The sequence below is a fragment of the Diuraphis noxia genome, unplaced genomic scaffold, assembly GCF_037042655.1.
Source record: "Diuraphis noxia isolate RWA-SAM2 unplaced genomic scaffold, SU_Dnox_SAM2 contig0002, whole genome shotgun sequence".
Taxonomy (NCBI): Eukaryota; Metazoa; Arthropoda; class Insecta; order Hemiptera; family Aphididae; genus Diuraphis; species Diuraphis noxia.
Window position 1 is genome coordinate 67,324,319 of NW_028301712.1, and position 72,089 is coordinate 67,396,407.

A 72,089-nucleotide genomic window follows, 5' to 3' on the forward strand; every position below is an offset into this window, starting at 1 on the left:
TATCATAATATATGCGAAACTTGCTGAAAAATGTAACTATTCTATCATCGTAAAAAACCCACATAATATACAAACACAGATAATGTTTTTACCTTCAATTCCATGATAGGCCGATTTACTCTAATTTCTAGAATTAAACGAAATCAAAAGTGATCTGTAGAGCGCTAATTTGCTACGTTACGAACGCGTAAGACGGAGACAACAAATGTCTGTGTAGTGTCCCCTGAATGCGCTTTTCCTTATAATGTTCGAAAAACGTACATTAAATATTATGCATACTGCAGTCGCAACAATGATGTGGTGGGGGGGGGTCTAAATCATACTTCCATCTACTTAAAGGGGGGAACCTTGGAATCTATCTGAGGATTCAATCGCCTCCTCTGCCCACCCTTCTCCGACGCCACTGCAGTCGCGATGCGATTAAGAACATAATAATATAATAATGCACTCTAACGTTTTATAGCAGTTTAATATTATAGTTTTATAAATTTATTCCAACCGTGTTTGGAAACATAATGGTCATTAACACCCTCAACACGCGTCAGAGGAATTAACTTTCAACTTAATCATAAATAAAATCGTACGGATTATTAGTATCATTACCTATATCGTATTTTGCTATCCGGCTTTGGATGAAAATTGAGAGTTCACTGCAACCAAAGCCGAGAAGGGAGGACCTCCCTCGCCATTTTTTTTTTTTTTTTTTTTTTAATACTGTGACGGTTCTTATGGAGCAGCACGTCGTTGTCGTCATCATCGTAGAGTATCTACACCTTACCTAGGTACGATGTCTTTACGGTATTATATTATTATTATTTTTATGCGACGCAGTTGTAGGCAGTTTACCTTTAACCGCATTATCGCGAGTTGTATATTATTTATCGTAAATATAGGTGTCCATTCACCGCAAAGTAGAACATATACCTACCTATTTTATTATAATAACAATAATAACAGACAAGTGCACTCATTTCCCTCGCGGATAAACTCGTATTATTACTATAGAAATGCATGTAATATCGTCTTACGGTAGCCGGTATATTAGAGGTAAATACCTACGCCACAGTTACGCCTGTAAAACCGAAATCGACGAAAACGTGAAAAAAAATTGTCATATTGTGCTTTGAAAACGACATTTTTCGATAATTTATTAGTATGTATTCTCTTTAAGACTTTTAAGTTATAATATGCATTATTTATGAGTAGCACAATGTGAATTCGATCGTACATGGAGCACATACCTATAATGCATAGCCAAAAAATCAAACATTAATTATCGTTCAATTACAGTGAAAATTTAATCTACTAAGAACAATATATGCGTAGTATATTCTAGTATTATTAGACTTCCGATTAAAAACAATATTTCAGATTTTTCGTCAAAACGTTTTCGGGGAAGCCGAATTACAATAGTGTATTTAAACGCTATTTGATTTTTAAGTTTTTATTATTCTGCTATAAAATTTTGTCTCCCCAAGTTAAAATACTTTATACATTATTATTTATTATAATATTAAAATAATTATTATAACATGATGCCAATTTAATACCATCATTCAATGCAGTCGACATCAAAAGTGAATTCATCCAACGATAAACGTTTTTTTTTTTTTTTTGGTTTAAAAATAAAAATACAGTTTATCACTGCGCCAAAAATATCATGCCCTACTTACGATTTCAAAATTTAACGCTGTGATCAATTATTTTAGTACTCTTGTTATTGAAATAACTGTTTACAGTTTAGTTTAAAGTTGAGTAAAATTTTAAACGTATATAAAACAGAATATCATATATTTAATTTTAAAATCACTTGCAAATGGTTCAATTACATTCAACTCTCTTTGATGAAATAATAAAATATGTTACTCATCGAAACTAAACATACAGTAGAGCCTCGATAATCCGAACGAGATTGGGGAAAGGTGTCGTTCGGATTAGCGATTATTTCGGATTACCTATGGCTTAAAAAAAACATCAATTTTATTGTAATTTTAATTATGAAATTTTATTTTTATTTGTAGGTATTAATCGTGTAAAAACTCGTAATTTCAAAAGACAATGAATACATAAAAATATTAATATAATTATGAACTTTTAGTTTTTACCATTTAAAATATTAGTTTATTTTTTTTAATTTTTTTTTTTGTACACTGGTTCCTATTATGGATTGATCCATAGGTAGTTATAATAACATTTTATGATATATAACAAACCGCTCAATTGCTCTTCTAAGTCATTCGACGGCCGACGCAGGGTGAATCCACGTTCAACCAAAAAAAAAAAAAAAATTGCCATAGATAACCATTATTATTATGATGTGATAAGATAATATTTTTAATAGGTAAGTGAGTGACCGATAAAATATTATAATAAACTCCGACCACGTATTGCCTACGAAACGGGTAGAGTACCTAATTATTTTAATATTATCATGGTACTAACTATTTACTTACTTACGATCATTAACAGTTTTTAATAATAATTGAAGTACGCATAATATTTATGAGATTTATTATACCAAATTATACCGAAGATCGAAGCATCATTATATTATAATATATGGGGACGTTTGATATTTGTTTTAGAGTAATTACAACTAAATTCGTTCGTTAAACCCGCGACGATAGTGATGTACTGGTACAATGATATTGGTCAAATCTGGTGTGTGCGTGTGTGGTGTCATTATATATATTGTGTACTCGTTTAATTGCTAACCATTAACCGCTTATAGTGACCGCAGTGTTTAACACGTTGAATAGTTTTAACAATTTATCGTAATATAATATTATAACATATAATATTGTGTTGAATTTACTTAGAAATTAAAAGCGACCAAGTGTCAACAAGCATTCGAAAACCGGATGAGATTGACGTGGACGGAAAAAGATGAGAAATTTTTTTGCGATGTGTGGGTACTTACTAACTCTTTTTTATTTACATCTGTAAACTAACATAAAATGACGTTCCATGAAATACATGGGGAATTTCCGTTCTCGTTTATTTGCGACGCAATACCACGGTGAATATTCTCAATTTACAATTTTATGTAAATACAATCGATTTCATGGCGGACCTCGGGCAGTAATTAAAATGTTGCCACTACCAGATATTGCACGATAATATATATTGTATGTATTTTCAACTTAAAAATCAACTATCTACTATACATGCATCTTCATTCTTCGCGTCATCCCATTATTGGAAGGTAGGAAAGACAATGAGAAATAGAAAGATCCTTCTAAATTTCCTAAACATTTTTGTCAACTTGTGATATTTTACACCAGCAATAAATAAATAAATTATATCTGATTATCTTTTACAAATTAAAGTTCAACTGTTTATTTTGCCAATATTTCAATAAATTCAATTTATTCATTGTATAATATTGACAAAACGAATACTTCCTATTTTGGTATTTAGTTTCGTATGATAAAGTTATATACGATAACATCAACAAACGGCATCACTTAAAAGGCCAGAACCCTGAACGCACAATATTTTTTGCTTTTGAGGGCCACAATACTAAAATTTTGCACTCATTCGATTATTATCCATCTAAAAGAGAAAGAAAAAAATAAAGAAATTTTCACATGGAAGTGGTTCAATCACGGAAATGGTTGTGCCTACACATATTTCGAATCATCTTAAAGATCGGCCATGAATAATTAGGGCCTTGGTGGGCCACATGTGCCCCAAAAGACACCATTTGGACATCATTGATGATGCCTTAGATGGTGCAGGAGAAGGATAGAAAGAATTTATGGAAATGTACATCCTTTGTACTCACTTCGATGACCAACAGTTTGATTTGCAATTTTGTTATTACAATTTATAACTGCAACTTACAATCCACTGTTATATAGGCCAAAAGTATTTATTTTACATGTATTTCTTGTCATCTACATGACCAATATATTGAATGAACTGTTTATGAACACATAAAATCTATACATAAACTATAGGTAAGGTAACGTTAAAACGCAATACACATAATGTTCAATACCTATATAGATCTACTTGAAGATCTTCAATTGAATTGTTTACTTATTTCATATTTGTTATTCATAAAACTATTTCTATAATTTCTGTTTGAAAAAAATCAACGCATTTATAAAAATGATGTTGACGGCGGAGGTCATATTTTACGAGTTTTAAAAAAAAACTCTCGTTAAGTTCCTGCCCTTGACGCTCTTGTTCGTTTAGTACGTTTGCTCGAAATCGTTGCTAAACGTCCGATTTTAGGCGCAACCTGCAGTACGAAGAGAATTCGCGCGCGTCAAGTCTCGGAAATTACAAAAATTGTCTGCATCACGATCACTCAGCGGAACCAGTTTTCTGCCAGTAACGACTCGTGTAAATAATTATTGTACAATATATGCCACGCAGAACACGTGCACACCTCATGTGCTTACCAACTCGTTACCTGCATAATACCGTGTTTGGTGTACATTTATAAAATTTCGCGTTACGAATTCGGTGGGGATCGCATCATAATATTTACTATTAAAATTCGATCTCCGCTGTATAATAATAATAATATTACATCTATACAATGTTGTTTTGTAACTCAAAATTCGGACGGCCCTGTATACGCGGCAACGTATATAATATAATATAAAATATAAACACAGGTATATACGGACAGCAAAACGAGCGTGTAGTGGTTTGCACGTGCACGTACACGTGATCGACGAGGACGAATTTTGTTTTTTTTTTACTTTTTGTGACGTTTTTTACCCGCGCTCGCGAAATATTATATATTATTATGGCGGCCGCCATCATCGCGTGACCCACTGACCGCCGCCGCTGCCTACCTCTTATTATACATACGTATATGTATATAGCCATTGTACAGTGTATACTTACAAACACGGGAGCCGATTACGCCAATTCTCGGGCTCGCACGTTTGCATGTTTTGTAAACATCACCGGTTTCGTTATTGTGTATACCTGCAGTGATGTATATACGTATAATGATTTTCATAGTACAGGTGTATACTTAACACTTTTCTTAAATCACGGCGTACAAAAATTGTGTACCGCCACGGATGTGACGTCACTCTGAAGATCCGGATTCAAACGAAATTGTATAGGTACCTACTGCGTAGGTAAGTCGTTCTAAGCGTCATCTCTCCCCATCATCATAATATACAATATAATATGCAATGTACCTACATATGAAACCTTATTATACTTTACCCTAAAAACTTCCCCCGGCTAATAGCAGATTGCTCGTCATCATTTTTATCATGCAAGAAAATCCCATTCGAATAAAATTCAAACCGTTCAAAACAAAATTTCAGCACAATTACTGATGTCCCATCATATTATATGTCTTTAACATTACTTTCGAAGAGTACCATCGCTGGATGATTTCCCTCATATTGTACTTCATGTGTTATTTTTATTATGTATGTAGTGTTATGTCAGTCATATTTTTTACTTATTGCATTATGAAATACAGATAGTAAATTTTCAGAAATAAAAAACAAACATTACTTTTCACGCAAATGTAAAAATATAAACAGTTCGTGTTGAAGGAATGAAGTTCTATAACCGATTTCATAACAGAATTCCTTCCAATCAATATCCCGCCCTTATATCTAGTTAAAACTTAATGATTTAAAATTTAAATATAGCTACCTTAAAAATAATTACATTATTTAATTTATTTTTTTGTGAATGTACAACATTCAATATAATATTATTGTACAAATTCTAATACTGATTAATAATTATGCATGTAATAATACGTAAAATACAAAATCCCTTCCGAAAATATTGAATTTAAGTATACCTAATTATAATTAATTTTACCAAACAAGTGATATTGGCAAAACGGAAATCAAGCTATTTTGTGTCAGTCCGTCCGTCGTTCGTCTGACCATTTGTATAGTTACCACTTTACCAGTAGTATGGTATTATTGATAATTATGGTTTATGCATTACAATCTTGAGTATATTAGCGTTTAAAAAATCTTGTCTTAAATTATTATTTCGTATGCATACCAAACACCCGCTGAAAAAACCCTATTTATTTGTATAGTGCAGATAACGTCCACAAATTGACAATGAACGATGAAAATATATTTTAATTGCACTGCTGCAGATTATGAATTACGAAGACTTACAAAACGCATTCAGCTGACGAAACGTATATGTATAGGTAATAATATCATGTCCAACGCATCTCTTTACCTCAATTCATAAAAACCCACACTAAATACATATTATATATTATGTACACATAATATTGTTTAAAAATAATATAATTTTGCAATAATCAACTTAGCCGCTTAGTGTTTTAATTCAGCTATTAAATTAATCAAAGTGAAAGCTTATAATATTATTAAATTATTCAATGCAGCTGGATTAATCGACTGACCTATCGAATTTACCGTTGAAGTAATCGAAACGAATGTTCAGCGCAGTCCAAGTTCGTACTACCAAATTACTGTTGGTACGTACCTTCATCCCAGACCATCCAGTGACTTTTTTGTAAATAACACAGTAGTAATGCTATTCGATTGTAATTTCTATACTTAACATATCAGTAAATTTGTAATGTTATGAAAGCGATACGATATTTATATACCTATATAGGTACCATATATTATTTATGTACTTACTTTGACGGAGGTGTAGTTTAAATAAAGTATTTATAAATATTTAAAAAATACTTTTATAGATGTGACATTTTATTTCTTATAATCATAACACTATAATTACAATTGTTAATTTTTAAAAATTTGTACATTTTACATAATATATATACTTATATTTATAAACCACATCATAACTCATTAGTAATAAGGTATTAATATTATGTGATATTAAAACCGTACTCCAGACAAACAAAACGTAGTCGTATCTGGGTAGGTACATTTCATCACGAATTCCGCCTGGTCACCATACACAATAATAATATTATACGTGATAATGTGGTATGTTGCTAAAACAATGATAATATGACAAGCGATGTTGTTTACCATAATCTTGAATCATATTATAGCTAGGTACCTAGTATGTACAATAATATTGACCACACGTTCACAGACTTCATTAAATTAGTGATTTGATTATCATGACATTGTTACACGGTGTTTCGGCTAAACCACAAAGCGGACCGAGTCCTTGAAATTTTCATGAACGTTAATTAGGTAGATATGTAGATAGGTCGTCGGTAGCCGGTTGGTATACCGCACGTACCTAAATATGCGTTTGTTGATTACATCCATCATCCACGGGATGCTATCGGGCCGTGAAAATACGGTTTGAAATAGAAATTATTGCGATTCCATGCAATCGTGCAGCTGATAAAATTTGTAAACGTAAAAAACAACGAATAAAAGTTGTGAACGCAGTTTTACGTTTTTAAATATACGAAGAAATACACCACGAACAATTATTTAAAACTTACTGTCATTATTTTGTGCATGATGGTTCTATACACAGGCGATGGTATCACACGGTAGTATAAAGAAAAATAAATTACAATTATTACTATACGGTATATATTGCAACACAGTCTTTTGATTTTATAATTGGATTGACTGCATTAACAAGTTGAATCGCGTTGTGTTAAAATCAACCGCGCGTGTTCCCTGCTACCGGTAACCAGGTATTATATATATTATAATTATTTCACCTCAGAGAATGCCGTGTTAATATTATTCTTGTACACTGTGCAGTCGTAGTAATAACTTTTGGTTTATCCGCAACAAACGGCGAACCATGTAATAATTTTACTTATTATTTATTAATTTCCTAAACTGACCCCAAAATTTAAAATCGTTACTTTAGAAATGACACTGAGACGTCATAAAAAATCTTTCTGATGAATAATTGAATATTTACCTACCGAAAACAAATACATGCATTTCATAATCAACTCAAATTTTATGTCGCAAAGCAATAATTAATTTTCCAGATAAACGGGCTTTGAGCAAAGAGCCATCGCACAATGGTTACGGGGTCTCAATTATACGTTGAAAAAAACTAAAATTAACATTTCAAATTTTTTAGTAATAATTTTGCTTTGACGTCTTATGGCTAATATATAGCGCACTAAAATATATATTTTTTATAGATTTAGTATATTTTATGTAAATTTGTGTATAGATTTTTTTTTATATACATTTTGTTTTGATTAGCAACGCATTTAATTTATGCAATCGATATTTTTCATAGATAAGGATGATTTTTAAGACAGTTTCAACGTATCTCAAGTACACACAAATCTATGTACACCTACTATATATTTACACATAAGGTAAGCAAGAATCACCTAGGTATAGCTTAAATAGACAACTGTCTATATTTTGGCGTCAAGCCAACATACAGTATAATAAAATATAAATTCTTTATTACACCAGTACTCAACATAATTCTTATAATATATTACTGTAAGTTATTATTGGCATATTATATATGTAATGTATATTACTATAGACTATAGACTATTAGACAATAAACCTATATATATATATATACATATATAAATATTACTATTAGTTAATATAAATACCTAGTTAAAGCTATTTATTTAAGGGCGTATAAAATAACAATTTACATATTAGCATTTTCTTTTATTATTTAACTTAAATACCTATATCGGCTATCATATTATGTATTATTATACCTACATTATGATCATAGAACAATACACAATTATGACTTGTGTAATAACTAATAAAGTAGTTATATCATACTGTATTATTGTTGTTTAATTAATTCCTTATAAGGAATCAATCAATAATGATCGGCTGTTATTTTAAACACAATACAGATACATAAATTACTATATTATTTATTATTTTTATTTATCTGTATCGTATTTTGGGTACGAAAAATTAATTTTTAATGAGATGATAATATTATATAAACTATTTAAAAAAAAGCAGATAACTTCTTCTTTTTTTTGTATATAGGCACTTTGACTAATTATCAGATAATAAAATGCCTAAATTAATGCAATTTAACTTCAAGCGTTGCCGGAAAACGATCGTAGATAATATCTTATACCTTGGTATTTCGGAAGTATATAGATTAATATGTACCTTAATTAATGCGTAGTTCTTGCAAAACGAATCGGTGTAGTAATTTTATTTTTATTTTCCGTGTCCGTTTACATAATTGTTAAATTCATATTTCAGGGAACGTATATTGTATTAATATATTATTATCATTGTCCGTTTTCCATTCCAATTCACGTTTCGACGCTACTTCCGCACCCGGGCAGACGTGCACCGTATAGACTTCCGATAATATTATTATTTCCTAGTCCATAATCCATATACGTAACATGTCTTTTTATGGTTTGATATCATTGACAATATTTATGGGATTATCTTCCCGATAAAAGCAAAAAATGTTGAAATTTAGGACCGAAAAAACAAATAATATTTTCCTTGATGATAACACTACAGATAAGGATTATGCTGTCTCCGTATAATCCTTTGAAACCCCAGACAAGAGAAATAATCTGTTATAACATTCCAATGTATATTCTCAGTATATATAACACAATGTACATTTGAATAATACCCACTGTAAATATAATCGAAATATTTATAAAAATTATATTAAGTTTTGGAAAAATATTAACTACGACGCCGCCGTTGTCGCTTTGGATAATAATAATTATTATTTCTAACCATCCGACATACGCAGTGTATATCGTATATACTATATATAACTTACTTTAAAAAATTTAAACAAATTTAAAATTATTGATTCTTGTTTAATTTTGTACAAAACAAACATCTCAGTTTCACAAATGATTTAATGAAATATTGATATTTTATTTTCTATGTTCAGACATAAACAATACATAATTTATAAGTCATAAATTCTAATCCCACTTCAAGTTTCGTTATCTCGACACTATTCATACATTTTTATATATTATTATCATTGTTTTTTTTTTTTTTTGCAGACGCCAATTTTCTTTTTTTTTTAAAGCAAAAACATATTTTACAATAATATTGTAATTGATAAATATGTTGTTATTAATCTTATTATTTTGCATTTATTCTCACCTGCGGTTCACACATAAAGATCTTATATAATACATTATAAATGTATAGAATAATAAATTAATAAATAATAAATACTAAAAGTTGAATAAACAACATTTTGTTGTTACGTTTATAGGTACAAATAATACAATATAATATTGATAACATTGAATATTGTATATAGTCCATATTATAGTATAGTTTCATGATCTGTGAAAAATTCTTTTTTTTAAGGGGTAACCGATAATTAATTTTACAGAAAATACAATATAAATAAGTAAAGTGGTTAAACACATATTTCCGTCGACTGTTCATCAAACAGTAATGGAAGTTTTGGCATTTTTACAATCCGTTTATTTGGAAATATAGTTTCGATTTACCTATTATAGGTATTTAGTTTTAGTATTTTTGCGAACCGTATGCGCATGAAATTGTAATTTCGTTTGATAGCTATCGTATATCTATACAATACCAATACATATCGTAAAAACAATGTTGAAAATTTGAAATACTTAAACAGCGTCCAGTGGGTTTGTGTTAGAGTGTTGTACAACGCAAAAACAAAAATACATGGTAAAATTAAAATTCGAAAACAACAACTTTCTATTACCCCCGTTTTATGCGTGATGTTATAGGCTTTAAATAAGCGTGAAATAAAAGGCAGACCTAGGTCCTAGGTTTCATAATGTATATTTACCTTTTCAGAATTTATATTTTAATTATCTTATCCATCAATTAGTACCTCATTATAAACTCGTTGAAATGTTATGCAGTCAAAATACTATACTAAATTACTAATATTTTATGAAAATATCATAATATTATTGTATACTAAATGTAATTTTTTTAATTCAAACATTTTGATCGGTGCCACTGCTGAACGGCTGTATAGGTCAAAACGTCCCGTGGGCTGTCGCTAATAAATCGGGCATTGCCCAATTATTGCGACAAACAAAATGTATACGTTTTGGATTGGTAATATATAAACGTAAATCAAATAAATATCTATTTAAAAATAATAAATATTTAGTTTTCGTGATAGGGCTGTGGGGAAATGGATCTTATATTATGTGTAAGTCGCAATAGTATTTCATGAACCGATAGCTTGGCGCCACAATGTTGCGGGCAATAGTATAGGTAGTGCAATACCTATACAATTATAAGCCATGAATAATGTCGGTCATCTACATACTCATCTATAGTACATTATATTATATTAAATTTATAAATGCATTCAAAGATACAATCGCATTATCGTTTCATTGCCGACACGTGCGCGAGATGACACAGTTTTTCTGCAGCGTGCCACCAAACTTTTGATTTATATTAAAATATTATTTTCCATACCTTTAATCACGTGTATATACATGCGAACATAAAGCGATATCTTCGATTTTGTTCCACAGCTTTTCTGCCTTTCTGGTCGTTACAAATAAAAAAAATATGTAGTTATAATATGTACCAACATTTTTAACACCGCGGCAGATGATCATATCACGTGATCACACACGCCATAATGAACTAACCGTTTTTCGTATTAAAATTATGCCACTTTTACGAAAAATCGTTGCATCAATGTTGAAGACGACTGTGAGTCTTGCACGATACGGGAACCAATTACGCTCGAGGCCCCGATTTTATAAGGTTTACACACGTCTACGAATCGAAAGTGATAAACGAGTTCCAAATAATTGGATGAATATTGGGGTTAGGTAAATAGAGTTCGAAAAACTTAAACGTGCTAGGTAAATTGTGTCCCGAGTAATAGTATTGTTTTATTTTTTTAATTAATTGTGAATTAAAATAACTGTGCAGACACACAAGCACTAAAAGGGCGACGGACACGGATTTAGCACGTGTCGACCGGTCAATTATAAATACGCGAGATAACATGCTGCCTATGATTAAAAAACACTCAACCCGGGCCGAGACGTCAAACCGTTCCACTGTTATAAAAAAATGTCGGTTTTATTACCGATTTCGAGGATCAAATCGACTTGCGGAGATCCTTCAGACACTGCACGAGTACACGACGATGCGTAATAATAATAATGTAATATTGTTATGACATCATGAGATAAAAAAAATGTTAAGATGGCTCTAGCTGTGTTTGACGAGTGCCCACAGCTTATAAACATCTGCAGATATAATGATAATAGATACACGATAAGTCGATAATAATAATATTATATAGAAGATAGAACACACTAATCTATCATGTGTCCGCTCGTGAAAACGTGAATCGTCAAAATGAGTTGTACGGTGGTGTCACGTGACGGTTGTCGCGACGAAAAAATATGATACTAACAAACTGTATTATCCGACGAGAGCTCAAAATTCAGAATACGGACGAGACGGTGTCGTATTTTGAAGGAGGCCGTTTCGGTACTAATTTCATCCATTTCAGTTACTCCACTTCTGGTCACCGGACAGACCTTTGGATTAATAATATCATATTACTATTATTATTATTATATATGGTACGGGCAATGTAGGAATTTCGGGTATTGTATAACATGAATGCCCGGGCACTGTGCACAATGCCCAAATATTTTGTACAATTTAAGAATCATCATTTTAAAACTCAAATTGTTCATACATTGACCGGACATAGTTCTAGATTGGCCGGACAGAGTGTTCTCTGCCCAGATTCAAGTGGGCAAAGTAAATTAAATACAGCACACAGCATAAATTTATAACAAATTGCATTTATATTTAGCTACAAAACAACAAAACTATACTTAGATATGTTATTCGTACGCGACAACGTGACAACTGCCGATAAAACAGATCCCTAATCTTAACGATAAATTGATCACACGAATATTATTGTTATCTAGATAATATTTCAAAATTGAATCGAACAATATTCTTATTCGATATTTTTTAATGAGTCACGACGGCGGCGTCGCATAGTCTGTTATTCATAGTTATAAGGTTTCCAATACACCATCAAATCCGCATGTGTTGTCTCCGTCTTACATGGCAAATTTACGCTCAGCAGATGACGTTTAGCTCCATTAGTTTAAAATTCAAAGTGAATTTGACCTCTTTTGAATTTAAAGGTATTATCTGTGTTCATATTTTGTATTTCTGCTTTAGAGGAAGACTTAGAAAAATCTCTAGACTGTGGAGCTGTCATCGAAAACATAAACGAGAAACACGAAAAAAGCGATGTAAGAGATAAAGTCAGTGAAAAACAACTTTTTTAAGTATTCTGTAAGATGTTTTATTTGATTTTTTATATATTTATAATCTGCGGTGCCCAAATGTAATTGGACACTGTATACAATTTCTGGGTAATGTTAACTTATTCCAAGTTTGCCCTTGAAAATCGGGCATTATGCACATTGCACAGTACCCGGTCATTGCGTGCACAACGCCCGACTTCCTACTTAGCCCGTAACATATTATGTACATAATCATATTAAAAATATTATTATCGATTAATATTTGTGTTGAAAAACGTTTGGTTCTATGAGAATACAATTTAAATGTTTATTAGCAGTTTTCATATTATTATACAGGAACAGATTAGCTAACCGAGGTAGAAGTAGTAACATAAAATGTACAATATGTTTATACTTATTCAAAATAACTGACACCGGAATACGCGATCGAGTATATCATATATATATATATACGCAATAATCGGGCCAATGCGACGGTGACCCGTCAAATGAGATTAGCGAAAGTAATGGACGTATGCTAAGTGTCTCCTAAAATATTTCATCTCCAATAACACAATCGCTGTACCGTCCGCAGTGGCGTGTCATACGTGTGTGCGATGTGTGCAAATTACACGGGCCCTCGGCTTGAGGGGGCCCATTATTGTTCAACGTTCTACAACATTTTTTTATTTGTAGGTATGACGTAATTTCATCTTATTTCTTATGTAATTGAAATTTTAATAAAAATTGAAAGTGCCCTGTGGATTTGCATAAGATTTTAGAATTTTAGAATTCAAATTCTTACTTTAAATTTAAATTTATATATCTATACCTATATTATTTAATAAAAAAACGAGGGGGCCTTTTTTAGTTTTGCACACGGGCCCATCTTCGGGATAAACCGCCACTGACCGCCCGTCACCATTAAATTGTTATTATATTCTGAGTTTATTAGGGTTAATAGTTACATAGGTTTACCTACATATATAGGTACAACACTAAATATATCACGCAGAGAGACAAATCTCTCGAATCCGTTCAATCAAGTTTTGACATGCAGTGTTGTAGCTTTATACGCACTTAATGTTTATAGTCCATTAATCGTAACATCGTTTGAACTTTTGTTTTTGAATTTTGATTTTAGAATTTTCATCGGTAAATTTCGATTCGTCTTAAACCAACTGCTCATCATTGGATATAATATAAATAAAGTGAATAAGGGTGACAGACTACCTTATTATTATACACCATAGCCATATATACGTCTTATTATATCTCTGGTGAAGTATCGAGGGTGTAATATAATCATATTGCTCATCAATCGAAAACAAATATTTTTATTGGTCTCCGGGGGAGCGTATATAGAAATAAATAATATGTCTATTGCGATGGACGCCTGCAGACTTGTGTGGAATTAATGTTTAAAAATAAACATGATAATGTAATGTAATGCAATATAATATTTTTCATCCAACATTTTCGCTCCGATAGTCATATATATATATATATATATATATATATCACGTATTTTCGTTCGCTTTGATCCTTCCAAACACTCCAATAATATACGCACTTACCGTGTACTCGTATATACGCGCAACGATCGAACGGACGTTTTCTGCGAAACTCGTTGCGGCACGGTCGATCTGCATCGATCGATATCCGTCGTCGTTATAATAATATAATAATATTTTCTATTTTCTACGTCGCATGAACGTATTTTATTATTTATTATGCACACGACTACGTCACGATATACAATTTTATATACAATATGTGGAACATATAAGCAGTGATGATATTTGGAACGTCTGAAAACGCACCGCTGCATCGGAATGATTTTTAATACACAAGCGTTCGAGGAAACGGCGCAATATATAGGTACACCGGCCGACATTAAAAGTATAAAACATGAAATTTTAACGAAAAGTGTTGTGTACATAATAATATAATATATTTTATATACGTCGTAACTGCGTAATAATTATCATAACACACGTCGTAAGCCGGCAGTAATTACTTCGGTCGTTCTGTTTTTCAGACGCATTTTAAAGTTTAAACACGTGTCTTCTAATGGGAAACACTTAAAATATCATACGCCGATGAATGGTACAATATTAATATATTTCACAGAACGACTAAATACACTACTCAGAAAGCACGGGACGTTAATTTTTTTCGGCTCATAGGTTATAGTAATACGACCACCACGGTATGCTGTGAACGCTGTTCATTTTCGAAGGCGATAATGTACCTTACTATTATTTCGGCGTAATTATCGTCATCATCATCTTATTATGTAGGAGAAGCAACGAGAAACGGTTCGTGAGGTCCCCCTCACCCAATAAACGAGCGAGAAGTACATTTATTTTTTTTACTCGTATAATGTCATATCATAAGACGATCGTCTATTTAATATGGTCGTCTTTAGTACTTATGGTCGATTGCAGTAAATTATTGCAAATTATAAAAACTAGGTATTACATCTTAGTATATTATAGTCTCCACATGCGCTTAGAACTAAATCTTCGTATTATTTTATACCATATTGTACTCATAATAACGATCATAAACTCCAAAAAACATTTCATTGCTTACGAGTTATTACTACACTACTTTACGCTTTTAAGCATAAAATTGTATACAAACAATACCAATGTATTACGATTTACGTTTATGATGTTATTTACATCTTATAAATATATATTACTTTTCAATCTCAAAAGAGCTAATTTGTTCGTATAATAATACATTTTTATCGTGTGTGACTTAATTCGTTTTTTAAGCGAGCTTGACTCTTATCGTTTAATAACACTATGTAATACAAAATCGTGGGAGGCTCAGGCCCATTATTTGTTCTCTCTCAACCTCCTCTCCCCCCCCCCCCACCACGACTTCTTTAAATCCATTCCTGCAACACATATATCATATATTATTAGGATTCTTATTATTTATTATTACGTTATAAATTATTATAATATGAAAGCTTAGTTTATTTAAAGACACTATAATAGTAATAATAATAATATTATATATTATTAATGTACGCGCATTGTGTTGTGTACCTAGTCGACCAGTCCTCGTGTCTAGCTGTTATTATGTTTAGAGAAATGCGTTACAATGGTAAACAATCTCTGTACCGTCTCTCATTGTTTGTCGTCAGCTGCGGTCGCTATAATATTATTACATTGTAATGCACACAGTTTGGGTTCTCAGAACGACGGGGAGAAACGACGATTATGTCGAAGGATTAAGGCGGGTATAATACATAATAATAATAATAATAATAATAATAATATGATATATTATTATAAGTTATAACTATTATTATTCTAACCGCGTGGACACGATGATGATATTTTAAGACGACTCTAGTTGGTTAGCTCGTTCGGTACCTATATATACCATATTGTATGAGGATTTTGTACCGCGGTAGAAAGCTTCTAAACAATCAATAGATTCAAGATTGTATGATAACTATTATATATTATTAAAGAAATTAACGCGATCGACAATAATAATTACACATAAAAATGTTCATTTTTGTACAAAATACTGTTTGTGGTACAGCGGGCTGAATCCAGTTGATTCATAATATTATAGCACTATGGCTCGACTACAAACGACCCTTTCCCTTATTCCCTACGGTTTTTAGCATATGGTACATAAGCAATACGATAAAAACACTATTTTAAAATATCAATATTTAACTATTTTAAATATCAATTTCTTTAAACAATAAAAATTTAATTTACAAGTTATCATCAAATTACTTTATATAATTTATCAATTATCATACGTCTTAAATCTTAATCGTTATTTTTTTATTATGCGCAAGTATTTTAAAATAAATCTAAACGAATAACGATTTATTTTAAAATAGTTGCGCATAATAAAAAAAAAAAAACACTAATTTTTAATTTCATCGATAGTGGAGGTACCTACATCTCAATTGGGATGGACGGGACACAATGCTTTAAAAATGTGTACCATTCACATATTAATAAATATTATGCCTTTTTGTAAATCTATAATGTAATTGAACTAAACTAAGTATGGTTGACCTTATTCGCCGCTATTCAGTACACAGTGATTTATGTAATTGTTGAAAGGTATATTTTTTATTTCGATTTGTTTGTTGTACTTACTTAAAACGCCGCCGCCGTTTCTTTATGATATATCCGATAAACTCGTCACAGTCGTTATTATTAAATGTTCATTTTAGTTTCAAAATAACAATTTTCAGCTCTAAAAATAAAGGCAACATAAAAGAGCCGTTTCAAAGGAATTCGTTTGCGGCACCTATCAATAACATAATAAATACTAAATAATAATAATAATACAATATTTTGCTGTGTACCTACATAAGAACAGAACGAAAGAAATATACTTTCACAACCGTAGGTATATAGTATTCGATATTGCGCGTTCCGACGAAAAGCCTATTTATTATCGTCATTCGTCATCGAAATGCAAATTTTAGATCCCGAAAACTCATCTCAAATAATAAAATATTATATTAATATATTATACACAAGCTGTAAATTCAGCGGTTGCACATACTAAAATAAGATTTATATCACCGCTGCAATAGGCGTCTGTATGTATATAATGTGTGTGTGTAGAAGTAGACAGTATATACCTACATAATATTATACTATAGTATTATTCTTATAAGAATAAGTTTTTGAGTCTGACCGATTTTTCGCTTTTCTCCGATTTTTAATCTACGTGATTTTTCTGTAACGAATCACGTGCTAAACTTTTAATTATACGTGATAATGTGTTTAGTTATAATTATATATATATATATTTTTTTTAAGTTTATTAAGGCTTCAACAACAAAAGTTTTTTAACCTACATTTGATCAAAAGTTAAACAAGAAAAAGAATATATATACATTATATTTTGGTATTAATTTTACAGCATTATTATTATTATTACTATTTATACAATAGATATTTTTTTAATAATTATATTGTATAGGGCATTAATAGTAACAGGTGCCTGCTTCGTTTAACAATATCACCGGCTTTATATTAATAGATATGATATATAGCCAATACAATATAGAATTAAAACCATGTTTAAATTCAGACCAAACACACTCATCATTCAGTCATCCCTAAGGAATAGGTACGTACATCAAGTCATCAAGTAGTGTGTTATTAACACTTGATTCTTATTCACTTCAACTATAGCAATCATAGGCGTAATCTGGGGAGGGGAGGACTGCCTCTTCAGATATTTAACTAAGCAAAAGTATCTTTTTACATAATATTGATTTTTAGTTTTGCCCTCCCACCAAAAATTTACCACAAATTACGCCTATGATTGTAGTCATGTATAAAAATGTGAAATTGAATTGAATTTATTTAATTTAAAACAAAATAGGGTGTAATATGTAATACCCATAAAGCATATAATATTATAAGTTGAATCGCGATATACCTAATAAATTTAGGTTGAGACTGTCTGCCGCGATATTTCTACGTCAAAAAAATAGCACAGATAGGACGTGTTCCATTCACAGAAACATATACGAGTGATTATGTGACAATAACTGTTATCGTCATTCGAAAAAGGGTCTAAGGGATATAGGAATGGCATCTCTATATACGCGCTAGACGAGTGGTAAATGTATTAATATTATAAATATGCAGTCATTACATAGATTATAGAGTGCGAAAGGTAAAAAATGTCAGCAAAATACAATTTATAAAATAGCTATCTTTATTTTTTGTTCAAAAATTAAAAAATATTTTCTTTAACTTTTTTACCAAAAAAAACGTAACTAAAAAATAAAATACTGTAGCCCTTGTCTATGTGAGCTGAATAAAAAAAAGCAGATTTATGATATACTTATTATCTTAGGAGATAACGTAATCGGTAAATCCTCGCGGGACATCCTGTATAACGCGGGTACTTATACCTACTCTAATTTTTTTTATAAAAAAATGTCTCGACGACAGATTTTAATTGACTGGTATTAAATGAGCACGATTATCGATCCATCATTTATACCTATATAAACTATATATTATACGTTGTTGGTCATCCATGATGTCCGTCCAGGTGTATGATTTGAAAATATTAACAGACAACAGTTTTGAATTAAATATAATACAATATTATATGAGTTAACTAACATTTTCAATGAGCTTTGCATAACTACACCTGTTTATTGTTGAAAATCAAGTTCTGACAACAGACTTGGAACACGTGGAGCTTTTTGAATTCCTCAGATATTTTCTCATTCGTTCGCAAGGAAAAACTTCCGATAACGTAGAACATTTTTGAACGAAATTTAAAACATTTCAATAAGATTAGTTCGGAATTATTTTTCATCTCCAACGATCGATTTCAAATTTTATATCGTAACTATTCATAACGCATAGCTTTGTATTTTTAGTGCCAGAAGAAGTGAAAAATCCGCCAAATCATTCAATCTATATAATATTCTGTTCAGGGTTTTTTTTTATTTTTTATATATTTTCCGAGCAAAGCGTAAGTCCTATGTATAGGTTATTTAGTTTGTCGCCAGGTTTTTATTATTATTATATTAGTAGTAGGTATATATAAACATGTTATAATATAAATAATGTCGAAATCCATTTCAACATAGCAACATTCTATCAGTTAAATGGAGTTTAATAATTATTATTTTACGTATTTCGCAGAAATCGTTGGTAAAATAATTTTCGACATTCCGGTACAGTCAAATCACAACATTTCTTATCGCTCCCTAGCTACTCGTATAACTGCAGCTTCACTCGATACTTGAATCGAGTCTCTTGAGAATTCATGATTTTACTATACGTTTGTATTATATATGTGTTACCTATCTATACCTTTTTTTTTTTTTAATTTCCGGTTCAAAAATCAGGACCAGGTGGGAAATGTTCATCACAATACTTCTACCTACCTATATATATACCTACACTTATAATAATGTACTATAATTTATCATTTACATGGCTAACGTTTTTTTACCATACATATACGCTTGATAAAAATGGGAACAATATTTTCGAAAGTTTCAAACGAAAGCTCGCGGAGCACGTGAATTGCGAACTGGCCACCTATAGGCAACCTATATACCTTCGTAACACTATATAGTGAATAGTGATGCACTAAGTCCAAATTAAGTGGTCCAAAATTCAGATTTTAAAGAGGTGTGCTCATTTAAGGTCACCCAAAGATTTTATGACTCTCAATGGAAGTCGAAATTTTTTTTTTTGGAATGTGGATATTTTTTCTATAGAAAATAGGAATTGATTCGAACGAAAAAAATTATCTAATACTATCCGTTGATTTAAAATTAAATATTTCCTTTTTTAAAATGTTGAACTCCATTAGCCCGAAATACTATTTTTATTGAAATGCCGAACACAGAATTTAACTAAGTTTTAATCAAGTAAGCGTTTGCATTTTTTACAGCTAATTTGAAGTGCACGGGATCAGCTAGTATAAGTTTATATATTTAAGAATAATATATGTACACTATATATACTTATATACATACTACATCCTTTTTGTAATTAAATACACGTTTAATAATAAATGGGTTCACGAAAAATATAACCGAAAGGTGTAAACTTTATGTCGGCGTTCGGTGGCGCCGTTTAGGATTTGTGGGACTACATTTTTGTTTTCAATACATCCGTGTGCAATGCCATATTATGTGTTGTACATATACAGATCGATAGATTTTGACTTACGTCGATCACATGGGCACTGATTTGACAGGCCCCACGAGTTATATAGCAGGTAACGTCAAACATGAAATTAAGCTACTGATTTCGGTACGTCATCGTATAATTTCAAAAACATGTACACTTGTGCACTTTGAATTATTCACTTTTATATACAACACGCAGATTTTGATTATTCCATCTGAAGGAATGGCGAAGAAAAAAAAATTTAAATTTTATAATCATCCTTCCTATATCCTAATATACCGATAATATATAACACTAACATTATGTAGGTTAAATAATTGTCAAATAGTTTCAAGTTATAAATATCATAATATTGTGCTGCAGTATAGGTGAATATAGTTAATTATGTCTCGTACACTCATTAAAATTAATACGTATACCATGGATTAGAGTTTAAACAAAGTATTTAATATAGTTTATTCTATAAGAATAATGTGTAATACTTTTTAAAACAAAATTAACATTGATAATAAAATACTCATTAATATTTAAAATTTACTCTTTCATATATATTTTGTGTGTTTGAAAGTGTTGACAACGTTTCCAAGTAAATTCAAAATAATCAAAATGGAAAGTCGTAGTGACTAGTAGTGGTATTATAAGGGATCGTTTTGTAATAAACTTTATTTAAATTATTCTTATTGATAATTAAAAATTTCTTTTAAATAAAATTAATTTAAACGCGAAAAATTCACTATAGGTAATATCTGAATTAAATTTCAAAAACACACATAGATATATTTTAGTTTAATAAATTATATATTATTTGTCAACGTTTTTCAATTCATTTCCATTCGTATTCGTTGTCTTTTTACCATCATAAACTCATCATAAGATGGTGTATCTATACCATACCCAATGTCTAAATAATTTTAATACTGCCGATACGGTTGTGTTTTGTAAATAAGTATAGGTACCTATAACAGTTGACAGGTTGAGGTGAGTATAGCGCACACACTTCGCCCCTGTGTGGCGATACTACAACGAAAATAATGGACATATAGGTAGTTTTATAGAATGTACGTCCAAGATATTACACATAATAAATAATATTGTATTACAATAACAATAACGGACCTGTCCACTTTAAGGTTTGGTTTTTTTTTCAATTGATTCAACATGCGTTGTTTTCCGGGAAATCGGATCACCGGACAACACGCAATTGTATACTTATGTGGAATTCGTTACTTTATTATGTACAATATTATCTACTCAGAAAGGTATAATACATTATATTATACCATTTTATTATTATAATATTATAGAGTGATACCTACTCAAATAATAACTGTTGGATTTGAGAGTTATCGTTGAAAACAGTATAGACCTATGCCTTACCTGAGAAGAATGTTGGCAACTGATAGTCTTACAGTTTTAGAGTCATGAGTCTAACCGCATCATTTGCATAATGCATTTACTGCAGCAGCCAATACAGACTTGACACAATAATATTATATTATAAAAGTAATATAATATGCATTGTATCACGTCATATTAAGATTATTAAAATATTAAAATGCAGTATAATAATAGAGGTATCCACTACGAGGTCGTCAATTTCAAAACGACTAGAATCCATACGTACCTGTATAATGTTAAGAATAATAAAATAGTATTACTCGGGTCTTCCTAACTGGTCTTACTCATAATATGTAAGTAAAGGTATTACATACATATATTACTTACGTCTTCGCGCCTATAACAGCAATTATTATTGTCGACTCCACATGTGAGACAAATATAATAATATTGATTTTAATAATAGAACATATCATTATTATTTATTTATTTAAATTTAAATGTAACAGTAGGTACTAGGTATAGACTATAGATATTTATAATATGTGTTTCAGTACACTTGATTAAACTGCAGGAGCATCATCAGTCCAGGGCCGATCACTAATGTTATTTCATATTAGAATTACATTATTTTATTATTATATTTTATTACAGAACAATATTATCAATTATATTCTATAATGTGCTGCAAGGGACGCGGGGGTACCGTAGTCGTCGTTGATTAGGTGACGTATGTATTTGACATCGTGCTCGACAAAGACTTATGTGTGTGCAGCGGCATGGAAAGAAACTGCAAGTCGTAATTTCGTGAGCCAATCATTACGATAATATTATTACATAATATCATATTTGTGGCGTCTTATAATACCTATAGATCTATACCATATTATTATGATGTGCACCTGCAGTCGTTGAACAAATAAACTGCACTTCTCCCACCATATAGCAAACGACAGCCATTCGGGGTCTGTCTTTTTGTACTCTCTTATTTTTTGTTTCCACTAGGACACTAGCTGATAACCCGCGGTGGCGGGGTGACAAACACTTGCCGCAAAGCCGCGACGACGTCAATGTATATCATATCAATATAATAATATCATCATAAGGTGTTTTATAATATTATTATACAATAACGACATACGAAGCACATACTTACTGTGTGTAAAATATGACATGGGCTTTTCGGATAATAACATAGTGGCACAGCTCGAGATCACGTGATCCACCCCTCGTCCATCCGCCGCCGTTGACTATTGCGGCAAAGACAAATCCGCACAAATCCACGGTAATTGTATCGAATGTGCTCGTATCGTAAAATATCGCGAATTATGAATACCTAATTACGATAGATAATAATAATATTATATGAAGGTACCTAAGGCGGAACAATAAAAATCTCCACGATGGTTAGACCACGTGCACAAGACTCGACCGGTCGACCACCACCCCGCCACCACGTACGAGTCACAAAGAACCCCCCCCCCCCCCCCCCCCCGAAACGCAAGACTCCGCCGCTCGACCACTCGACGCCACCACCGCGGCGCGAACAACCCCAGCGGCGGCGGGTCGGTAGTGGCGATGGCGTTTCGTGCACGGCGGCGGCGGTGGAAAGGGAAACGGATCGAGCGCCGCAGCGGCTTATATATATACGGCCGGCCGGCGAGCGCCGCGATCAGTTTATCGTACGCCTGCCGCCGGTTCAACTATCTGTCCCGTCGTCCCGCGCGCGTACAACCACCGCTGAAGCACACAGTCACCGTAAATAGCACCAACCAACAGAACATTATTTTTTTGTTTGTCGGTCTGAACGCGTCACATTAAATTACTTTGTTTTCCAATTCCGAGTCACGCGTACGTACCGATCATCTTCCGAGTGCAATAATATAAATACAGATCGTCGTCTGCAATATTTTAAAATCATCATCATCATCATCATCGCCACCGCCGGTAGTTAAATATTACGGCGAGTTCGGTCACCGCGACGAGTAAATACATTCCGATTCCATACCCCGGAAACAATTTATGCACAGAAGATGTGAGTATAACAATAATATCATGTACAATTGAATTTTATCACGTATTATTATTATCGTTGGTAGTTGTCAAAACGTGTGATACACAGCATTGTAGTTAAATAAAACGTGTAGATCGATGATTGCCCTCCCCCCTCCTTAGGGGTGTCTTTGGACTTGCGACGCGTATTTTTAGCGCGGCGCTTCGGCGCGTGCTCTTTGCGGCGAGGACGATTATAATAATATATTTTCGACACATTTTTCTGTTCAGACCATAACCTTTTTTTTATTTGATGCTATGCACTCGTCTATAGTGTAATCATGTCGTCGCTGTGGCCGCCGCACCGCAGCCGATGTCTCGCAATCTATTTTTAAACAACTGTTGCGTAATCCTTGAACGTATGATACGAAACGCTATCAAGAAATCCGTATATCAAAGAGAGCTCTCCGGCAGAGTATCTCGGACCTTACATCTTCCCGTTTAGACTTTGTCCGATTAATTTACCATATCCTAGGTACCTACCTGGTACTTATTCGAAAATCTTACAATTATTATTATTATTATTGTGCGTGGACGAAACTCGTTAGCATCGTATACGAATCGTGATTCGTTTCGACGTCTGTGATAACGATAAGTATGGGAATAAACTACGTATTAATATCATTTCAATACCAGCTTTATGCGAGACATTACGCGTGATAACGCAATACCGTCTACAGGGATTATTACTTTATTGTCAACGGGTGAAATTCCCGCCATTCGACTATGTATACATGCATCAAATGGGGGAAATAAGATGAATGGGTTCTCTTTCTGAAATTTGGGGGAGGTCTGTCGCTCGGTTCGGTATATATTATCGAACCCTAACTTCCAAGGTCAGACCACCCCCTACGGCCGTTAACAAAAGGACGTGTCGAAACACGTACATTTTACTAAGAAACAAGGTACAATAGAAGTACTATTATTTTTTTTTTCAAATTTCGTACCTCATACGCCGCATTGAATAACACGTACGCTGCTGTTGCTGTGCGTTCATTATATTCGTTGGCCGGCAGCGCATGTAGGTCGGATCGCATATGAAAATAACCTAAGATGAATCATCCGATCAAGATGTTTGTCGAAACCGGGAACACCATTAATCTGGAATTTCACTGATCAAAGTCCACCACTCGTGTTATATTATTATAATTGTGCACTTGGATTTTCTTGTCGCATATTTTCATACAAAACGCTTACTAGTGTTTTCCCTATTTTTATTTGGATTTCGACATTTGTACCGGCAGTGTTACATGAAAATAAAACGCTTCATACCAAAAACTATACCGTTTTGATATCACTTCACATTTTCTCCCGATATTTCGTACACGTTTTCGACGGTATACAGTAACAATATCAATAATGCACCCTTTTACGCTGCAAATCTGCAATAACTGTTAGAGGCCTCGTCATGGTCGTTATAAATACGTATATATATATATATTATATATGTATATATATATATATATTACGGTCACGATGGGCGTGATTCGAGCTGCGACTGGACTTGCATACTTATTACATATAGGTAATCGCCAATCGGACTTAAAACCGAAATTTATTCTGAGCCCAAACCTACCTACCAAATCTACTTCATATTAATAGCATTATGTATATAATGTAATATAATATGAAGATAACAATATTTGGAATTCTCCTGCCCCGTCCATTGTAATTTACAATGTATATATTAATAAATTACATTACATTATTATAATGGCGTTCCGTCAACGTTTTTACTTGCTTTCCAAAATCCATTAGAAGTTTTCCTAACCGGTTTTTTGGCCCCCGCGCCCTGTCCATACATAATAACCCAATATAACCACTTACGCACACACACTCGCACACATGCACACACATTTCGATTGTCGACTGCGAGTCCTGCGAGTTGAAACCTGCACACGCATACCGTATACCGTATGCATACACAACCGATAAGTACACTCTTTCAGCTGTAGTCACGAACGAGTCACGTGAGCAATACTTTTAGCTGACTATTACGCTGGTCGGAAAATCGGTGTAGGTCGTCTTACAATAACGCTATCTTTGTCGCACATACGACATTACGGCTGTTAAGTCGATACGAACTACGAAATCCGTCGTTAACGTGCTGATCCGTTCGCGCCAGTAATAGACCAATGACAATAACCGGACAAATCAACGCGTGATGGAAGTAGAAAAAAAACTCGTTTCTGTTACCAAGACCCCACCTTGGCTGAATTTTATAGCCGTGTTTTAACAATATACATGCTTACATTTTACGCAACGGCTCTCAAAACTTTCGCAAAAGTGGTTCGAAAATATTTTCAAAAATAAAAAAAATACAAGATCTATCCGTAGATGCAATTATGACTTTCCACACAAGTCGTGTCCCCGCCACGGCCTCTCTTAATACCTATCGTCACAGTTATACCTGTACAGGCAAGTTTGACCTCAGCTCCGTGACGATACGTCGTTCCAGGTGAAAGTGCTCACTGCTTACCCCCTCCCACCACCGGTGCCCCATTTCGGCCACCGGTGCGGCTGGGAAACTTATTTCACACAAACTTCAAAATTCAAGAAGAATGCAACCGTCCTGCATTGCATATTTCGGCCAAACTTTTGAATCTGACACCAGTGTATTCTTTAAGCAGTCCTATCCTTTTCTATGCACAATACCGGTTGCACTCATTACTCGCGTGAAACCACATTTGAGACGATATTATTGATATTAATATAACACTGCAATGAATAAATAATAATGTTACGGTCGAGTACGGTAGGTATAATATTATGTAGTTTGCAAACCGGTCGTGTTTTAATAATATTATGACATCATATACGTACGTAGGTACTATAATATGTACGTGTACGTATTACTTAGGTATAACTTATTATAATATATTCCTCCCGCCCGTCTATAATGTATTATATATTGCATGTCCCGTTCAAGGTCAATCGTGTTTTCAAAACAATAATAAAGTGGGGTGATAAAAGAAATTGTCCAAATTTTCGTCACGCACGACGGCGGCGCGCCAATTTTTACCTGCAGCTGTTAAATAAACTTCTGACTAACGTAGCCGCTACCTCGCGCGCGTGTGTAAGCTTTTGAACATTTCGTCAATTCGAATTTCTAATTTCACCGTTGCGTAGTAACACCCTCTCGTGGCCACTCGTTCGATTTTGATGCATGCCAACGTGTGACAAACGTACCATAAAACATAGTAAAAATTGGTAACAACGTCAAGTTTGTACGAATTAAAATTTATTATTCTACGATTTCCTATAATATACCATCAGACTGTATTATACCACGCCAACACGAATGGATAAGCATCAGAAGGCAATAATAATATAACGATCGATTGCTACTAAACACAAAATCAACTAACAATAATATTATACTACAACTCTCCGACGACCTATACCTACCTATAGTTAATAGTTATAACTTATAATCATTATGATTGTTAAGATTTGCAGCTCATAGATCCGATGGTCGACGCTTGTACAACATGCGAGTTAATGATGTTTACGTTATAATATTATTACGACGAGACAGAAAGCGCGTCTCGTGACGGACCTACTTTTGTCATGCAGAGAAATAAAACAATAATGTCGTCAAAATAATAATTCGTGTCTCGTGAGGATTTTCCGTCTTCCGTTCGTTCAGCGTTACAACGCGTTAAAACCGCGGGGATAGGTAAAATACTTTTAAATATTGTTTTTAAATACTTAAATAAATACAATTTACAAAAATGTGCGTCAAATAAATACGAGATATGAATTTTAATTTCCGATGTATACCGTGGCAGCTGTGTATATGCCTGTATGGATACTCGATATAAATATACACATTTTAATTAAAATTAAATATTGTTTGAAGTTGCATATTATATGACAATATGTATCTATAATGAAGTGTATCGTTTATAATACGTTTGCTTCCGATCGAGTTTCGCACGACTGTTTTATTACCATATGGTGGCGTTAGGTTAGAGTTAGGGTTCATAAACGTGCAGTTATACAATAAACTCGCGAATACCGTGATTTTCACCACTCACCCGGAATGAACGTTCAAATGCTCAATTAACATCCATATTAAAATTATTATGTATTCGATTATGTTATGCAGCTAGTGACATTGAGATTTATACTTATATAATTGTAATTTTAAATGTTTATGATCATTATTGAGAGGACGAACGTAGACGTCATCGTACTTGCTTTTTTTGTCTCTGTATTATATTCTCGGGGGATCTCCACACTTGTTTATTCACTGCGAGTCATATGAAATATCAAAATATTTTAGTGGGCCAAAAATGCATAAAAACCTCGATAAAAACTTATTTTTTATTTGGTAGAAAAATATATATATATATTTTTTAATAGTTCTCATATTGTATTCAAAATATAATTAGTTGTATAATTATAATACAGGTGATAAATTGACACGTGCGTGCGATTATAATTATAACTATTACACATATTTTTAGATTATTTACTGTTCTTTGCGAGGCCGGTGAAAACTTATTCGCGAGTTGTAGTTTGGAGACCTTTGTACTATATGATGACAGGTTCCTAGAACTACGACCGTCTAGATTAAATATTAGTAAACTATATTCAAACTTAATGGTAAGAACACGGTTGGTTTTGCACAATATTAAAATTTTTAAGCGAATTTATGTTTGTAAAATAGGCGTTAATTTTTAAAAACAACGAGAGAGCACGGACAATTTTCTCATATTTTACTTTGACAATGGGCGTTCATAAACTCAATCTATAAAAGCTAATAAAGTAATAAGTAATAACACAGCATTGGAAATGCTGAATGAACATTTTACATGCTCTACGTTTGCAAGATGGATCCAGGGTGTGAAATTAGTAGGTTTATTGCTATAGACTAAACTGTGCGGCACTCGTGTTTTAACTTTTAATAGCCAAAGATATTTCAATAATTATTTTATTACTGCTGATTAACGCGATTTAGACGGGCGAATTCGTTGCGATTATTTTAATGTACGAAAAAGCCATGAATGGTATGACGCGGTGACGCGTCACGAATAATCACCGACTAAATTTTTACTGTTTTATAACGACACTCCGAACTCTCTAGTCACCATATATCCGGCGATAAACCCTCGCAGTTTTAAAACAAAAAAAAATCCATGTAAAGTTCCTATACGAGTACAGTACACTTACTACTCGTAATATTATCGCATGCGGACCCGAGGGCTTACATTGTACTTTTCAAGTTGGCTGGTGATCGACAATCGATTTCAGATCACGCGATCAACACTACATCGCGAATTCGTCAAAAACGTGATGTCGATTTATTCGCGAGTACCTACACTCATTTACGTTATATAAATAACTCTCGTAAGTTATTTTTTGTTTTGTGAGTGTGTATAAAATTATTAATAAATATTAATGATGATTCGATATGACATGTGTACTAAATATGCATGGTAATAACCAAATTATAGCGATCGTTAATTCCACTTGTACAAATTCACAAATAATTTATTATACATCAACAATACAATTTCGAAAAATAAAAATAATAATTGACGGGGAAAAACGTTAGACTCCCCGTATAATACGAGACTGTGTTTCGGTTCTTGAAACCCTGAAGGCGAACCTCCTGAATCCTAAAACAGCCGTGTAGTAATCTAAAAAAACAAAAATTACTAGTAATAACCATACAACCACAACTGCAGAAAAAACGTTGACGCGTTTCGAGAAGCCCTTTCCGACACTGTGCATTACGTAATCTAGGAACGTTTTTTGTATATATATATATATATATTTTTTTATAATCTTTCAGCTTAATCAATGGGTCTTCTATTACTTCTAAGTCACACACCGCTCATGTATGGTCGGCACTATGTGACGTTATCTCGCGGGACACGATGCGATTATAATTATTACATGTGTAATAATAATATTATAATAACGTTTATTAAGCTGTGCGCGCGTTTATATCGCGACGACGGCGGGTGTGGGTTGGATCCGGTCCAGACGTATTATATTTTTATTTCTATGCGAAAAAAACCGTTGTCCCATCAAATCAAACGAAGCCGGCTCCACATAACGGGTATTCAAGTTGATAAATATTATTATCAACATTGTGTGTGGGGGGGGGGTAGTGTATAAAATATAATAATAATATTGTCATCGCGGCACTTCTACAACAGAGTTCGTTCTAAACGCTCCCCGTCGGGCTTTTGCGAATCGAAGGTCGGCATAAAGACGCATCTCTACATTAGATTTATCAATTTATCATAATAAAGGCCAAAAATAGGCCTACTCGTACGAATTTTATTATTAGGAAAAAAAATTAATAGTACTAATGAGTTGGCGCTATCCCCGAGGTCCCGTTAAGATGTTCTTCGCCACGTCACAAAGAAGAATAATTTGGAGGTCACAAGATCAAGGTGGTGTCATCGCTCACTGAGTTTATTTTCAAAAAAAAAAATAATAATAATAACCTTATTTTCCTTATCTTCCGGCGCCGTGTTGTTTTTAGTCTTCTTTCTAATACCGGGACATAATTGGACTCGGAGAGCTGCGTGATAACTGCAGATAACATTATAACCGTATATTATTATAATTTGTTTTACTTTTCCACGTTTTATTATTTTATATGACGCACGAGACTTTATAGGCACAGATCTTGTTTTAATTTATCTTATGTAGTTAACTACCTGTGTATAATGTGTATATTTAGCACCGGAGTTTATTCGCAAATTGTTTTTAAATGATCGCCTGATAATTATTTACCAGATTAAATAATTATGTTTGCAAAATATTAATAGCCCATAATATTTAGTAGCCGCCCCATAGAGAGTTTTGCTATAATTAAATATTTAAATACACACTCGATGATTATTTGTGTGTTCGAATCACTAACCTTGAGTTTTATTAATACAAATTTGAGCGATTAAAAACATTCAAAAGTCATTTCTTATCATATCGCGAATTTCTACACAATACGGCCAATACAGGTCTGGTACCTCGGATAGTCGAGTGAGCCGCAGGTTAGTGTAGGTAAATAGGTGGGTTGGAATAGTCGTATAGACAATGCCGTAGAAACCGCGGTGCGGGCGGTTCATTGCACCGGGGCCCCACGTTGCAATTTCTAATATGAGGCCCATACTTAAATAAAATAATTAAGAATCTATGCTAAGAACAATTTTTTTTATTAAGATCACAATATAATTTTAATGCCGTTAGTACTTTATTATTTTAGCATAATATAGCATCCCCCAGGCTTCAAATTAGCTTTGCCAGTTCCCAAACAATATGATGTACAGTATAGTTGCTTAATATTTTAAATAAATAAAGAGTAGCAACTACATTAACATTTATACAATTTCAAATTTATTATTAGTTATTAATTTGTCTATACAAAGTATTGAAGAAAAATTAATTATATTTGTATTATAATTGAAAAGTAAGAATATGAATGAGTAAAAATTTAAAATTATTGCAATGCGGTTTATTGCAGTGGGGTTACGAACTGTGGGGGGCAAGCCCCCGCGGATCCGTGTACCATCAATTTTATCAGCACCCCTATATTTACACCCTGCAATGTGCGCCTATTTAAAGGGGCCGCAGATTAAATTTGCACCGAGGCCCATCTAGTTCAAGCTACGGCACTGCGTATAGACTATTACGTAACAGACGTGGCAATCTATTTTTTGCATTGCAAAAATAGACATTCGTTGAACATATTATTGTGTGTATGCAATAGGATCAGTTGTTTCATCGAGAATATAATTTATAATTGCTCGAGAAATGTGTACGTCATAAATCACTAGAGATTACGTCGTTTCGGGTGTACACTGTACATACCATTCGTCTGCCAGTCCACCCTGCTATCGGCATTATAATATTATATTTTTGCGGTAAACGAACGCGTTTATGTCATACCGCACACGGATCGATACGCTTCTTTCACATTCAAAGTTTACGGCAATCGTGTCTGCCCGAATGGTTTTTGAAGTGTACAGGTGTTTCGATAATTAAGTGAGAAACTGTTGACTACACAAACCGAACGTTTGCTGGAAATTTCTCCGATAGTTTACGCCAACGTACGCCTTCTGTACGCCTTTTTTCTTTTATTTTTTTTTACCGACTTGGTGGTCCACGAAAACCCTGCAGCGCCCGATTCCGTGGAAACCGTGTGCAGCTGAGGCGTCCGTCCTGAACGCGTTTTCTGCTTGCTGGAAACGCGGATCGCGTCTCAACGATTTATTATAGTATTATTAGGTATGCGTTTTAATCTTCTGGTAGCACAACGAAAAAGTGTTTGCCACAAATAACCTATTCCTTATCCTATAGTGCAACAGTCCGAGATAATTACGATCGCAAACGGTCAAGGTCTTCCAAAAATATTTATGTAAAAACGCTTATCGATTACCCACTCGCCTACCCATTACTGTCAGAAACTCAGAAATTGAGTTGCAAATGTCACATAACACATTAGCCCCCCCTCCCCAAAAAAAAACCATACAGATTTTTAGTTTCGTCGGATCGAAGCTCGCCGAAATATTAATGGATTTCCGCCTACGGTACACTAGCTATCGTTCGGTCGTTACGATACGCGAGAAAATACTCGGAGGGAAAATATAGCAATGCATGACTTTGGGTTAACCGCACGCACGCGGATCGTGTGGTTTCTGTTAGTTTACGATTACGAAACGATAATGTCATACTGTCGTCTATTATTGTTGAGAAATTTAATAAAAAAAAAAATAAAAAAACGTTTTTTTTTCCGGCGACGACATAATCGGTTGGATTCGATCGCGCGAATCGGCCAAGGTTCATACCGATCGGAAAATATCTGCTGCAGAGAATAACGCGTGGCCAATCCGTCTGCCGCTGATGCGGAGTTGGTGTTCTTAACCGATGTTTCTTCATACAAACGGTTCGTCCGATCCCCAATTTACGATAATAATTAGATAATGGTTATTTAACACATGGTGTCTTCTTAGTTCTTACTATATTAAGTCTAAGTAGCTCTCATCAATGTCGTCATTTACGTGTACAATGCTAATGTGTACGATATTATTGTAGTGCGATCACCAATAAAAGAAATCAGTATATAGTTTCCCTACACCTCTCAGAAATTACTGTATAACTTCTCGTCCAGAACGAAAATAATATACGATTAATAATAATGATTAAATGCATTGTCTACCCCTGTCGTCCCACTTTTATAATGTTATAATGGTATTTATTATTTAATATTATTACTGATAACTATTTTAATTCCCTAAACATTATTGTCCGTCTACATAGTATTAGTAATTGGTTCAATACTAATATACTATAAATATTTATTATGATGATTTCCATTTTAATACGTTATAATACTACTCAATGTAGGTAGTTAATATTTTAAGTTGTTACGGTTTTGGACTACCCGTGTACAGTCTTTGGTGTGCTGCAAGATACGAGTACCTATATTGTATGGTTTTGACTTTTTGAGTTTCATTCTCAATGCGAAGTACAGAATTTCTTCATAATAAAATTTAAATAAATAGTAATATTCTACGAATATCGACGGCTGAGCGTGACAGACCAGTATGCAAATAGCTGTGGATTTTTTTTTATTATTTAAAACTATTATTATTATTATCATCATCATTTTCGTCACTGTCGTCGTCACATTGCCGATGAATGTGATGAAAAAATTGCAAACTAGAATTTTACGTAAGTGTTATGCTGTTTTTCTGGCTATCTCATTATATTTGTGAAGCTCCGCAAACATTTATGCTATTATTTTATCATAATATAATTTTTTTCACTTACACGTAATCGAAAACTTGTGTAATATAATATTATCAAGTGTATTTATTTAAATAAGTGAATCTCTTGCGTACTCCGTACGGCGTTATTTCCATCGATACCTTAATTATTAATGTTTATCAAGTACGAGAGTTTTGCAGACATGGACCAACAATCATTAATTATAATATCGTATTATATTTTATCTATTATAGGTGCAGACCGAGTTCGCGAGTCGTTCTTTTTCAAAGTGTAAACCTATAATACAATAACACTGTTTTGCGTGTAGGCATCCACACCTGCAAAATGGTACACATTGGACTTTGTCGTGATGGTGTGATGTAATTTGAAATCATTCACTAGTTTTAATATTATTATTACTGAGGTGTACTGCGCGCCCCGCCTCCCCTCTCCCCGCCGATAACTCTGACCAACTACTGCACGAAAAGCGCCTATGACGCTGAAGAGAGTTAAACGTACTTAGGGCTTATTCATAATATATTATTATGTATTATATACCTTGAAGGTGTACTCAACAACAATATTTTAATTCGTAACGAGGTATATTATATTGTCCATGTGTATTAGGTGGGGCACTGGGGCAACACGCACATGTACCCGTATCGTGTTTCAGAGCGATAAGATTCGTCGGCCTTTATCGAATTACGATTGTCGGACGAACGCCGTTTTCGCTTCCACTCCGTTCGACAGTCGTACAGAACGCTCCGCCGCACGCGGACATTCATCAGTGGTCACTGCAGCAGCTCGCCAAAAAAAAGACTGCACCCGCGTGACACTGTCGACCCGTACCCCCCCAAAAAAATTTTAATTTTAAAATCTTTGCCGTCGTCTGAATATTTGAACTCTTCTCTCCCCCCACACCACTTTCACCCTCGACTCTTGCGCGTTACGTTTGCAAAAATGTACGGAAATCGGTTCTGTTTTTTATTTTATCAAAATGTTTATGATATTATCTAATAATAACGATATAACATTCAGCTGATGGACGACATATTTTTCGTTTCAGTGTGCATACGCGCAGCCCAAGACAGTAGAAATGACAGACAGCATGACGCGGAACTTCAATAATTACCCTTCCACGGCAAAACCAGAACAACAAGTCTCCAAAAAAGTGAGTTTCCGCTTGCAACTAATATTATTACTATATTATTATTATGCTTGCTATACGAATAATATAATATTATATCTGCAGTGGGGCACCGAACCCACGTCGAGGTCTAGTCAGTTATTAAAGAAATATAGATATATAATCCTGATTGATTCCGATTAATCGACTCGAGGAGTAATAGTTCTCAAATCTAGCGACAATATAATATTAACTGTAGTTAGTATTATATTATTTAAACTTGCCTCTTATTGTCTCGGCGTAGTCGCGTAGGTTCAAACGTTAGGAAATACAGCGACGGGTGGGCGATACTAGACAAAACGCTTGGACTAGGTTGAGCATAGATCGAGTCCGAACCTAACCTATCCGGCATTGCGGCTGCGAGTCGCGCTCTTGCGGCTTACAGTTTTTTCTAAAAGTTTTTATAGCTGTTTGTTATTTATTAGTAGGTATTTAGAGGTCACGTGTGTATTGAAGGTTTTTTATATTATTGTACTTCTGCAGTCGCGTCCTTTACTCCGTGGTTGACGCTATGCGTGCCAAAAAAAAAAAAAAAAATGATAATAAAAATGCAAACGGCCTTGATCGCAAAATATAAAACATTTATTACTTGAATAGTGTTGCCTGAATACGCGTCTTTTGTGTGTATTTAAATTTTTTATGCCTACTGTGCAATGATTTCTGAAAATATTAAATTCTGATGTATCATGAAACTATTATAGTATCGCTAACGACTCACAACTACTGCTCGCGGAGGAAGTCGTATAAAAGAGGTCAACGGGTTAAAATAATGTTGTATAAACACAAACAATTTCCACCCCTCAATCACTCAAACGCACACACACACACACCCCTATCAAACATTACCTCTTCCTGAAGAACCACCGGACGACACCTATAAATGCGTGAAAACCTACATTGTCCGACTGCCCATACTAAAGGGATGTGTACGAGTATGTATCTTTTCTATCCTGCCAACATCTCGAATTTAAGGGATGTGTCGTAGTTGTATATACTACAAGTTCCGATTTCATCTTGTGTGAAGAAATCCGATGAACTGGAAGATAAAATATTATTATTTTATACATTATATTGGCACCGTTTGAACCCGTCGTGTAATTATTTTATCATAATATTATTATATGTTTACACGCGAACGTTTTGTCGCAATTTCGCGATGGTCAAAGAACTCATAACTGTCGTGTAATGCTTTCAAATTACAACCTTTGCACATATACCTCATCGTATGACAAATCTTATGTATGAACCACCAGCGTGTAATAATATCCTAATATTAATCTTAAAAAAAATCTAAATTTAAATAGTAAAAACTAAAAAGTGCAGCATGCATATTAGTACAATTTTAAAGCATTTAAATCCGATAAGTTTTTAATTACTCTACTATATATTATGATTGAGGTTGTTACATGCCGCTCGTTACAGTATCTAAAAAATTATCGTTTTGGATCTCGTGACATTCGAACGAAATTAAAATACACACGAATGCGATCGGAACGGAAACGGCCGAGAACCCATTGTTCTATTCGAACGGAGAAAAAACATTTCATATGTAGTTTTTTCATAACCGCAATATTATCATAATTCGAGACATTATTTATGAGCGTTGTTTATTATACCCACGCTCGATCCGCGTCCGACACCTGTATGTACACGCATTATAAATTATAATTTACGATAAAGTACTGCTGTCGATTCTCTGGTATCGGTTACTATGATATTTTAATAAACGGTTCCGTAACCATAGGCAGTAGCTCGCAATGATAATAATAATATATTCGCGTGCCATTAACCACGATAATTTATGTGTTTTTTCCAACTAAAACTTTTTAGCACTTTCGGCGTGTTTGGCTTAGATATACTGTAGGAAAAATATAACCCGGGCCTTTGCAACTGTATAATACTTTTGTTAAAAAAAATATAATAATAATAATAATAAAGAAAGAATTTGATTCTGATGAACCTATAGGACATAAGAATGATTTAGGGCCGTTTGGAAAACACTATACGACAGGTGAAGTTTGAACGCGTTTTTTTGCCTTCGACTTTTACGCGGCTTTTGATCTTATAATATTATAAGACGTTATAACCGTCACGTAGTATTTCATACGCGAGATCAGCGGCGAGACTAACGTCGTCTAAATATAATGACTATTATATAGTATATTATGTCCTATATATCGAATTCAATTTCTTATTGCACCCATCATGTTATTATATATGTCGTGACTTTTGGACGTTTCATCGGCCGACCGACCGCAGTACCTTTGTATATATATAATTTTGCCCAATTATATTAGTGGCAGATATATGATTTTCGGCACCCATAAAAAGCGCAGAAAATCAAATACATCTCGAAGATGTACTGTGCATAGCTATTTTGTCGTAAAACGAAATAAAAATTCTTGGCTCAGGCGTGCGCGCACTGTCACTCACAATAATAACATAATAACAATAAGTGTACGCTCGTCTAGAGTTACTACTATATTGGTGCTCTGGTACATGTATCGTCTTGATCATAAAAGGTACCGCGTGCCCCAAATAATAAGACGCTCAGAGATTACATCACTGCAATAAAGTATTAAAGTGTATGGCCTAATAACTGTTGCTATCGTTCGTACGATTAATTCGCTCACTTTGGTTTAGGCCAGCCGACGAAATTGCTGATATTATAATTTATGAATTATGATATTATAATAATATATTAATACGATGAACTTACATCACATTGTACGCGTACTCACTCGCCGTTGCATATAGCCGCAGCTGCTGCAGCTATCGTCGTTCAACGCCCGATGGTAGTTAAGTCCCAAACCGATAAACGGCCGTCGGTGCACGGAGGTTATCACAATCGCTGTACCGTACTATTATTTATTATTATTATTATATTATCATAACGTCGGTCTGCTATATATTCTAATTCTATTTCACTGGTCAGTGGAGGTAAGAAAAATGTAGGATAATCGAGTGTAATGACAAATTCATCTCTTTTTTATATTATAGATTAAGTTTTTTTAACCATCAAACGGTTTATTTTTTATTTTACGTTAATCATGTGTAATAACCGACGACCGTCTGATTTAATCGTTACAGCAAATGGCAGCAGCAGAATGTTACGACAACCAAGGAATGCTGAGATCTGAGTTAGATATCAACGGAAAACCCATCAACGGAAATACTTGGTGAGCATATTACACATTTGACCCGTATTGTAAATTATAATCTATAGAGGATGGTGGTGCCTAATGACATCATAATTTTTTTTTGATTCGCGATATACCTACCTACCTTCAATAACATCAACCATAACTCGAATCTGAATGAGAATTAAAATAAATTCGACTTCTGTGTTTTTCGCGTTATTATCTACATCAAACACAATTTAAATGAAAAAAAATTCAACATGGTTTTTGTGTTTTAAGGTTTTAACATTGATATTATATCCGGTTATGAGAATCGTTTATCTGCTTTGAACTCGATACGTAGGTTGGACGTAACCTCATAATATGTTATAAGGCGAAGCGATGTACCATTCTACATTGTGTAAAATATTATATTATGTATACGACGACGAAGTAGGTACCTTTATTATGCCCACAGTGGTGAGGAGAACTGCAGAACCATCTACATTATACTATAATGGTTCCAAAGTTCAGATGATTATAACATTTTTTTCACGAAAAACCTTCCGCTGAATGACGAACACAGATTTTGTTTTTACTTACATAGTTAATCATATTTTAAATCGCTCCTTATTCGTTCACATACTACATACACAAATATAAGTCGGAATATCGTACTTATATTCGTTACGTTTGTTTGAAATTAAAAACAGACATTCCTTAAATTCATACATTATGATGATATACATACCTATGGCACAATAAATAGTTTTTTTTTAAATCTATACAACATTTTGACTCTTAATAACTGTTTTTCGAAAACTGTACAAACGATATGACTACGTGAATTCTTGTATATTATATATTAATATATTATTAACTATATTTGCTGTCAATAATATGTCAATATAATAATTGATAGCTATATTATAGTATTGTAACGACGTAACGCCGCAACGGTGTTATAACATACAAAAAATATACTCTTTGGTCATTTACTTCCGTTAATATATCAATATATAAATGCATATTATAATTCGTTACAGCGTATGAACCTATAGGCATAATATTATAAACCTGTATGGCTGTATGTCATATTAATTATTTGTACTTTCGATGCGAATGAACAGGGCGAGTGTCTACCTAGTCGATGTCAGACTCCATGCAAAAAATTAATTGAAATAGTCATCTTTGAGTTAATTTACCAATATTTATTGCATTCCAAAATAAACTGCATTTATAATTGCGGATAGTTGTGCACTGCGCAGCTGATAATAATTTATAATAATATATTAAACGTCCATTCGAAAATACGAACAAAAATAATTTAAATCATTGAAGACTATCGATTCACGGAGGTTAAATTGTATACACCAGTAACTCGTTGTTTCTCGAAAAATATACGGACATACGGTCTTGACCTATTAATATTTGATAATATTAACAAAATTAATATTATTTTGTCGGATATGCATAATGATTAAATTAATATGTACTCTTCTATATGTAGGTATACATTGATGATTGATTGATTAATCGATTAATGTTTTCCTATTGTTTCTTATCATTCGTTGTTTGTGATCTTATCGTAAGTTATGCGTTTTTTGAAATTAATTGCTTAAATTTTTTATTTCATCTTTTACATGTTATTTTAATACATCATATTCTGCCAACAATCAATGGCGTAATCATTCCCGTTGCCTATTTATTAACTTGATTCTACTATAAAGTATAGTTTTAGTACAACACTACAACTCATCATGTTGCATACATAATATGATTCGTTGATCGACAAAGTAGGGATTCCTCGTGAAAAATTGAACGATCGATTTGCGCGAATATGCTTGTATTTCTGTAAATATGATGTGAGTTGAGTAGCAAACCGCGTCCATTCATCGAAATGCCATAAATCATAATAATATATCATAATATAATCCCTATATTATAAATTATAATAAATAATAAACGCATTGAATATAACGATATACCGTATACAAAGTATATTTATTTCATTCGGGCTTAAATATCACGTGCTTCATTCGAAACGAACTTGTATATACATATAACGAGTGACGATTTAGTTATAGTTCGTATGCGAGATTTAAGTGTTAGCAGATTTCTGTATATACATTTATAATATTATAAGAGGACTCGAGAAGTTAAACCTTACTGAACTCTGAACGAATTAGATTTTTGTTGCGCACTTGTGTATCATAATATACTCATCAATAACATACCGACGTTCACTTATACAATATTTACGATTTATCAAGTGCAGTGCACTGTACGGAATCCAATGTTTTTCTTTCTATTTCTATTTTATATTGAAGTTCCTAGACGAGTGTAATGGGTATGACGAGTGGTACATAACATACTATTTATAAATAATAAACATGTGTTCAGGGTATATATGTTTATTATTTGTGGATTGAACAAACAGTGATGTCTGCAAAAATGACCTACGACCACTTATATAATATTTCATTTTCCGTGTTGCGTTGTTACAGCATTAACATGGACAGCCTCAACAACAAGTGTGTCGGAATCAACATGAAGAGCGACACCGCTGCGCAGCTGAACGAAAAACAGAACTTTTACAACCCGTACCAACACCGCGACGTAAAACACCCCACAACGTGAGTACAAAAATGACCCACATCATCATAATATTATATATAGACTACTACTACCTAGACTGTGAGTTATATTGCTGTTATGTTTCATCATGTTTATCAATATTATAGATATTTCGACACGCTGATACATCTCCTAAAGGCCAGCCTGGGCACGGGAATTCTGGCCATGCCAAGCGCTTTCAAAAATGCCGGTTACGTGGTGGGCACGTTGGGTACGATCATCATCGGAATACTGTGTACATTCACGATACATTTGCTGGTAAGTGTAAACAATAGCAGTGATTATAATAATAAGCGCACCCAGAAACGGTACGCTTGGGTCGTGTACGTAGCACAACCTTTATTATTATTTATCAATAATAAAATATAACCGTTATTTATTGTTTAGATCACCGCATCGCACGAGCTATGCATCAAGAGAAAAGTGCCCAGTCTCACGTATCCTGGTACCGTGGCGGCGGCTTTCGAAGAGGGTCCCAAGTTCACCAGAGTATTGGCTCCTTACGCCAGGTAAGGACCACTGCAATATTATTGTTCTATAGTACATCATATTTAATACCAACACGATAATATAACATCATGATATCATTCTCAAACGGTCGTCCGATAAACTGCCCTAGTGCCCTGATATATATAATTTTATAACAACCCTACAACCCCCGGTTCTAACGATTTTTGTCCCGTTTCAGAATGATGACAAACATGTTCCTAGTACTTTACCAAATTGGTTCCAGTTGTATTTACGTGGTGTTTATAGCTAGCAATCTCAAAGTGGTAAGTTAGAGTGGTACCTTGCAAGTGCACAGTGGTCATTCGGGGGAACGAACGTATTAATGACTGTATTTTTTTGGAAAATTTTACAGGTCGGCGATGCCTACCTCGGTGGCAACACTGACGTGCGGATGTACATGGTGTACATATTGATCCCGCTGATATTGATCTCTTGGATAAGGAATCTGAAACTCTTGGCGCCGTTTTCCTCGATCGCCACTTGCCTGACCATCGTGAGTTTTACGTTGATTTTCTACTACATTTTCCGGGAAGCTCCATCGTTCGTCGACCGCGAACCAGTCGGTACCGTCAAAAGCATACCGCTGTTCTTCGGCACTGTGCTTTTCGCCATGGAAGCCATCGGCATGGTAAGTGTACAAACCGCAATAATATATATATATATATATATATATATATATATACAGATTTATGATATTATAACTTAATATACTTACATATGACCTACAAAGGTGAACGTTAAAAAGTCAACTCAACTATAATTATTAGCAGATTCTTCTTATCGCGATGCATTTATATACTGCCATTTTAAACGAAATCAATCGAATAATTAATTTTTCTCGATTTAATTATTTAAGTATATTATGTTCTATTAATTATTTACACATGTTGCAGTTGCCTAACAGCTATATTCGTATATATTATATGTATATTGTGAATAAAGCGTTTAGGATAATTAATGTTCGACAAAACTGTTGATTGATATTTTTAAATTAATTATACGACAAAATCCTTCACCTGCTACGTCCATCTATCTGATCATCTAAGCCAGTGTTGGCCAAACTACGGCTCGAGGGCCAACTTCGGCTCGCCATAATTTAATATCTCGCCCGAGAAAGTATACTACACGCCGTAAAAATATAAAACGATATTTTGTATAATTTATATTTATTTTTTTCATTTGTACTTATCATTTAGTATACTAGTATATGTTAAATAAAGATATTAAATTACTTGTACATAATTCTGTGTACAATTGGAATTATTCGTTTAAAATTAAAAAAATTAAAATACTATTTACCTATAACTTAAGGTTCTAAATGTTCACTTAACTTGACGAACAAAATTTAATTTTTTTTCATTAACATGTTCACTAGTGCCTTACCTTATATAACGTCGTATACGCTGCATGATATTTAACATTGCGTTTGTTCGTTTTTTTGTACAGGTCTTGCCACTTGAAAACGAAATGAAGAACCCCAAGAAATTTGGTAGTATGTTCGGCGTGCTTAACGCATCCATGTTGCCCATCTCCGTCTTATACACAGTTGTCGGATTACTCGGTTACCTGAAATACGGCGAAAAAACCACCGGCAGCATCACACTCGACATGCCCCAAACCGAAGTGTGAGTATAATAGACAACATAATTTATGTTACATAAACAAATAATATAGTCGAAGTGGTGTTGTTTGCAATATAATATTGCATTGTCCTATTTATATATATGGTGTTAAGAAAGAATTTCTTTAGAAATTATTTTTAATATTAGGTATCTAATCGAAATAAAATAAAATGATACGATTCCTAAGTGGAATTTCCGAACAATATATAATACAATATGCATATACCATAATATGATATAATACCGAAATATTGAAGTGATTTATGACCGACTTGTACATTAATTAATCGAATTATTATGATTACAGCCTCTCTCAAGTCGTGAAACTCCTTCTGTCGATTTCCATATACATTACTTACGCTCTGTCCAACTACGTGGCGTTCGACATCATCTGGAAGGGAATGGAACAAAAGATGGAAAAGAACGAGCACAGAATCTGCTGGGAGTATGCACTTCGCACGTCCATAGTGATCATCACATGTAAGTAATTCTCACAGGACGGAAAAGGTTTTTACCCGGCACCGCGCTGGGAGACTTTAACCGTTCCGAGATACTGTATCCATAAATGTTTAAACATGACCCTTCGGCCATTTAGTGCCCACCCACTCCCCAACCTTAACTAAATTTGCGTTAGCGGGACTCGACTTGAATTAATTTGTTTATTATGTTTTCTCCTTCTATACAGTTTTCTTCGCCATCGCCATACCGAACTTGGAGCACTTGATCTCGCTGATCGGCGCTTTTTGTTTGTCCTCTGTGGGCATCGCGTTACCAGCCATCGTCAGTTTCCTGACGTTCTCCGACGTCTACAAGGACGAAGGAAGTGTGCGGTTCGGTTTGTTCTGCCTGCGCAACCTGCTGATTATCCTCATCGCCATATTCGCGTTCGTGATCGGCGTGTCCACGAGCGTGTCCGACATCATACATCATATGACGTGATTTACCCAGTTTCAATCAGCGTGAAGTTCGTTTCAGTGACGGGTTTTATGGTCGACCCACACCGAAAACAGACTATACGACAACTGCAACAACAACAACAAAAAAACAAACAACAACGATGACGGCGACCGATGGTTGTCGTGCGTCGGGTAGTTAAATACGTTTTTTTTTCCACCTCACTCACGAGTAACGACCAATCATTGTTTATATTATTACATCAATATTACGCGTTTACTTCGGTGAACTCTTACACCGTGTAACGATTAAGACAACTTTACTCAAATCCAGTATTCTATCACACCATTGAACTACAATAGTTTGCGTTGTTGGTTTAGAATTCTGTCGATGGATAGTGCCAACTCAGTATTTTTATTGTGGTTTTAAAATTATCGTATTTGGTTTTATTAATATTGTCAACTCTTGTTAATGGAATCCAACGTTTAAAATCAAAATAATAATAATAATAATAATAATACCAACTTAGGTGGTTAGTTTACTAATCGGCCCGAGTACGGCACGGGCTGGTTTTCAGATTAAAATATTATACTATCATGTATTTTAGTGTAAATTAAAATTCTATTAAATCATACGAAAATGCGTGCGATGATCAGTGCGTTTGGCAAAAACAGTAGTTTTTATTGACTTTGAAACGTTTGGAACAAATATAAAGAAAAATATTCATGGTTTTTTTTTTAAAAATTTTTTTTTTCTACTTTTGATGTTAAATATTGAACTATTATTCTGTATAATATTATAAGTAGAGTGAAAAAAGAGTTTATTTGATTTCAACCTCATGGCCATTATTTTTTAAAATAATTAACAGGACATTAAATATTTAAGTTTAATTTCGAATTATTTACGAATCAAGTATCAAAACCTCAGCCGTTTTAACATTCCTTTGCTGAATACATTTTTCAATAATATTTTGTATATGTAACATACGGTGTAGATGAACCATTTGGAATTGTATTGCTCAATAAATACTATATTTATTTTACCTATTTGTACTATTATAAATTGTATCAATAGATATAAATTGGTTAGTAAAATAAAAATAATTGTTGTTGAGATAGATCTCTAGTTTAATTTTTTTTTTTTTTTTTTTTTATCTTTGGAGATACTTAAATCGAATTAACCTTATGAAATTATTATTGTGATACGAGTTCATTATATTTTTATTTTGAAAAATAACATTAATGGCTATTATTATAGGTTATAATTAATTGATTTTTTTTAAAGTATATATATTATATACTTATGTACATTTAAGATATTATATATTTTTTAATAAATTAGATTTTTATAATGTATTTTAGACTGACATAATTTACAAAGCGTGTTTTCGCTTATTATTATATGTAAAAATATTATAATGATTATCATCATCTTGAATTTTTTTTATGATTACAACTTTAATTGTGTTATTTAAAATTTTAATCACCCAATTCCAAAATCTTGATCTTAGAAAACAATATATCTATAAAATGATGGTCACACATTAACGAGATAAATGCTCTATATTATGACTATTACACGTTTATTCAAAATTGTTATATTTATGAAAAGATATCTTTTATATTGTTAAGTAGAATACAAATTAAAAACTTACCTGTACATTAGCTACTAGTATTTGAAATAAAATGTGTAATTTAATTAAAACAATGTTTATTCTATGATAAAACAAATAAATAAATAATTGTCAAAGTATCAATTTCAGTATATATATGTATATAGAGGTACTTTTGGTCCTAAAATATCAATAATTTATATGTTATGAATTATAATTAATCAGTTTTGAATTAAAAATTATTACATTACTGATGACTTTAAAAGACTGAAATGTCATGATTGATGGTGATTTTTGTATTATTCTCATGTTTTACAACTGATATAGGTAATACTTAATAACTATTGATCAATTATAAATAGGCTGTGTATTTAATTGGTTATCGGGTATATTTTTTTTTTTTTAATTTACAAATTATGGATGTTTAACTAATTTAATCAATATAATGATTTTTAAGACATCTATGATTATTTCAATTATACCTAAACTAATTGTTATTCAAATGTTTTACAATTACTAAATAAATTGCCAACACGATAGATTTTTTTTATATATATACAAATGTTTGCATGTATATTATGTTTATGTTATACATTTATATTAATTAGACTTGTATCTCTAGGTTTTTAATATTAGTTATCAAATGCTTTATAAGTATTACTTGAATTAATTCAATAATTCCTACCAATCTTTAACCTTCTACCAACCTATGTCATAAAATATTTTTTACATTTATTGTTTACTGTTGCAAACATGTATTAAAGTTACAAATATTCACTGTTCAAGTATCTACTGTGCTTTGATTTTTTTATGAAGAAATTTGGATTGAACATAAAAACGACGCTGAGGCAACAAACATTAAAATACCAAACTTTTACTCAAAATAAATGCATAAAAATTTAATTGCTGGAATAACAGCCATCAAATATTTTTTTTTTCTTATTATTTTAAATCATTGAAAATATTATTATGGAGATAAGCTTCTCATTTATCACAAGTTGATTTAAGAACATTTTATTTTACAGCAAACTATAATTGTTATTTCAGAATTTTTATGATGTAAAAAAGACTTGTTCAAAATTATGTATAAATTGTATAATTTAAAATTAGTTAATTATGATATTATATAAATTTTTCTAACTAATTGCTTTTAAAGCGTCTAAGAAAATATTGATTTAAGAAAAATCTTCTGTTTGCAGTGTTAAATTTGCATTTTAATTTTGACAAAAAGTTAATAATAAAAGTCAGTAATGTGTTCAATCCAAATTTTCTACTAAATTATTTATTCTATCTTATGCCAATTGTATCGACTGTCCCCTGTAGTAGTAGTTAAACAATTAAAAATATTAATTTAATTCATCATAACTTCAGGGTGAAGTTAAATTTAGTTTTAGAAATATTATTGGATTATTACGTAGGATCAATACTCGATACAGTTAGCAAACAATTTCGAGTTTTGACAATTAATTACATTATATTATACATAGCATATTTTAACATACAAAGTATGGGGCACTAGTGCCCCCCAGTGATATTTTATTGCTACCCACTGGTGGGTGATCGTGCCACACTGCCACTGACTAATACATTCTCATAAAGACCGATATGTACCAATGTCAATTATTATGTATATAATATATGTATAAACTACAACATAAAACTATTTTAAGCTCTTGTATAGTTTATCCCATACTATATAATAAACAATAATAATATTTTATTGAATGTAGAACATGTCACATGCTCACAACTATTTTGTCGGAATTGTTTATATTACATACCTAACCTATTGATAATATAAATTATACGAATAGATATAGTTGTACCACAGAATAGATTAATCTATTCTGTTAATCTATTCTGTGGTTGTACTGATGTAGTACGAAAATTGTACACGTAATTTTAACAATGCTATCAATTTCTTCGGAAGTCGTCGATCGTCACCGTAAATTGAAGGTTGGGTGGGCATAAGGTGCTATATTACAACATTTCTAATTTTCTACATGTTTTGAATTTTCGTCCTGTACTCCTGATGAAAGACAGGCGAGGCGACCATACACTGTATAGGTAAATTGTATACTACTTTTATACAATTGTTTAGAAGTATTCATATTTCATAGCATTGTTCTGTGATTGAAATATCAAATACTTATACTCGTCCAGGGCCGGATTGGATAGTCTCGGCCCTTCGAGAAATATTTTTCAATCGGTCCGTAATTTGCTATGAAAGCCCATATTGGACGAATTTTAGTATTAATAAATAGTAATGATCTTATCCTGTTTGTTGACTGTATACCTAGTGTATACTATTATAATATAGCTGTCATTAAAATGCTAAGTTTCTGGAATCTAAAGAGAAAGAAGGAAACTACCTGACCCTGCAGAGCTATACCAGAATCAAGAATTTATACAAAAATTTTTTTCCATAGATTCAAACATATAATTTTAAATTTTAACACGTATTTTTTTAAATACAGATACTGATAGAAATGTATATACTCTGTTCTACTTATTTTATCAAAGTTTTATTATTGAAAAATCGTTTATTTTGATATAATAATAATATCTCAAATTCTCAATAAATAAACCTATGTACAACTTGTAGATGTATTTTTCAGTAGAGTACAGTTAATGAACCTATATCAAAATTGTTGAGATAGGAGAGTTGTTTTTCTTTCTATGTTCCTCTGGTAGACAATTTTATTGAAGTGCCACCCAGTGAAAATTACTTAAAATATGCTCTGATATTATATATATACATACATTCAGACCGAAAAAAAAAACAAAATAGTAATTATTACATGACATTCGTGTCGTGCACGGCGGCATCTTATTGTTGACATGTGTTCGCACTTCTCTCTACATTTAGAGTAACGGACAAGGAACGATTAACTCACACATTCACGATTCATGCATGCATTCTCTTAATAAATTGCCTACCCTGAATTCCTTAAAACCGTATCGCTTTGTAATATGTATATTTTGTTATACAGCCTGAATCCCGACGATACAAGAATAGGCTAAATTGAAAACAATATAAGTTATTTACCTTCTTATATAAAAAGCAAAATAACAATTTATCAATTTATGCTGAAATGGAAGTCATCATCAATGATGAACCGTGTATATATCATACCAGTATTATACAAATCTCCTATATAATAATAATAATAATAATAATTGTTTTAAAATAATGAATGTTATATTATATTAATTTTTTATTTGCAAACAGTGATAAGTGTGTGAAAAGTTCATGGAAATTATCATTTAGGTTGTTCGGCGTTTACAATGTTCTAGTTTTGTACGTATAGTAAAAATTACTATTGTTATATTTTCTTATGAATGATAGTATAATAGTACATTGATCAATAGGCCGTCAGTTTATTGTTTCGAATCATTGAGAAAACGAGAATTATATGAGCTAGTTATTTTTGCTGAATAAGAAATCAAAGTACCACATTTACTAATAAAATGTTTACATTTTTACACAATATGTCCTTAAATAAGAAATAATAACTTGTAGACTCTGAGCGGAATGGATAAACGATAAGCAATATTTATGTATTGGTTTTACAATGCCTGGCTAGTAACCTGTAAAAGGTAATAATAATTTAATAATTTAAATTTAAAATTTTGATAATAATGAATGCATTTAATTATTTTATGACGACATTTTTCTTGAGATTTATTCGAATTGAAACTGTAGTAAATTAGTTAATAAACCTAGAAATTGTATTTCAGATTACCCACGGGTCTTGATCTACGCATATGAATGCTGTAAACTAGCTCAGGTTCCCGTAATTTGTAAGACCTGCTTGCTATTCCATACCAAAAGCAAAAAAATACTCATAAATGCGCCATACTCGAATTGTAGATATAGTAGTGAATGGCCATTTTCAAATTTTAATGTACAATGTACGCATATACTATAAAAACTTGCATACTCTCTCCTTTAAGTTCTTTAATTAGTACTCCATGTCCATTACTGACAATCAATCATGCTGTTATGAAATAACGGTTTTTTAACTCTTCCTTAATTTTCAAAAAAAAAATCCTCGTCACTTGGTAGTCAACTTCTATCCGTATATTTTTTATCCATATTTAAAGGTTAAAAAAGGCTCCAAAGTAAATAATGTAGAAGGATTCTATTTCTTTAAACGCAAGCTCTCGGTAACATACTAACATACATGTAAATATTCTTACTACCACGCTATGATATAAAACCCATAATTGTTTAAAGTGTTTGATCTTCAAATGACTTAAATTTTTGAATCCTAAATTATCCGTTTTATAGTTTAAACTTTCAACTTCTCTCCTTGTATTATTATTATAATAATTATTGTAAGCTTATAGTTCCACTCAGATCTTAGAATATTGTTTCCCTTCGAATACACTCTGATCAGTGATTGGCCTCGTTTAGTTTAAATTGATTACAATGATTATTTTGAAAAAAAAATCGCGAACCCTACAACTATAGCAATTACATATTAACTAAACATACTACAATTTGAACATTGAAGTGTTTTTCTACTGATTATTCGGTACTACTGTATGTATCCTAATTAGGTTAGGCTGAATATCCTATATCTACCTATTATATGTATCGCATTTTTTAATGTGATGGTGGCCTAAATAACGCCAACAAAATTAAGACTAATCTCATTTAAAAAATTAACAATCCACTCTATAACATCGATGATTCTTATTTATATATGGTCACAGCAAAAAAGTTTGATGTGCGGAATAATGGTATTATTATTTTTAAACATTATTATTATATGTATAATGTATGTATCTCTATTAAATACATGTACCCATATAATTAATTATGTATAGCCATGTAGATATTCTTACTATTTTTATTTATTTTTTCCGGGGTGGGGGTGGGGGTGGGGGGTGGTGAGGAGGAAGTGGGTTATAGCAATAATGTTGTATTCAAACACAGCTTATCGGTAGAATACTAGAATCTTCTTTTCTTTAAAATAAAATAAAATGATTATATTATTATTTATTAATATTATGACTTTAATAAAATAATGGTTGACTTGTAAGAATTCCATAATAACAAACAGTCGTAAAAATATATTTTAGTTTTTATTTTTTTTTTAAGAATATTTATTATACCTACTATCAGTTACAATTCACATATAATGATATTATAATGTATACAAATACAAAATTTCACTTATGGAACTGTTTTTAATACACAATGATATTATAATATATACAAAATTACATTTATGGAAATGTTTTCAATACATGTCGCATATGACACCGATCACGTGGGGGGATGGCGAGACTATTTGTATGATACCGAACTCAAGAGTCAAGATTACAAAACCGAGATCGAAGGACAAGAACGTTACTGAAAGGATGACGTCTGTGACTCGTTTGCCTCTGAATATTGTGATGATATTTATTGTTATAGTAGTTACTAGTTAGAAATAAACATCACAAATTACAATGCTATGGCTTATGCACGTATAATTCTTATAATATTATTGTCATGTAGATGCAGAGTTGTACTCAGCAATCGGCATAGTATAAATTACACTATAAATCATAAATTACAATATAAGTTGTTTAGTATACACAATACACAGACGAACGCCACACTTGCATTGTAAGTCGTAACACGTGGGAACGCCGCCACGCCGGGAGAGACTAAAATGATTTTTGATTTTTTTTTTTTATCACGTGCGCCCGCATGCGTCAAAATGTCCATTATTCGTTCAATTGACGTCCGATTTTTCGTTTCGATACGATCTAATATATTAATATATAATATGAAGACTAAACGGAATATTCGTTGTGTTTATTGCATATATTGATATATTATTATGATAATATGATGGTATATTTAATACCTATATTATAATAATTTATAACGATCATGCGTTATTAGTATGATATTCTCCACTAATTCGACCTCGGCCGTCGGGGAATTTTTAGTAATTTATTCGTCGAAAAATTATTCAGATTTCGATGTACGTCAAAAAATGTTGGTCGTGTATAAAACGTTCACGTCAGTATTGATACATTACATCATGTTAATTTTTAAGACTAATATTTATTACTATTATTATTATTATGTGAGTAGTCCGGAGCATGGCTAAAATATATTTTGGTCATCATCCGGAGTAAACATCGTCGGTCATTGATTGGCGATTTCTCGATTCTCAATAAGCTATTTTTATCTCCACTATCGTCATGTAAGTCATATAAGTCATATAAGTCATGTAAGTCTCGACATTGTACAGTCAATAAGCTCGCCTGCCAACACGTGCAGCACATTATCCTTATCATGTTTACTTTATTTTAAACTATTATAATAATTTATTTTTATTGTACAGTAAATCGCGCCTGTTAATCGTAACCTATCAAGCGTAATATTACAAGACATTTTGAGTTTTGACCGGTAAAATATTCCGGGACTGCTGATATATTATTATGTTGTAGAGCAGCGGTTCCCAAACTTTTTTGGCTTACAGCGCCTTTCAATTGAAATAAGGTAGTTTACACGGTGCCCAACTCTGGAAAAAATAAAAACCAGAACAATTTGTAATAGAAAATGAAAATATTTATTTAATTATTATTGTACATAAGTTATATTAAGTTTTAGGTATGTATATAATATATTTGTACATATTAAATTGATGGGATGGATGATACGGCCCCTGTAAAGACACTGCGTCGTACAGTTTGGGAACCGCTGTCGTAGAATATTTTTTTCCGATCAAAATATATTTGAATACAGACGATAAACGATTGACACAACACAAATATACAATATAAGGTCAAAAAAAAATTGCATATTACAATAGTTACAACCTGTGCCGTAACAATTGGAAGTGCAAGGTTTACAATGCACACAAACCTCCAGCTCTAAGGGGGCCTTTAAAAACAAAAAACAAAAATTAAAATTTTATTGTTTTAAATGTTAAAATTAAAATTCATGAAAAATTTTATTTTTATATCTAAGACTTGAAAAAAATTATATCTACCGGAAGGTCAAATTAATTTTTTATGAGCGTTTGAACTTACATTTTTTCATTATTAAAATATAATATTCACCCGTAGGGCCCTATAGATTAATGATTTGTCATGAAACGGTTTTCTTATTTTGTTGTAATTCAAAAACGAATAAGTAAGTAAGTAAGTACCTGAAATTTTCATCAAATATTCATAAGGTAATTAAGTAAAATCCGGCTGCCTTTAAGGACGCTCGATGGATTATCAAAAGAGTCGATTAGAATAGCGTTCGTTAAGACACGATTAACCATTATTATGATTTCGGAAAAAATTAACTGGGCTTCCTTAATACTAATATTAAAATGAGTTATTTTAAACACGATATAATTACCTATACTAATTTATTCGCTGCTAGAGAAAAGTCGTATGAACTTATTTTAACTTTATTAAGTAGATATTATAACATTGATATTAATTTTGTAATAACCAATAAAGAAATCTGCATGAACTTACTTATTAACTTACTTACATCCCTTCAAAAATGATAACGCTTCATAATTCATATATTATAATAAGCTATGGCATCTTAATGTTTAATGGGTACCGAAAGAAAGTGTACCTATTTTTCTAGAAATTCATAAAGAAATGGTATTTGTAATTTTCGCATGTAAAATTGATAACAATTCATAAAATAAATATCAATTTCACTTAATTAAGAAAGTAATTACTAAATTAGTAAACTATTTGATAGGACAACTTCGTTTAAAATAATGATTATTATATATCTTGTCTTTTAATTTATTTTATGCACAGTGAACAGTGATATACCAGACACGTTAGCATATAATATAATAATTATATATATAGTAACATACCTCAATCGCATATTAAAAACTATTTGCCTCGAGTTTTATCATGTTTTTTTTTTTTAGATACCTATGTAATATAAACCATAAGGAGATTAGATTATGGCATTTGACAAAAATTACTTATTCTCATTTGATAAATAATAAAAATATGTAAATAGTAACCTTTTTACATTCCTGTTAAAAATTAAAAATTGAATTAAATATTGTGAATTTAAGACCATGCATTTATGAAAGTGAATAATATATATGGCTAACTGATACGCATCTTACCAGCAGCGTAACTTGGAGCAATTTTTTGTTTAAATTTGGAGGGGGAGTGAAAAATGTAATAATATTTTTTATAGAAGTTACCTATACTCCTCAAGTAATTTAACAATAGCAAATTTGTAGTATTTATTCAATCACTAAATAGTGATCTTTGAAATTGTACACCATTGAAAAATTAGTGGAAATATACATCAAATTATTAGTAATATTCATCATGACATCATATTACAGGTAGTGTATATAACTTTAACTACTTTAAGTCTACCCACCTGCTACCTATATGCAAAAGTGGGCATTAACTAGTTAAAAGGTTATATTTTTTAAACTTCTTAACTAAACTAGGTTAGTTAGTTCTCTAAAAAATATAATTATTTAATTAGTTATAATTCTTTAATAATCATAATAACTTAATGTGTTAACTGTTAAATTGTAATAATACTTAGCTTTCTATCAGTTAATCTGAAAAATTGTAAGAACAGTAGGTACATATTAAATTTAAGACTTTTTATACTCATCAATAATTGTGATTACAATTACATGTTAATTGGGTATATTTTTATATCACACTGTACTACTGTAGACAATTATTACTTTAAATAATTCTTGATTCAATAATTTAGCTGGCATAAACTTATACCTAATTATCTAAACTACTCGTACATCTTGCAGAAGAATTAATTGGATTATATTGCAAAAATATTAATTGTATTGTTTTTTTTTTGTAGACTGAATTAATAATGGTAAGATTTAAAAAAAAAATCATCACTCAAATATAAAATTGGTACAACATCATTCGTCTATCAATAGCTACTAACACAGATACGTACTTTTTAAAATATATTTTTTAAACCAAACGTGTCTTAATTAGTTATTCATATCGATAAATATTTTTTGCGTAAATGCTAAAAACTCGAGCTACGGACATACCAATATACGTATAAGGAATAGAAATCATTCCCTGAATGACAGGAAAACTATCATGTCGTAAAAAGAATCCTGTCTTATATAGTTATATTATACAGTAAACAGTTATATTCAAAAACTGTTGTTAAGCACTTATAATACTCAGTTATAGCTAGTAGATAGTAGATATACTTGGTAGGTACTCTACCGATTTTGACGACGATTGCTTTAGAGATTGTTCTTAGAAACATATCAAAGAAATGCTGAGAATAGTTTAGCCACTTTCGAAAATATAACAAGTGCTATACTGCTAAACCGGGAAACAGGCGGAACAGCCCATTTGGAACGAAGTTCACATTGTTCACAAAACGAGATACTCCGGCGACGCGCGATTTGCCCGTGAACGGCGTGAACTGAGTTATATTAACCCGAGAATCACCTACAAAGCTCCTTGATTTATATTTGCTCGTATTTCCTCGGACGAGAAGTATTAGGTAAGATGGGTTTTTTATTTAGTGACTTAGTGTATAACAAATTATATTTATCTCAATATTTCAAAAGTGTTTTTCTTTGAATGCTATCACAGTTCACGGTGAATGGTTTTTAGATTGTTGCACATATTGAAAATGTGTCCATCAACATTTTTTAGCTGTTATGAATTTTTAAGCAATGTTTGATTATTAAAAATACGAATAATTTAAAAAAAAGTTTTTCGTTTATGACAAACGCGTGATAAATGATTATTATTTATTATTATTAAAATAAAAAATCTTTTTTTTCAGGTGCAGTGCGATATTGTGTCGCGAACGCGTCGTGCTCTAAAGAGCGATTCCGTTAGTATGGGACCCCGGTAGAAATATTCACAAAATGTGACATAACTCCGTTTGACTTGACTCTGGTCAGACAGCCGCGACTCTGCGAGAGCCCAATGACTCGTTTTTGACGTCTTACCTAACCTGTTCCCGTCGTCCGTCATGGGCCGAACGTAATAAAAAACGTAATAAAAAACCTACTCCGAAATCACCACAACATCGCTGACGACGAAGTGATATTATTATAAGACACGAGCCGCAAAGTGGTTAGATGCTCATGATGCCCTGGTACTCGGAAAGTGGCAGTTTCATTTTCGTCCAGTCGCCCACGCTGTCCTTTTTCTTTTTTGATCCTCATTCAGTCCTTTCGGTTTTTATTTCACCGACCTGAGACCTCCATCGGATTACTGCTCGTCATGGTAGTATTATTCAAAGTGCTAAAATTCCTCGACATCACCGTCGGACGTGTGTGTGTTTTTTTTTAAGGTAATATCAAAATATTTTGTTGACAATATTAATATTATTATTGCTATGTTTTCTGTGATTACTCAAAATTTTTTGGAAACGGAATTCCGACTGTGGCGCCTTGTTTATTTTAGATTTATTACGTCCTCAGCGATTTGACTTAAACTTCTTAAAAACACGTCTTTTCGTGTAATTTAATAACTATGTTGATTCCGTATTCATCATATTTCAGTTTTCTCATACTTCAAATACTTATGAAATATTTACTCAATTGCTCATTTCAAGAAGGTAAGATATAGTTGGTTATTTGTTCGATTTGTGTTCGAGCGAGCTGGTAAAAAATGAAACGTTACGAAACGCGCATAAACAACAACGACATCAATAATGAAACATTAATTATTACATACCTATTTTTATTGCCGTTGTCGTTGACCATTTCACGGTATTTTCACGCAAGAATCGAATAAAATCGAGAATGTCGATTTACTGTTGGTTGTTACCGAGTCGATTTTGAGAAAACCACTACCAGGGTAGTATGAATAAATGCAACGTATTGAAAATCCGTTGGATGAGCGGTGGCCCACTACACCAGTGCCGGTTCAAAACTGCGACTCCACAACTACGTGCATATTACCAATTTTCCGTTCGACAAAACCAATTTTGTGTACTTATGTTAAAATTGACCTCTTACGAATCTCGAGGGCTTTATCTGTTTTCGTACGTTGGTTTTCTATGATATTTGAATTATTAAGCGAGATATGAACGATTGTAAATATTGCAATAATTTACATACCTTCTCTCTTACACTATTACTAAAAAACACGTAAAAAACGTAACGTAATATTAATTATTATTGTACAGTAATAAAAAGTGTTATCATTATACAGATAACGTTTCTTAGCACGTGAGTCTTCCTTGATCATTATGCGAATGTAAATTATTGCTGCATAGTTAAAAATATTATGTACCAAGTAAGTATACATATATTGTTTATTATTGAATTTAAATGATTTGCATTTTAAGCCGTACGTAAATCAATACAAATATTTAGTTAAACGTATAGGTAGAAATGGTAGAACGCAGAAATAAACTTAAATACTGAAACTATTAATTATTATTTTCAATATTTTCACACTACAACAGATCAATAAATGATATAAATTGTTTTTAAAAATTAATAATATATTATTAAAAAGTTTAAAACCAAACGAGACTGCATATTTTTCAATTCTTAAACTATTGTACATTATTATATTTCAATATTATTGGAATGATGTACTAAACTTATTATTAATTATTATTCTAAATAGCGTATTAAAATATTAGCAACCTAATAATGTCGTATTTTTAATTTTTAGCTTCTTTATTAATTTTGATCACCAATTGTCTCGATTTTAAATTTATGTTTTAAATTGTGATAGTCGTCTCATAGATAAGACTACGTAATGCCAGTGAATAAATATCTTCATCTATATTTTGTATTTAATGTATTTTGGATTTTGCAATAGAAAAGGTTTCGGGCGAGTTAAATTAGACATCGCGTATATATAACCGACGAATATACATAAAAAAAAAATCACAAACACAATTTCGAAAATGTTAATGTTTTAATGAAAAAGGATGTATTTCCAGCCTCTTCCATATAATAGAAACTTGATTAATAAGGGTATCACCGAATCGGGTTGCAGCCATTCGTTGAAAAAAAACCTAGATTATAACATTTTTGTACTTCCAATTCCTGTTCTGATTAACACAAAATATAGAAAAGTTTTAGTATATGTTAACGATTGAATTAGTTTTATTTTATATTATCACTTATTATATTATTATATGTTCATACTATCAGCGGAATAAGAAAAATGCTCAATGATAAGGCTATGCATATTTTTTAAAGGGCAATGTTTAATAATTTACGTATGGTACAAATAATAAACTCAAGGTGACGTCACACATGTACATTTAATCTTATGCAATGCAGTTTGTACAATAACAGGCGATACACATGTACCAAATAGGTAGAAAACACGGTTCGTATACTTCTTATTTCTTATATTACAATTATTACTTTTCTTTTAATAAACGCGATTTTAACTAACGCGATTCTTAATAAACGCATAACACGTTACTACGCTAGGTTAGGGTTAAATATATATTGTGCTAGCATACTATACTTCGGTTTTTAATGTTTTTATTTAATGAATGAAGACTAAAAAATATCGAAAAGTCAAATGTTTATAAATTATTCAACATATTTTATGACATTTTTAAATTTTTATAGTGTGTACAGAAAATGTTAACATAAAATTTGTCGAAAATTCCAATATCTATATGGATTATGGATATTCATTTTTGAGATACATAAAGGATGGAAATATGTGTGCCTTTCTATATTCCGTAATTTTGATTTTTCGGGAATGTCGTGTGACTTTCATAACTTTGCCTAAAATCAAATTTCATAAATGTTAATTTTTACTATCAAAGGCAAGACTTGTTGTCAACCCTCAACGAGAATTATGCTTATCTTTCTAATAAAACACTATATTGTTTATCTCTCTGTTCCCTTGAGAATGTTTAAATTATAATTTTAGATTCTGAGCGGAACGATGAATGTATTGATTTTATAATGATATGTGTATGTACACGATAAGTATAGTCGAAATAATGCCTCTATTTTAAACCTCGGTAGCTTTTCTGATTGGAAAGTAAGTGGAATCTAGTAGGTGTGTTGTGATGGAGGTCAACATTTTCAGTAGTGTAAAAACTCATAAGCACCGAAAAAAAAAATAAATGGAAACGGGAATTTTTACACAAGACAGGTGTAACTGCAGTGTAACTCTAATACAAATAACAGTTGATTTATGAAATTTTTAATGAATGGTTACATTATAATTTACTATACACCATAATACAAGGAAAAAATCGCCGTTATATAAACTTTAAATACATAATATGAGAAAATTTTAACTTTTATTTTTGAATAAAAAAATTAAGATCTAAGTGTATATCAATATTTCACAATTTATTTTTATCTAACAGTAAATCTGATCATCGTGTGATTTATGTTTTGTCTTTCACGTTTTAAGTTCATGATTTGAATTTTTCGAATGGAGTTTTGATGCATTAACAAAAATTGGTAATACCGGTGCACTACAATAATATGTTGTATAATATATATCGCATGCAATCAACAAAAATATAAAAACAAAGTTTGTTAAACGCCACCTATCGGGCATAGTTCAAACTCACCAAACTATCCTGGTGTTTCGAGTCTACTAACTTTTTTTTATATAAGAACTATTTACGAGAAATTTGTCAAAATCGGTTGAGTAGTTTTAGAGCCTATAAATTGCAGTCGTATGTCTTGCACAAAGTGGCAAACGACGTGAACTAAAAAAATTAACCCTTTTTGTCGGTTTTTTAACATTGAAAAATATCATCGCGGTTCGTAACCGATGATCGTACTGAGGAGTGAGGGGCATCGTACGCCGTGTCTGCGATCTGTGTGACCGTGTCTGGTCGGTGGTGCCAACGGCGATTTTTGTGTCGGTGATTGCGCGTCGTTGTCAGTGTTGATCGTGTAGAGTGGTGGTAGTGGCGGTGTCAGTGATGGCAAGGCGGTGTGGTGGCGGTGTCAGTGACGGCAAGGCGGTGTGGTGGCGGTGTCAGTGTTGGTACGGAGGTGTGGTGGCGGTGTCAGTGTCGGTGCGGTAGTGTGGTGGCGGTGTCAATGTCGGTGCGGCAGTGTGGTGGAGGTGGCAGATACGGTGCAGCTGTGTAGTGGTGGTAAGGATAGCGTATAAATTATTATTTCAAAAAATGTTTTATGATTTATATATATATATAATATGTATTACAACGACGACTTCCCTCGCGGTCCCTTGCGCAACAACCGCGGTTTGTTCTCCCACACCGCGGATATTATGTCACAAAACCGCGATCAAGTACCAGGGTTTCATGCTCCGGTGGCGGTGTTTCGACCGCTGAGCCCGTGTTCAGGAATCGGATCTCGTTTCGTCGGCTCGGTGCTCGAGCCACCGATCTATTCAAGTGTCACGCGTACCAGGATAGCATGCCCGAACGTCGCCGACACAACCGCAGCCGCCTTCTTCGTTTCGAGCGTTCTTTCTCCGCCGTCACCGCCACCTCGACCGTCACCATCGTCCGGGTGTTAAGGTGGTCCCACACGACTGGTGTACTTGCTCTATATTTGTCGCTGGTGATCAGGGGATTCAGGTATGTGGTGGCCCCTGAGCAGAATGCATTGTGGGGGCCCCTTACACATAAATGAGAAAATATATTGTTTTACTTATTAAATAACATTTATTATCATGTTTAGTATACTACTATAATAGTAACAATTTAACTACTTATTTAATAATATATAATTATAAAAACAATCAAATCAAGTTGTAAGTAATTAAATAACGAATAATAAAAATAATAATGTCAGGTAATTAAAATTAAATGCCTGGACCTTTTTTTTAATTTCATTTGTACAAACTCAATAACGTTTTGAAAATCAACACCGATTACGAATGGCATAAAAACCTATCTTATCTAGATGCTTAGACATCGTTCATTGTCAACAAACGCGAATACATCTATTATTATAGTTAGTAAAATTAAATTTTTTAAATGTCCAAATAATGTTCAATATTATTTAATTACATATGTGTAAATATGAGTATTTAATGTATAAATAAAATATTTTTTCTGTATCCTAATTTAAATATCATAACATTGCAGCCCACTCAGCCCTCCCCTAAATCCGGCCCTGCTGGTGATATATGACCAACATTGGTCTTTGCTCCTACACGACTGGTGTATATTCACAAGTATTATCAATGCCCAGCGCTGGTGTACTTGTCATGGTAATAATTGTATATTCTCCCACATGGATTGTATAGATGACCTGTGCATACGTTCATCAAGTCATCTCAATTAATTATATTGAATAAGTCGGTTCGAAATGGATCCCGAACAGAAGAAGATCGTTGCTGTTACAAGCTATATTGCTTTGAGCTGAGCGTACTCGTTAAAAAAAAAGCCAAAAAAGAAAAACGTAAAAGAAGTTAGTAGATGGTTCCTATTCTTCAAAGTCGTGAGAGGTAAGTCAATTATATTAATATTTATAAGTAAAATATAAAATAATGTACCTAGAAAAATTAAAAATATTAATAAAATTTGTTAATATTTTTATTAAAACTTTTCTCGTAGGTATAGTGCTACAAATAATATGCTGAGTGATTAAATAAAGAACTATCGGGAAAATTCAAAAATGTTTGTAGGATGTCTGCAAGTGATTTTAAGTGCTTGATTAATAAAATAGGGCCTCTCTCATCAGACAAAAAAGACACAAACATGAGGGAAGCCTAGGAGAAATTGGCCATAACATTTCGGTTTTTAGCTTTAAGAGATAGCTTTGTAAGTTTGTCTTACCTATTTAAGATATAAAATCAGATTATTTCATCTATAGAACACGAAGTTTGAAGTGTTTTAGTTTAAATCCTAAGAGATAAAATAAAAGTAAGTTGGGCATTTTTTTTTTTTAAATTAAACTTAGTTAGTTACAAATTTATAAAAATATAAATATTATAATATAGTGTTGAGAAGACTGAATAAAAGTATTTAAATTATTTTTGATGGTAAATATGGATTACTTTTTTTAGTATTTAAGTGTTCTTTACAGGTTACAACTTACAACCCTGTATGTATAATAACATAATATATATTGATTATAAAATGTAAACACTTTACCGTAGATTGAATAGATACTTGATAAACTAATTAATAGTTAATAGGTACCAATAAAAAAAAAAATTTACTTATGCTAAGGGTAGTGTTGAAAGGGTGTTTAAAAAGTTACCAGCATTGTTATGACGTCATGTGTTTTATTACACAGCTTTTTGAGAAAAAGTAGAACATCGTCGAATATACTCCACTCGGCCACTCCGCACAATCGACTCTGAGAATGAAGGAGAGTGTAAACCAGAAACATGGCAAAATTAAATTGACGACCGATCATCAATGACACCATTAAGAAATGTCACGAGAAAATCAGGAATAGAAGCCAAAAAACTAAGGGATGCGCCTATTTTACTTCGACTATTTTTCAACCACTGATTAATTACAACGGCAAGACAAATATTAATTACATATTTAAATATATTATAGCCAATAAAATTAACTTACTTCTGTATTTATGGTGTTTCTTATTTCATACACCAATTTCAAAAAAATTTCCATTTTTTCATAAGCAAACCAACTTGGTTTAAATACGTTGTCCGTACCTGCGCCTAATTTGTTGCTGGCCTTTTTTTTTCCCCAAAAGTGGTCGAAATGTTGACATTCGCGATTCTTTTTTTTCTTCACCTCTTTGATATCTACTGGTATGCTACTTGAGTCTTTTATTTTTTTCCACGAATCAAAAACTATATTACGATCTCTATGCAATTGATCTTTAGGATCCCAAATCGCAATTTCTTTTTCATATAGATCTAAAAACTCGATTGTCAATTCGTTTGTCCACTCCATATTATAAACAATTTTTTATTTATCAAACTATTACTAATGAATAAAATAAATCACAGAACAATGATAAGGACGTAGGTACACTGGTCGCACTAGATAGTATATATTATGGTCAACGACTGAACACTGAAGATTGAAGACACTTTGTTTGAATAAGTTAAAATAGATATATTATTATATTTTTAGTTATATTACTCGTATTTCCATAAAAATAATAATAGAAAATAATAAATTATTACTTATATATTGTAATATAAATATAATATTGACTGTTGCATCCATTATTTTAACCAAATTCTATACAATTATGACAATACGGTACAAAACAATAATGATTGTAGATGATATATAGCCACTGGAAATACTCGAATGCGCTACATGTGTATATATAATCCTAGAGCGCGTTCGTTACCTGTTCAGCGGGAATAGGTATAATAGTACATGTATCGCAATTGTTGACACTATTGTCGTTTATAGTATTTGTTTTAACTTCAAATATAATGTATAACAGAATTAACTATTTTTAAGAAAACGATAAACTTCAGAATATTTAATAGGTACTTATATAGTCATATAGATATATTTTACGATTTTAATAGAGGTATGATTTCATACTGAATTCATTAAAAGCAAATGTATTATAAAATATAAAAACTGTATGAATACAGTACGTAAAGGTCTGTAGGTCTGAGTTATATGTTAATCTCATAAATTTATGATTTATTTGCTAAGGAAGTAAGAAAAAAACGTAAATACGCATATAATTTAATCAATACATTTTTTAACTTCAATAAAATATTTAACTTTTTAACTCGCATGGCTAGCTTCTACAAAATAACATGTTCTATACCACAATTATTTAATAATTTTATATATACAGATTATTATTTATATATTTATATTATTTATTTTTAATTAAAAAATTCGCACGGTCAGTCAAACACCAGTCACCATGTAGTGCCATGCCGTGTGGGAGCAAACGCCAAGTTGAATGTAAGGTTTGGTGGTCCTTTGACTTGTGTCAGATTGTCGTTTGCACATCACTCTAGTTAATTTTGACCTTTTTTGTTAGACCATTGCGCATTGTTCGTTTTTTGAAATATACATCGTTTGCGCATTGACCGTTTAAAAGGTCCTACATCATTTGCGCATCATTATTATTTAACAATATAAATGAAAAAAGGTGTACACCCAGAGCGCAAGTTGTTTTCTAACTTTGGTCTTCAAATCTCTTAATAATATTCACATGATATTTAATTTTCAAATATTGCATAGATATAATGTGATACCTACCATAATGTATCAATGTAATGTTTTAGAATTAAATTTTCGATTTTTGATGAATATTGTCGAAATTTGAACTTAAAATACTTATGTGTTTATTATTTTTATTTTTAAGTTTAAAAATCTTAAATTATTCATTCTCTATACCTATATAATATTAATTGTTATGCATCATACCATTTTTTATACCATTTTATTGTTCAGAATATTGATGCGCATTTGAAGTGCGATATTATTGGGCAGGTAAACAGACGATGCTCAAATGATATACGGCCGTACGAACCAGTAACCAACAATTGTACTTGTGAAGCCTCTCATACGACTGGCTTAATGTTACCAGTGACAAATGTTGGCCAAGTAAACCAGTCGTGTGGGATCACCTTTATAAAAAATAACGATAATAATTTTAATTATAAATATTTATATAATTATAATATAAATAACTTATAAATTTATAAATGACAAGTTTCTCTAACGATGATTTTCCCTTCCATCAGCTGTCTGCGAATCGGACATGCACACACACGATGGTGTATACATCTAGAGAATAGACTGCGAAACCGATGAACCGTGACCTAGGTTGGTTCAGTCCGAGTTCGCTAACCGCGGTCGACGGACTCGACGTTATGTCACGTCCATCGATATCCGTACCAGGGCTGTATGTGTTGCGGTGTGCGCCGTGCAAGTCGAATAAGTGCAGTTACTAGTTACCGGTATTTAATTATTATTTAGATATAGATTTGTTTAAAGTACTCTAATATTGTATATAATATTACATATTATCTGCATTATTATATTGTACATAACAATGTTATGATAACATTATTATTACTGAAGTATAATATGAAAAATAATTATAATCTTCAAACGACTGTGTATTTGGCTTTTATTATGTCATATATAGTATAATATATGTTCCTTGCATACGCACAGTAGTTGAACCTAATCCTGCCTCATGCAGTAAAACTCAAATTCAAAATTATTGGGTACTATCAAAAAATGTTAGTAACGTGTCCGGCTTGACGGAGTATAGCGTGTATTCTTTCAAAAAGTCCGAAAATGATCGGTAGTTTTTCTTTGTGGATAATAATGAAATTATTGGAAGAAAGAAAGATATTATCCAAGAACATTCCAAGCTATAAAATAAATACAGGAAGTGATTTTTCAAAAATATAGATAAGTTGGATTAAACTTTGAAAAATATTTTGGGCAATGAAACTTCTAGTCGTACAGCATTACAAGTCGGTCGAGAACCACTGTCATCGTGCTTGAGTGATTTAAAACTTTAAAGTTAAAAGTGACCCTAAGAAACGATTTTTCAGGTAAAAACTCAAAAGTTACGCATTTTTTGTCCGTCGCGGCAAGTTATTCCGTGGTCCAATTTGAGTTTTTCAACAACTTCACTTTAATTTAATACTTATAAATATTTAGAGAATTATTTATCATTTTGTAATTTTAAATATCTAATGCAATTAATAAAAAGAGAGAATACAGAATAAAAAAGTGAAAAGTAAACGTGATTCATGTCCTTTAAGAGGTAAAGTTGTTCACAAGTCAATTTATTCAAATCTGTTTAAATTTTTCAAAATTTTTGTCGCACTATGGAGTAAATTTTTTAAAAACTCAAATATTTAAAATACCCTAGGCACGCAAACAAATCGTCAATATTAGATACTAAATAAAACGATATTATCTACACGCGTAAATGTTAAAAATAATATATTTTACCAATATAATCATTTTATATTGCATAATGTTTAACTATTTAAAATATTTTATTGAGATAATTATGTGGTGGTATAAGAATTATCTAAAATATGATATAATTAAATACTAATTTTAATTAATATATCGAATTCGAATTTTATTATATTTATGACATATATGCATACTTCGCTTTTGATTAACATTTGAAACAAATAACTGTTGTAAAAAATTATAACTTCATTAAAATACATATTATGTATTTATGTATATTTAGATTACTCGAGATATCGAAATTATTAATAGTTTAATTTTTAATTTATAATGACAATGTCAATATACAGTAAAACGTCGATATTATAAATTACTACTGTCTAGTGTCTCCATATAGACAGTGCAGTATATGTATATACACGGCACACTTAAACGTCTTAATGACAGTGTTTTTAATGAACTCGTTCTTAAGGAATGATCCCTACAATTGATTCAATTATTTGTAAATGAACTGGAACACGAATTAATTCCATATTTTTAGGAATAGGAACGTAATTATTGCAATTATTTTTTTTTTTTAGAAATTTTTAAAATAATAAGAGGTTCTCATTTAAAAAAACATAAGTTTGTACCTACCATCACAGGACACTCCTGAAGTAATCCAAAAAATCCCAAGAATTTGAAAATCACCCCGTATACGTATAATATACATATATATTATGTACATTTAAACTTCAATAATTATAAAGAGATAAATGGTGTAAATGTATTGTTTTAATTTTTTAATTCATTACCTATACTACCTATTTTTAATAAATTATATGCTGCATTGTGTCAAAACTACTAATTTGAAACTAATAACTATATATGTATAGTGTACCTAAATGCGAAAGTTAGAGTACACGTCCGATAAATGATGGTTATTATAATCTATTGTGTAAATATTATTTAAAATGCATGTATATTGTACACACGTCACACGGTCATTTATTGGTAGGTAATCATTAATCAGCATTTTTAATGATGCGTTCACATGCGTGCGCATTTTATTGACCGTCTATTAAAACATAATTTCATTATCTATGATTTATGTTGAAATGTAATTTTTTTACATTGACTGTGAATCATATTAAATTTTTTTATTTATCATTAGTATTACGGACACAATGTCATGAATTCATGATGATCAAATTGAGTTTTAAGTTTATAATATGGCAGTTGCCTATACGTCACATAAGTAGAACAAAATATAATACATAATTTTATTAGGTATGTGATGTATTATGAGTGATATGTCAAGTTAGAAAATTTCACTCAGCGAACATGCTGAATTTCCGGTTTCTTAATGTATATTTTAACACCAAGCAATAAATTATAAATTCAAACACAAATAAAAATAAAAATAAAATTCAAAAATAAATTCAAATACAATTTAAAAAGAATTACGAAACCTTACTATTTTGAATAGTTATTAAATCTATATTAAATACTAAACAAAAACTTAAAATCAGCAATTGTAGTTAAATATCTAAATACAAACAATAATTAATAAATAAATATCTTAATATCAACAATGGACAGACACATATTATGTTTAGAAACCCGTAAGTAATATTAAGTATAAAATATAAACGGAAGCTAAAAATAATTTTATCCATGTGCATAAATTATAAATTTAAGGTAATATAGATTAACAGTAACTTTTACTAGAGATAAAAGTAATTGTGACTGTGACTTATTTTTGTAATACATAAATCAAAATTTGTAACATCAGTCTTACACCCAAAACGAATGTCCTTTTATTTTTGCTCTGGGCATTTTAATGAATATAATATGTAATTTATATAATAAAATGGAGAAAATGAAGTGCCTATTGTGTTTAATTAAATTTTGCATCACAGATGTCATCACATTTAACTTGAAAATCTTATTATAGGTATGGTACCTTGAAAAAAATAGAATTATTTATCGACGCAAATACTTAGTATTAAAAATTATACACAAAAGAGAAAATGTAATGCTTCATTGATTCGAAAGATAATATAAGTAGTTGATCCTACCATCGTACTCATATAACTAGAATGTTAACGCATATTGAAATTATAATTGAATTACATAAACCAGTAGAGTACACAGTTTTAAGGTCTGAATACATTCCATTACATTCGTATGACCTCAGCCCTAATTATTATAGAACTATATTTTGGAACTTAATAAAATAATATGTATTTTATAGATATTTAAAGGCTGCAGTGTCGTTGAACTTTCAAAACTTTAGTTGTGATGTCCATTTTAAATACTCATTTTGAATATTATAAGTCTGTACCACTGTACCTTTTATAGCACTTTACCACATGTCTCAAGGAATCATAATATCATAATATATTATATACTTACAACTGCGTAATAGGAGGGTTAAATAACAAAAATGTATAATGTTATTTTCATCGAATGTTATTAAATAATATTATCGCGAACGCAAAACGACCAATCGCCATTGAAAACAAGGTGGTTATAAAAATAAAGTAGTAAAATTCCACATATTATATTATTGTGTAATTTGTTATTAATGTGCAATTATTATTACAAATTAACCAAAATTTATACGCTATACTACGTGACTGAAATACTAAATTTTTATATCCAAGTGACGTGATTTGTATTGTAACAAATTGGAGCTCGGAAGTTATTGTAATCAAAACCGATAAGACATGCATGGAAATATGCATAGAAAAATCTAAAGTATGCAAACAAAAATGTTTAATAGCGAAAAAAATGTACGTTTCGTTAATAATGGTATTAACACTATTAACAAAATGTGGTTGAAAACTGATTGAACAAAAAACAGTACGCTGTAATATACTCCATCATGCTATAGTAAAAATTTAAATAAACGTGGCGATATCAAAAAGGTTTGTAATAAAGAAAAAATCAGATTTTTCATACATTGTACAAATATTTAATAAAATAAAATATTAACGTTAAATAATTGTGTATATGAAATACATGGATAATAAAGAATATTGTTTTTAGAAAATATTAAATAATTACAACAAATATATAAAAATTAATGAATATTATGTAATTATTAAAAAATTGTCAAAAAATATACTGTCTCAAAGAGACTGGAATGGGCTGGACACATATGGCGAGATAAGGACAGCCTAATGAGACAATAGTTATCGTATCTAAACTAAATAAAATATGCCCCAGAGAAAGACCATGTAAGGGTTGGCTAAATCAGGTATAGGTAATGAAAGATTTAATTCAAGTAGATTAAATGGCAAGAATTGAGGATGCAGACAACTGAAACCGATGAAAGGGTGTTAGGTAGAAGTAGCGAAGGGCCTTAATGGTCTGTAAATGGAAAACAAATATATAAAATTAAAAAAAAAAAGACAAAATATACAACAATTATCTTTTTAAAATTGTTATAGTATAATATGGATTTTTGTGTAATTTAGTGTACTCTAAATACGGATTATAAGAATAATTTGCAACTTCTAATTCCTAATAGTAATATTATAATACCATTTATTTTTGTGGTTGTGTTGAACTGTCGTGTCACTGTTTGTTTATGTTTGTATATGCTGCCTCTTAATATTTTGTTATTCTTAGTAAAATTAATCAAGGAAAGAAATATTTTAATTTGATGAAATTATGACAAAATTTATTTTTAAATTGATATAATTAATATACGTCATATTCTATCATTTATGTGTTATCTATAACTCATAAGGACGCAGTGCAGTGCATGTACAGTGTACACTGATAGTTTTATTTGCAATTTATTTAAATGGTAATAGAAATTAATAAAGCACCGATATATACGATATATATATATATATATATATATATATATATATATATATATATATATATATATATATATATTTGTACCGATGATGTTGTTTTTTTTTTTTAGTAAATTTAAGAAGCATTTATTGTACGGATTCAATGATGTCCGATACACAGCGATTGAGACTTTTATCTTCGTATATTATGTATGTGAAGCTTATATTATAGCCTTATATGTGTATAAATGTAGGCAACTTCATAGTTTTACTGTTAAAATTAGAAATAAAACGTTCTGCGGGACAAATGCCAGCAGCCCCAAAAATTGCTTCCATTATAGTCTATAGAGTATATATATATATAGGTAGGTACATAATAACATTAATAGCATGTACTAATTCTAAAAAATAAGCCCGATAATAAATTAACATTGTCCGATGTTTAAGCGTATAAGTGTGTTCTATATTGATTTTATTATAATTCAGATTGGTTGTATTATAACTTTAAAGGAAATCATAAGAACTCCTGCTTTTGAGAAGCCGTTACAATGAATATAATTTTAAAGAGAAAGGGTGTTTGTGAGGAGGATGCTAAGGATCGTAGTAAGTGGAAAATGAGGACCGGGGTAACCGACCCCAAATAGTTGGGAGAGAAGGCGAAGGAAAAGAAGAAGATGGTTATAATTTTATAAATTTATAATAATATAGCCAATAGCCATATAGGGATTACAACAAACTCAATTATATTGTGTCAGTGTGTGTATTGCTGTAAACACATTGTACACAAAAGACAAAATACAATTTATACTCGAAAATAATACGAACGAAAGTAGAAATCGGGTCCGAGTGCTATTATAACACTATGGTCACATACTATTAACACGCTGAACGCGCTCTCACTCACGTGATAACTCTGCGGTAGGTGGTATAATATAATATTATTAATTTTTATACGCATTTTTAACGATCAATAATTCTTCCTAAAAAATATAATACATATGAAAACTTTAAAACTTTAATTTTTGCCGTTAAAAAGTTGCCATCGAGGGCAACTGCCCCTTTTGTCCCTCTAACCCACAACCCTGCATTGGCTCAGTCCCCACACCTGTACGTATGGCTGTACGTCCCTCCATTTGCGCCTGTAACATTGAGTAAATAATGTAAAGACTGGGCATCGTCAGCCATACAGAATAATAATAATATTATGATGATTTCCGTAAGTTTTCTCGAATTCTATATTATATTATTATTATTTTCACGAAAACGAACATATGGCAATTGGAGAGAATATACGTACCTACCTGTGGGTTGCGTCGTTTGACACTGAGTGATTATTTTCGTACCGTCCCAGACAAGTTTAAATTTAAATCTCGCTGGTTGCACGACGACGACGCGTAGGCGTCACTCTCTGCTCGTTTTACTGGAACGACGGATTTCGTATTGTGTCTGTGCATGTGCGTGTGACGTGTGACGTGTTAGTACTTATTGTAATAATAATACAATTATTTAGGTCGGATTGGTCGGAGCCAGGTCGTTAGCGTATTGTTTTGTGTTCAACATGACCATTTAAAAAACAGTACATGCCTATTGCCTATATATACCGATATTAATATTACGTGTTCCTTTCCCCCCCCCCCCCAACTATTTTTGGGAAAACTATAACAATAATTACGACGATTTTTATATTATTGTGTTTGTGATGGATTGCGTTCGTTTTCGCTTTCTAAAAAAAAAAACCTATACAATATTTAAGTTTCAGTTACGTTTACACAATATTTGACTTTATTCACCTTCCCGATAGATTTTGTGTATTTTGTACACACAAGACGATAATTAATCTTTATATAATTATGTTGGTAAACAGATGGGAAGATATTTTTCCCACTTCAATTACTGTACATTAATTGTATACGACGTGAAAATATAGGGAATTTATTAAATATAATATTATTTTTTTAACTATGATTTTTAACTTGTAGTGCTTACAACCTAAGGTTGAATTTTGTGATATTACGTTTCGTTTATTGTTGTACAGTAGTACATCTGTAGATAGATTTAATTTTAGTGTTATTATTTTTTTACAAACGAATTTTAAACTACGTCTATTATCATAGGTTTCAACCCTTTGTCTACAGCAATGAAATATTATGACTTATACCTGGCTTCGAGCTAATATCCAGTGGAGGAATTATTGTGATTCGAAAATTACTTGTTACTATAAGTGCGTCATTAATTTTTTAACAAAGCTCTTAAATCATTTAAAAGGTAAGACGTCAAAGGTTATTAGCATCTAACAGGTGTGTCCTATGATTAACAGTTTTTATTTTTTTAATCTTACAATTCGTTAGTCGACATTTTGTTTATTGTGTTTCAACTGCAATAAACGAATAAACGATGTTCGTTCTGACACTCGTGATAAATTAGCTCAGCTTAAAACCGTTTTGAGAATGTTACGGTCGATCTCCGATTTCGAATTTAGATCAACCAAATATACTTAGTTGGATAGTTCCAAGTTTCAACACATTCGTGGGGCAGTCGCAGTGTTTAACATTGTACGCACGATGTAAGCTGTGGTTTATCGTAAACGAACATTTAAACAGTTTAAGGTCGTCGGACTAGAGACCTACTCACAACCAAACCGACAAATCCAAAAAAAAAATTCTTCAAAATATAGAGTTGTTAAAACGTGTATACAGGGTGATTCTTTTAAGTGGACACACTAGTTATCTCGAAAAGTATTTACTTTTTTCAAAATATTTTTTACGTGGTTGTAAGTTGTTAAAAACCCAACGTTTTTATTAAAAAATTATATTTTTAAATATTTTTTATTATTAGATTCTGAGCGGAGCGATTTTTTTTTTTGTGACAGTCATCACGTTTTGGGGCAGTAAAAATGCTTCGATTTTTGACTTCAGTACCTC

General features: G+C 31.8%; 1 protein-coding gene across 2 annotated transcripts; it reads left to right on the forward strand.

The window, feature by feature from the left end:
• Positions 1–23,879: 23,879 nt before the first annotated feature.
• Positions 23,880–45,717, forward strand: LOC107165787 (proton-coupled amino acid transporter-like protein acs). Of its 2 annotated transcripts, none has more exons than XM_089219349.1 (11): positions 23,880–24,244; positions 35,060–35,164; positions 38,270–38,358; positions 40,806–40,934; positions 41,043–41,193; positions 41,323–41,444; positions 41,624–41,708; positions 41,798–42,073; positions 42,892–43,070; positions 43,375–43,547; positions 43,753–45,717. In XM_089219349.1, the coding sequence occupies exons 2-11, from the start codon at positions 35,090–35,092 to the stop codon at positions 44,004–44,006; spliced, it is 1,533 nt and encodes a 510-aa protein (XP_089075475.1). In that variant the 5' UTR covers positions 23,880–24,244; positions 35,060–35,089; the 3' UTR covers positions 44,007–45,717. The 2 variants fall into 2 exon arrangements, with proteins under 2 accessions (XP_089075475.1, XP_089075476.1); XM_089219350.1 differs by lacking the exon at positions 23,880–24,244 and adding an exon at positions 34,748–34,955.
• The last annotated feature ends 26,372 nt before the right edge of the window (positions 45,718–72,089 follow it).

Excerpts from the sequence above, each read along its gene's own strand:
- LOC107165787 (XM_089219349.1), top strand. The coding sequence starts at position 35,090 with ATGACAGACAGCATGACGCGGAACTTCAATAATTACCCTTCCACGGCA. Across the intron at positions 42,074-42,891 it reads CCATGGAAGCCATCGGCATG|GTCTTGCCACTTGAAAACGA; the intron begins GTAAGTGTACAA and ends TTTTTTGTACAG. Across the intron at positions 43,071-43,374 it reads GACATGCCCCAAACCGAAGT|CCTCTCTCAAGTCGTGAAAC; the intron begins GTGAGTATAATA and ends TTATGATTACAG.